Here is a 72,089-nt window from a genome sequence, read left to right on the forward strand (position 1 = left end):
ACGGCCTTGCCACGGGGTTGGGTTTGCCCTTGATCCCGTGATTCTGGGGGCAGTAACGAGGTTGTTCCCTACGTTCGTTCCCGGGTGGCATGCGGGTTGTGCGTGGGTGTAGTTGTGGGGGCAAGCCACGGTCTGCTCACCCTGTGCGTTGAGTTGCTTGAGTGCCTCTTCGCGCGGTCGGGTCCGTCGCCCTCTCGGTAAACCTCTAATAGGGAGGGTGCCCTCCATTAGGGGGGGTCGGGGGGGCTCGGCCCTCACTGTTCTGTTGGTTGTGGGGGGCCTTCAGCGGGGTGTATTTGTCGGCCAGTGGCTCCGCTTGGCCTCCCTTTGTGCAGAGTGATGCCAAGCAGAGCCCCTAATGGAACAGAACGTTAGGTTATGACTATAACCAAGTTCTGTTAATTAGGGCTGACGCTTGGCATCCGACGGCCGCTGCAGCCCTTGACCTCACCTTGTGGTGAAAGCTTGGGAAGGAGGAGAGCAGGTGACCACGCACCTGCTTATGAAGGTAAGCTGATGAGGGGTGTGGTCAGACTAATACTGGTATTAAAGGTACATTTGTGGAATTTATTCAGTGCGCGTGCACGTACGCGAGATAGTGCAGAGTGATGCCAAGCGTCACCCCTAATTAACAGAACTTGGTTATAGTCATAACCTAACGTTAAAGGCCTCTCTAGAGTAGGTTTTGAGGTCCCTAGATGTGACTGTTTTGTGACAGCCGGCCCTTTGTTCACGACAACATGGATGCATGTACTCTGCCAGCATGTTTAATATCCATAATACTAAAGGTTTGACTAAGATTTTTATGAAACTTTATTGTAAAAAAAAATATATATATATATATATATATATATATATTTTTTTTTAACTCATAAAATAAATTGGGTCGCACCTCAATCGGCAGGGTCGGTCGGCAACTGGAACCAAACCATTTTTTCTTTTAGGGTGGGGGGGGACTGTACATTGGAGGTGGTTGGGTGGGTGGGTGGGGGGGGTGGGGGGGGTAACTGTACATTGGATTATCCACGAAACCATACTTTGTCCCAAGAAGAGGGTCTCGTGTATAATTGGGTTAGGACATTTACTGTACATTGGAGGGGGTTGGGTTAGGAGGACATTACATATTACATATGGTATCTCTGGGGTAAATTGAGCCATTTGGCCAGGGGCAAGTTGAGCCGGTGATTCAGTTCAGAATGTTCAGATGTTCGTTATTTTTCAAGTTCAAATTCAGATTTTGCGTTTTCTTTCAGACCACACTTTAATCCATTCTGCACCAAAAATGAGTTAACTCATTATTGCCATCCAACCGTTGAGCGCCAGACAACGAGTATACTCGTTATTGGATCAGTTTTTCTTTTATTCGCTATTTCCATTCATAATTCATCGGGGCAGCCTGTGCATGCTGTTCTGAATGTGTCTGAGCTGGCAGACGGTCAATACCGCCCTCTAACGCCTTCGGCCGCTATTGCACTCCATTTGAAACCATGTAGTTTGTTTTCTGGGCCGAGCTGAGCCATGTGGGCAGGGTTTAAATACTCCGGCAAGGCAATCGCTTACGACGATGCATCAACTAGGCTGCCCCGCCCCCTCCTTCATATGCAATGCCGGATAACGTGGGACGGAGTACCGCGACCAGTACTTGGATTGGCGATCAGATAATTGGATTATTCTTTTTGCATTACATCAGAGACAAGGTAAGGACACTATTATATCCAATCTTGCATTGATCTGATATTTTTTTCTCCCGCGATCGAAGCTGTCTGTGTGGAATGTGTGTGTGCTGTTTTCCGTTGGTCACATAACAGCACGGATGGGGCGCCCCGCTCCAAGCCCCATTTCATGCGTGCATGGGGAGACATAATAACGATAATCTAGCATTGATTTCAGGAAGATTCGATAATCAGGCAAAAAATGACAACGTGATTTCACTAAAGGGCTATTCTCGCGTCTTTTCCTGGGATTACTCAGAATCACCCAAACTATACTCATATTCACCACGGTATAAAACGGAAATGTACGGATGAAAAAACAATCTGTTTATTGCATGTTGACCAGAAGAAACTCACTGACAATCGACAGCGTTATTAGATCCATATGAGAGAAAACTGGTGTTTTGGGGTGTTTTTCAATGTATGTGATGTATAGATTGGGGGGAGATGGTAGCATCTAAAGGTGCCAGGTCAGAGAGGTCGAAATGAGCAGGAGTGACGGTGGTTCAGAGCGAGCAGGGTGTTAGTTTGAGTACCACACTGAGCAGGGCAGAATGTTTTGAATTCCCCAGTACATCAACATTGATAACAGCAGCACAGGCTTCTGGAATACCCACCAGGCCGCGAGGATCCCCGAGCGGGGTTAAAGGAGAGATCATTATAATAGACTTTTCAAGGACAATACAATCTGTTAACATCTGAGCTGAGGCTTCTGTTTATGAAAATAAACAACGCTTTTCCTTGTAAGGTAGTACGTTGTCCAAGTGTCGAATTCTTACGAAGGTGGAGAATTATTATGGTTTGCGGATTGCACTAACGGGAGAGATAAGGATTGTACAGCCAGTATATGAGACATCGGGTTCATTAAAAGTACACAACGCAGAGGGATTGGATGGAGAGATGATAACACCAGAAGACGTGATACTGGCCGATTGATCAGAATCTAACACATAGCTATAATATTTCATATAGTTTAAGCACTCGCAAACACGGCATTCTCTCCATTGAACAAAGCGATGGCAGACAACGGCCCAATGACCATACCATGGATGTATTCTGGAGTCATTGTGAGTCAGTCTCCCAGTGTATTTCTGTGGAGCCTGTGTCAAAGCATTGAGAGAATTGCCTTGATGCAGAATTTATCCCTATGTCTCTGCGAGACATGACTGTGCAGACAATGACATGCGCGTTGTGGACAATGGCACCCGTTAACATAGCTCGGCATGGTCAGACCTGCCAGAGTAGATACTATATATCTATATCTGTATATTATCTGTACAAATCCCAATATCTACTCGTACTAGTAGTAACGCTGCTGGCCACTGGGTAGTATGACTTACTACCTGTATCACTATTAATACTACAACTCTGTACATACATCTGATTAGCACTATACTCTATAGTACTAATAATTACAGTAAAGTGCAATAGTAATATACAATGCACAAGTGATTAAACTATAGAATATATAAATTATTTATATATTTAATATCCATTTTAATCACATACTACTATTACTATTGGACTATACTGTTACATTTGCACTCTGGTTGGATGCCAAACTTCTTGTGTTGTATGTACTTGTGCTGTATAATGACAATAGATAATAATTAAGCAATAATACACTCGAACCCGTGGTATGTCATGAATATTGCCATGGCTGTAATGCGCCCGCAGGCAATATTCATGACATACAGTACCACGGGTTTGAGTGTATTTATTGCTTTTATACAGCAAGTTGCACCGTCGGGAAAAATATAGGATGAATACAGACACGTCTAGGGTCTTTTATATCGATTTCAGTGAACTTGCCGTGTCTCGTTGCTATGGAATATCAAATGGAGTAGGCTATCAACAAGCTTGGCAACGCAAACGAATGACGTACAGTATTAGTCTAATTTAACGTACCCGTTAACTATAAACGAGTGGATAGATATAGAGGACGGACCTACATCTAATGGATTAATAAAAACAGCATTATTAGACATGCCAATCCAACAAAAGATTAGCTGGACGCGCTGGAGAAAAGCCGCATTTAATCCTTCAACACCACCACCACCACGTCGGTGGAGGAAGGTTCGCAGGGAGAACTGCGGGCCTTGTTTCCCGAGCTCATGGCGGTAGCCGCCGCCGCAAACGGCGTGCCGCTGCCGCTGCCATTGCCTGCACCTGTCCCTGATGACCTCATAGGCCATCCCTGGCAGCGTCCCCCAGTGAGAGGGGTGGACGTTGTCTACCCATTTTTCCCATCGATGGGGGCCTATGTTCGTCGGGGTCAGGCGGTGTCCAACATCATGGGACTAACTCCCGCCTACGTACCAGTTACACGGGTGTCGGGGTTAGTCAAAGGTATGGGGGAGGGCGTGCCTCGGCTTGACAGTCCGATGGCCGCGCTCCTCTGTCCGGATATGGTGTGGGAACCCCTATGCAAGCCGGTCCTCCAGGGGAAATCGGCTAGGCGATTGGCTTATTGGGGTGACCAGTCATTCATCGCTGGTACACAATCGCTAGCTGCGGCGTCTAACATCGCCCACCTGGCTAGATTTGTATCAGGGATAATGACGGGCGGCACGGATCTGAACAAGGTGAAATGCGATCAGATCACCCAGGCTGCGGGAGCTGTCCTGCACCTTTCCCAGGTGCTGGCCATAGCCATGGGGAAAGTGCGCGCCCTGGCCACCCTGGGCCAGCGTCACCTTTGGCTGGAGCAGGCCCGTGTGCCAGAGAAGAAGAGAGCTCCTCTTCTGACGGCCGCCCTCTCCGACGCTGGCCTATTCGGGAAGGCCCTGCGGTTGATGACCTCAACATGCAGAGAGATGGCAGAGGAGAGGTCCATTCTCCAACCCCATTTTCCGCCTCCCGTCCTTGCCGGTGGAGTCAGAAGGCTTCCGCGACGTCGAGCTGTCTCCGTCGCCGCTACCACTGCCTCCGCCGCCGCTGCTGGCCCTGCCAAGAGGGCCAGGGGACGAAACGGCGCTTCTGCCACCGCCGGCCCATCCACGACCGGAGGAGACGGTAGGGAACGTCGTGTCCAGCAGACTGTAACCTACCGTCCCTCCGGGGCTCCTCGGGGTGGCAAGACTCGAGCGGCGCGAGGTGGCAGACGCCGTTAAGTGACTTTTCCCCTCTGTGTCCCCTCTCCTCTACACCCTCCCCGGCCCCTCTATGATTTTGTGCCTTAGAACACTTTTTAGTTAATAAAAAGAAGTTCCCCGATATAAGGGGGACTGTGTTTTGGCCGAACAAACTGTGTGTTTCTTCAAACAATTCATATGGTGGGGTTGTGTATATATGAATCTGCCCTTTTACGTTGTGTGATGAGTCGTGTTGTGTTACGAGGTTAAGCAAGGTCTGCAACGTACACTCAGTAATAGGTTCTATTAGCTTGATGCTCCACATGCAGGTAGAAACTGGTGTTATTCCATTGCTTGAACTAAGTATATGTGTCTCACAATGCTGTGTTGTTTAGTTGCAGTAATACTCGTACACACACATTTCACGGCCTAGCCGTTTACTCTCGATCAGCGTTTTTTTCCTATGTACGACATAGTTAACGGGGGTAGGATTCACACACAGGCGACTTGTGTTTTGTTGTAAAATCCTGTACACATTTGTGGGTAGCGGGCATTGTATTAGCTTATGCTATGCATTGCTTTCTACCGGAGGTTTTCAAGATGGCTACGGTTGTTTTTCTGTGTGTAGGGATGAAGGGTGTTTTTTCGGGAGGGGGTGTCGAATAAACCCCTCCTTTTCCCACTTGATTGGTTTAGGGGATTTTTGATCTCTTCTGCTGAGCCAGTCAGGGCCAAGCCGGTGGGACGTCTTGGCGGGGGGGGGGGGGGGGGGGGTATTCTACCGACTCCTATTACATGACAGGAGCCGGCAGGTTTCCCCGCCCGTTGTAGCGGTGTTGCTATGGCGACGCCTTCCATGAGTTGAGGTGTCTTAAAGGTGTCGAGTTAGGGCGTAGGGCTCACAGTTCTGCTGCGCCCGATTTATGTGTAAACTTGAGTCGGTTGGTCACGTGACTCACAGTTGGCATATCTTTTTCATGACTATGAACTCATGTGGGAAGGTGTTTCTGGGAGGGTCTGGTCTTACACTCTGATTAAAAAGGGTGATTGGATTAAAATCATGTGAAAACAGGTTTTTTACTCCCAGCTGTGCAGTTGGGTCATACGGGTGATGCTTTTTCTTTATTATTATAAAGAGTTGGATGTGTCTATATGGATTGGAAATGAGGGTCCCTGATGGAAACAAGACTAACGTCTTTCTCAGGTCTGCCCCCCCTTAACCAATTGTGTGTATTGCCGTACTGGGTTGTACCCTTTCTGCAATCTGTTGGGTAAAGTTTTTCATTCATTCATTCATGGAGTTGATTGCATCTCGCCCCTCTTGTCGTTCCCCTGGGCGTCTTGGGGATTCAATAAGGTGGTCTAAACAACCTATTGTTGATGTGGATATGTCAAAACGCACACATAGTGCTAGCTCAGGATGTTCTGTTGTACATTGGCTGACTGGCGCGCCTTGATTGCTTGGGGATAAAACAGCGTTTTTATGCAGCAATTGGGATGGGGGTTTTTCCTCTTCCGACACCCTGTGTGGTTGTCGATGGGTTCCCGTTCATGTCAGGGGATGATAACGGAATGGGTCTGGACATATGGGGAAGGGTCTCACGCCCTGGGGGTGGGCCGCCGGGCGCGGTTCGTACCGAAACGTCTGGGTGGCGCCTTCTTTTTATGTTTTAGGATCAACGCGCATATCTGCCCCTTCTCCTGGGGTTGGCAGGTCGGCGTGGTTAGGGCACGGGACTGGTTCTGGTCGCGCTGGTCCGGATCAGTTACACCCGTTGTCCGCCGGGGATGCAGATCTGCTGTTCTGGTACCCTGAGGGACTTGGGCGTTTTTCGGGTGTCACAGGGTTGAGCGTTATGGAACCCTTGTTGGGTACTTTGTATTCTGCACTGTCGTAATGGCTTGCGGCCGTGCCAACCTGTACGCGCCCGTTCTCGTCGGATCTCGGCCGCTGTGCAGGTTGGTCTTGGTTGGTACTTGGTTGGGTGACCTCCTGGGAATACCAAGTGCGGGGTGCTGGGGCTGGTCTTCCATTTTTTACGCTCTTCTCTTGCGTTTGGCGAAGAGGGGCCTGTTGGGGTGGTTTTTGCCTCCTCGGGGGACCCTGTGCTCCCCGTATCACCGGGCCCGGTCCGGGGTAATGTCTCGTTGACCCGTAGGCCCGGGATAGCCCTGTTGGGAACCGGAACGCGGGCTGCGGCAGTGCCGCAGGTGTGTTTTGGGGTTTCTTTCCTGAGGGGTTATGGGACCAACCATTGCATAGGGTAATGCCTGGGTGGTTGGTTCTCTGGTGTGTTGCTGCAGTGTCAACTCCCGGTTTCTCCGGTTGAGGGTGCCCCTGCACGTTCATGACGTCTGCCGATTGTATCAGCCTTCTCTGTGGAGGCTTGGTTATGCGACAACGCCAGCATACGCCCCTTCCGCCGGGGCGGCTGTGTTCAGCTGTCCTTTCTGGCGCCTGTCTCGTCCGCAGTCTCCAGGCTTGGGTTGACAGCCTGTTGCCTGGTCTTTTTTCCCGGTGCACTGCCTGCTTCCGTTGGTTAACTCTTGTGTGTTACGACCATGCTGTCTGCCTGTTGCAGGGCCTGTGTGCCAGGCGGTGTACTGTTGGGGAGGACAGGGCCCGCTCGGCTGAGGGGCCTTTGTCCGAATACGCTGGCGATGTGGGGGGCGGGGTCACTAGGTGCCCACCTGGTGGGGTCTTGATGCTGGCATCATGGACTTCTCCGGGCCCCCATTCCAGGGAGTCCAGTCCTTTTGGTGGGTCTGGGTCTTCCTTCGCGCTCCGCTGCTACGGCCTTGCCACGGGGTTGGGTTTGCCCTTGATCCCGTGATTCTGGGGGCAGTAACGAGGTTGTTCCCTACGTTCGTTCCCGGGTGGCATGCGGGTTGTGCGTGGGTGTAGTTGTGGGGGCAAGCCACGGTCTGCTCACCCTGTGCGTTGAGTTGCTTGAGTGCCTCTTTGCGCGGTCGGGTCCGTCGCCCTCTCGGTAAACCTCTAATAGGGAGGGTGCCCTCCATTAGGGGGGGTCGGGGGGGCTCGGCCCTCACTGTTCTGTTGGTTGTGGGGGGCCTTCAGCGGGGTGTATTTGTCGGCCAGTGGCTCCGCTTGGCCTCCCTTTGTGCAGAGTGATGCCAAGCAGAGCCCCTAATGGAACAGAACGTTAGGTTATGACTATAACCAAGTTCTGTTAATTAGGGCTGACGCTTGGCATCCGACGGCCGCTGCAGCCCTTGACCTCACCTTGTGGTGAAAGCTTGGGAAGGAGGAGAGCAGGTGACCACGCACCTGCTTATGAAGGTAAGCTGATGAGGGGTGTGGTCAGACTAATACTGGTATTAAAGGTACATTTGTGGAATTTATTCAGTGCGCGTGCACGTACGCGAGATAGTGCAGAGTGATGCCAAGCGTCACCCCTAATTAACAGAACTTGGTTATAGTCATAACCTAACGTTAAAGGCCTCTCTAGAGTAGGTTTTGAGGTCCCTAGATGTGACTGTTTTGTGACAGCCGGCCCTTTGTTCACGACAACATGGATGCATGTACTCTGCCAGCATGTTTAATATCCATAATACTAAAGGTTTGACTAAGATTTTTATGAAACTTTATTGTAAAAAAAAATATATATATATATATATATATATATATATTTTTTTTTAACTCATAAAATAAATTGGGTCGCACCTCAATCGGCAGGGTCGGTCGGCAACTGGAACCAAACCATTTTTTCTTTTAGGGTGGGGGGGGACTGTACATTGGAGGTGGTTGGGTGGGTGGGTGGGGGGGGTGGGGGGGGTAACTGTACATTGGATTATCCACGAAACCATACTTTGTCCCAAGAAGAGGGTCTCGTGTATAATTGGGTTAGGACATTTACTGTACATTGGAGGGGGTTGGGTTAGGAGGACATTACATATTACATATGGTATCTCTGGGGTAAATTGAGCCATTTGGCCAGGGGCAAGTTGAGCCGGTGATTCAGTTCAGAATGTTCAGATGTTCGTTATTTTTCAAGTTCAAATTCAGATTTTGCGTTTTCTTTCAGACCACACTTTAATCCATTCTGCACCAAAAATGAGTTAACTCATTATTGCCATCCAACCGTTGAGCGCCAGACAACGAGTATACTCGTTATTGGATCAGTTTTTCTTTTATTCGCTATTTCCATTCATAATTCATCGGGGCAGCCTGTGCATGCTGTTCTGAATGTGTCTGAGCTGGCAGACGGTCAATACCGCCCTCTAACGCCTTCGGCCGCTATTGCACTCCATTTGAAACCATGTAGTTTGTTTTCTGGGCCGAGCTGAGCCATGTGGGCAGGGTTTAAATACTCCGGCAAGGCAATCGCTTACGACGATGCATCAACTAGGCTGCCCCGCCCCCTCCTTCATATGCAATGCCGGATAACGTGGGACGGAGTACCGCGACCAGTACTTGGATTGGCGATCAGATAATTGGATTATTCTTTTTGCATTACATCAGAGACAAGGTAAGGACACTATTATATCCAATCTTGCATTGATCTGATATTTTTTTCTCCCGCGATCGAAGCTGTCTGTGTGGAATGTGTGTGTGCTGTTTTCCGTTGGTCACATAACAGCACGGATGGGGCGCCCCGCTCCAAGCCCCATTTCATGCGTGCATGAGGAGACATAATAACGATAATCTAGCATTGATTTCAGGAAGATTCGATAATCAGGCAAAAAATGACAACGTGATTTCACTAAAGGGCTATTCTCGCGTCTTTTCCTGGGATTACTCAGAATCACCCAAACTATACTCATATTCACCACGGTATAAAACGGAAATGTACGGATGAAAAAACAATCTGTTTATTGCATGTTGACCAGAAGAAACTCACTGACAATCGACAGCGTTATTAGATCCATATGAGAGAAAACTGGTGTTTTGGGGTGTTTTTCAATGTATGTGATGTATAGATTGGGGGGAGATGGTAGCATCTAAAGGTGCCAGGTCAGAGAGGTCGAAATGAGCAGGAGTGACGGTGGTTCAGAGCGAGCAGGGTGTTAGTTTGAGTACCACACTGAGCAGGGCAGAATGTTTTGAATTCCCCAGTACATCAACATTGATAACAGCAGCACAGAGCGAGGGAGAGGGGTGACATCCTTAATGAAACAGTAATGAAACGTTTTGAAATGTGTGAAAGGTTATTAGCAGTTGTCATGACAGCGTGTCGCATGACAACCAGGAGAGGGGCGGGGCCGTCGTTGCTATGACGAAGATCTATAAGTCGAACAGTGTTTCCGGGTGTGAGGCAGACCAAGAGTGACTAAGGGCAGACTACAATCTGACTAGGACTGAGATCACACAGAAGAGACTCCCTCCCCTCGCGGGGAGAAGAGGGGAGGACTGACGTGGCACGACGACGACGACAGGCTTCTGGAATACCCACCAGGCCGCGAGGATCCCCGAGCGGGGTTAAAGGAGAGATCATTATAATAGACTTTTCAAGGACAATACAATCTGTTAACATCTGAGCTGAGGCTTCTGTTTATGAAAATAAACAACGCTTTTCCTTGTAAGGTAGTACGTTGTCCAAGTGTCGAATTCTTACGAAGGTGGAGAATTATTATGGTTTGCGGATTGCACTAACGGGAGAGATAAGGATTGTACAGCCAGTATATGAGACATCGGGTTCATTAAAAGTACACAACGCAGAGGGATTGGATGGAGAGATGATAACACCAGAAGACGTGATACTGGCCGATTGATCAGAATCTAACACATAGCTATAATATTTCATATAGTTTAAGCACTCGCAAACACGGCATTCTCTCCATTGAACAAAGCGATGGCAGACAACGGCCCAATGACCATACCATGGATGTATTCTGGAGTCATTGTGAGTCAGTCTCCCAGTGTATTTCTGTGGAGCCTGTGTCAAAGCATTGAGAGAATTGCCTTGATGCAGAATTTATCCCTATGTCTCTGCGAGACATGACTGTGCAGACAATGACATGCGCGTTGTGGACAATGGCACCCGTTAACATAGCTCGGCATGGTCAGACCTGCCAGAGTAGATACTATATATCTATATCTGTATATTATCTGTACAAATCCCAATATCTACTCGTACTAGTAGTAACGCTGCTGGCCACTGGGTAGTATGACTTACTACCTGTATCACTATTAATACTACAACTCTGTACATACATCTGATTAGCACTATACTCTATAGTACTAATAATTACAGTAAAGTGCAATAGTAATATACAATGCACAAGTGATTAAACTATAGAATATATAAATTATTTATATATTTAATATCCATTTTAATCACATACTACTATTACTATTGGACTATACTGTTACATTTGCACTCTGGTTGGATGCCAAACTTCTTGTGTTGTATGTACTTGTGCTGTATAATGACAATAGATAATAATTAAGCAATAATACACTCGAACCCGTGGTATGTCATGAATATTGCCATGGCTGTAATGCGCCCGCAGGCAATATTCATGACATACAGTACCACGGGTTTGAGTGTATTTATTGCTTTTATACAGCAAGTTGCACCGTCGGGAAAAATATAGGATGAATACAGACACGTCTAGGGTCTTTTATATCGATTTCAGTGAACTTGCCGTGTCTCGTTGCTATGGAATATCAAATGGAGTAGGCTATCAACAAGCTTGGCAACGCAAACGAATGACGTACAGTATTAGTCTAATTTAACGTACCCGTTAACTATAAACGAGTGGATAGATATAGAGGACGGACCTACATCTAATGGATTAATAAAAACAGCATTATTAGACATGCCAATCCAACAAAAGATTAGCTGGACGCGCTGGAGAAAAGCCGCATTTAATCCTTCAACACCACCAAGTCGACAGCCTGGGCATTGAACTGGCCCAAGTCCCGGAACTGTCCGAGGTGCTGATAACTTAGACTCCTCTATATCTATCCACTCGTTTATACTTAATGGGTATGTTAAATCAAACGTAACATTGTCCACAGAATAGGTCATTGTTGTGAAGGATCAGATTAAACCGAATATGTATATTTATTTATATATATATATTTAATTGTATTTGTATATCGTTTGATATCCCCTGTATATTCCTTGTACAATATGCATTGAATATCCCCGTTTCTACTAAACAGCCCATAATAGTTTCATTCTACCATTGGACTAGAACCTGGCGCCAGGTTGCCATACCCCTAGGTTCAAGTTCAATCGTGCCGCCTAACATGTCGAGGCAGCCCCCGGTTCCGCGCAGTAATATGCCGGGCGAAATACGTGTGGTACTATTTGTTCATAGCGCATATATATATGACGCTCGTAAAGTAGAACTTTCTTTTAGTCCAGTTCTTTACCCTCCAACAGAGTGACAGACGCAAAAGCCTCCCCACGAAGCACGTGCGGTGTAGTAGGGCCTACTTGGCCCAGAATAGGCATTGAGATATCGTGTAGATTAATAGTTGAATGGTCATAGTTTGGCACCATACCGTCGAGTTGGACGTATTCTATTAAGCTAATAATAGTCTATTTATGTATGGTGCATCGTTCGGTTCGAGTTCTACAGTTATCAGTACCCCCATCGTTCCTGACGTTATCTGGACGCTTATCCAGGCTGGTCAGACCCCTAGTGGTGATTGCATCCGAGGAGCTCCGGGTCAAGAGCGACTGGACCTGTATATTGGATTACTCTACCCGACGACGGCGAGCCTTCCACGGCTCTTGGATTATGCTTTATGTACTTTGATTATTCCATGGATAAAGGCCAACACTGTCGAGTGTTGGAATTACCCCCCGGAGAGGACTACAGGTGAGGCGGCGCTCTACACGTGAGGTCGCACCACGTCTCTCCGTTGTGGACCGGCAGATACCGTTCCACAGAGGGTCCAGCTGTGTTCGTCTACGGCCCGAGGTTCTGTGGGCACTGGGTCTAAGACTTTGGATTCTCCCAAGACACCGTCGGCCAGATGGGATACCGCCAGCGACTTCTCTAACCCCCCCCCCCTCCTACTGTCTTACAACCAGCGGGACCCCCCCCCCTTAGTGTATCCAGCTATAATTATTTAAGTACTATCGCTATCGTTTCCTAAATATTCCAGGTTGTATACTTACTCCCTGCGCGACCAGAGATTGGACATTCAATGTTGATTTACCTACGAATACTCATTTGCCATAAAAGTGCATACTTAACATTTCAAATCATAAATGTAATTAAGTGAATATTGTGTACACCCTTTGCTGTATTAAATATTCGATTTGGTCCATTTGTGTTGGTTCGTTTCATCAGGTGGGAAAGTGTTCATCATACTTATATCTTGTACTGGGTGGCCAGAAGTTAAAGTACATGAGGTAGTGGTATTAAATATCATATCTAACAATACAGTCAGGGAATTGTACCCCTCAGCTACAATTGGTCCTTCGAGCCGGAGGGTAACTAGTGTAATATTAATATAGTGTTATTAATATCGAAATGGCCTATGATGAACACTCCACGAAACGATCCTCCTAACCTAGAACGCCCGCGGCGCAGACGACAGACACCTCAGTACTTAGAGGCTTACACTGTCAGTCAACTACCTAGCCTTCGACAAACGGTAAACGTAGTAAAAGTAGAAAGTAAAATTATGTCTGACCTTAACGACCAGGTTTCCCCGACCACAGAGGCCCTAGTAGGTCCTAATGTAACTGACCAAGCCCACGGTGGAGACCAGGAGGGAATTGACATGCCTTTACCCCCCGCCACTACTAAAGAAGTAGTCCCCGACACGCCCCGGGAGGAAGACAACCCTACAGAGAGAGAACTCTGCACGGAAGAAGAAGAGGAGAGCGCCGAGGAACTAGAGCTCCAGGACTCCCCAACGAGTACCCCCAGGAGCGGTTCACGCAGGAGCGGCTCACCTCCACTACCGCCTTCCCCCAGCGAAGCAGAGAGGATACTACAACAGGCGTTCCTCGTCAGCCTGACAGCCTCTACCGAACGCGATCGGCTCCAAGCACAGACGCTTAGCGAGCGCGAACGTCTCCAAGCCCAGGCGACCAGCGAGCGCGAACACCTCCAAGCACAGCAACGGAGCGAAGAACAGCGCACAAGTCTGGAGATGAGACGCTTCCAGATGGAAGAGAATATGGCAAGAGACCGCGCCGACGCCCAGCGCACCGCTGCCGGTGCCCAAAGAGACGCAGAGCGCGACAGACTACAAGCGCATCTAATAGAGCAGCTGATCAAAGGGACAACTCCCTCTCCCTCCGCCAGGGGCTCAAGGAACTCGTCGAGACAGCAGTCAAGAGCAGCGTCACCGCAACGAGCAAGCGACCCTGAACTTGACCAACAGACCGAGTCTAGACCCCCCGCAGACCCCCTTCCCATACCGGTCCAAGCGAGACCCAGCTACAAGGAAGGAGCGGCCTACACTGCGGAGAAGCTAAATAAACGATTACAAGATCTGGAAGATTTGATAGAAGAAGAAGAGGGAGAAGAGGAGAACCAAGCCCGACGACAGCACAGTACTCCACCGGACCAGGAGGTCCCATACAGTCCAGGCTATACCCCCGCGGCGCTGCGCTACAGACCCCTGACTCTATTTACGGGTGAGCACGACGCACGACCAGCCCCGAGGAACAGTACCTGGACCAGCGGGCCATGGTACCCTGCCAGTACCGGCCCACAGCGAGGCGCAAGAGGGGACTCGCCCAGGAGGTCTCTCCCCCAACGCTCGCCGATGTATTCGCCATCCACGGCGTCATACAACGCCACGCCATCAATCCCAGACTTCGCCTATGAGAGTCGAGCACAGTACACGGAGCTCCGGATGTGCTTAGAGACAATGCTGGCGGATGTCATTGATGAACGCCACAAGTATGCAATATTATTGAAGCACCTGAAAGTACAGCGAGCACACAATATAGCGCTAGCCTATGCTACCTCCTCGACCCCATACACAGCGGCCCTTGCAGCGCTGGATCAAAGATATGGACGTATATGGGATTACGTAATCCAGGAGATAAGGCATATTGACCGCCTACCCCCAGCCACAGACAATCGCTCACTAGATGACCTGTCAATCAAAGTGCAGTCCCTGGTGGGGATGCTGGGAGCTCAACGGGAGAAGGGCAGGCATGAGCTGTACGCCAACTCTAACGTTGAGAGGATTTTGGAGAAGCTGCCTCCCGCAAGACAGGAGCGCTTTCGGCGGCAGAGGGACTACCGAGATCCCGACGGCCCCGAGCCATCCCTCCTTGATCTGGCCGACTTCCTGGCGAGAGAGGTCAGCAGCTTACGACTGGACACCTTCGGGCGGAGCACGCCAAGCTCCAGAGAGGGACCCAGGAGAATAAATGATGGAAGAAGATCGGTGACTGTCATGCACCAATCAGAGTCAGTACCGAGCAGTAAGAGTCACAGCACCCCCTCGAGGAAGGAGAAGTGGAAGATAGCGTGTCCCTACTGTGAGAAAGAACACTGGCTGTCACAATGTGACACATTCACAAAGATGAATGCAGAAGAAGTGAGCCAATGGATAAAGTCCAACCGGCGCTGTTATCGATGTGCGCGGCCCCACATGGCAGCCGAATGCCGCCTAAAGAAAAGGTGCAGCCGGTGCGATGGAGCCCATCTAGATATACTACACGATAGTAACGGAAGACGGCCTACACCTGCACCACGGAGCGGCACCAAGGCAAGTGTCATGTACATTGACCCCGCCAGCAGCAACGGAGCTCAAGTGCTCTTAAAGGTAGTCCGTGTGACATTGAGCTACCAGGATAAAGTCATGGACACTTACGCCGTCCTTGATGACGGGTCAGAGAAGACCCTTCTGCTCGCCTCCGCTGCGACTCAACTGGGACTGCGGGGGAGCAAGAACGAAATGACGATTCGGACAATAAGAAGAGATTTAAAGACGATAAAGGGCGAGAATGTCTCCTTCACTATCGCAGCCAACGGGCAGCCAGAGCGACAGTACAAGATCACAAATGCTTTCACCAGCCAAGAAATAGGACTCCCGCAGTACACCTACCCTGTCACCAAGTTGATGGATAAATATGTGCACCTGCGCCAATTACCTATCCCGCTCATAAACGGCGCTACCCCGACCCTGTTGATAGGCTCCGACCATGCAGAACTCATAGTCCCGATTGACCGGGTCCATACCGGTCCCCGAGGCTGTCCTGCAGCCGTCGAGACCCGCTTAGGATGGACATTACAAGGCCCCCTCGCTAAATCTCTCAACCGAACCGCAGCCACTAGCTGCTTCCACTCCCGAACGACAGAAGAAGACACCACTCTCCTGCAGCATGTCGAGAGGCTATGGACCCTAGAGACAATGCCCTTTAAGAACGAAAAGAAAGACATTCGCTCTAAAGAAGACATTTACGCCATCCACCTACTCGAGCAGGGGACAAAGAGAGTCACAGTCGGCGGAGTGATGAGATACGCAACTCCACTCCTGAGGAGAGAGGGAATGCCCCCCTTTCACGCAAAGAAAGACGCCACGGAGCGCTATCTACTGAACACAGAGCGGCGCCTAGCCAAAGACCCCGCTCAACAGAGTGTGTACCGAGCTGAGATTGAGAAGCTAATCACAGCGGGACACGTAACAAAGATTGACATTAAAGAGGCCGATCAGACGACCGAATCATGGTACGTGCCGCATCACAAGGTCCATCACAATGGCAAGGATCGCATTGTGTTTAACTGCAGCTACCAGATCGGATCCCAAAATCTGAATAAAGAGCTCTTGCCCGGCCCCACACTCGGCCCCTCCCTACTAGGCGTGCTACTGCGCTTCCGCCAGGACAAAGTGGCTATAAGCGGGGATATCAAAGGGATGTTCTTGCAAGTGAGACTAGTAGAGGAGGACAAGCCTCTGCTACGGTTCCTATGGAGAGAGAAGATCGGAGATGAGAACCCATCCATCTACCAGTGGGAAGTACTCCCCTTCGGAACCACATGCAGCCCGTGCTGTGCTACATTTGCACTACAGAAACACGTCACAGAGGACCCAGCAGCAGATGAAGAGGTCCAACACAGTGTGAAGAACAGTTTCTACGTAGACAACTGTCTACAAAGCGTCTCAACTCAAGAAGAAGCCGAGGCTCTCCTAATCAAGTTACGCGCCTCCCTAATCAAAGGAGGCTTTGATCTCAGGCAGTGGGCCAGCAGTGACCTGCACGTATTGCGCAGCCTCTCCTCCGCAGACAAGGCTGCTAGCAGCGAGACCTGGATGGCGACAATCCCAGGAGAAGCCCAAGAAATGACACTAGGATTAGTCTGGCGCTTCAAAACAGACTCGCTCCACTATAGACACAAACCCTTGGCTCCAGAGCAAGGAAGGTCGGCGGCGATACCGACCACCAGACGGAGTGTGTACAGAACACTCGCCAGACAATATGACCCGCTGGGATGTATTCTACCTTACACCACCAGGGCAAAGATGATTGTACGAGCACTATGGGACAAGGACCAGGGCTGGGACGACCCAATACCCGCACACCTTGCCTCAACATGGAGAGAGTGGGAGACGGAACTCCGCTCACTCCCAGGTGTCAACATACGCCGCAGCTACTTCCCATCCACAGTGAGGCCAGAGACATGCGAGATTGAGCTACACGTCTTCAGCGATGCCTCCGAAGTAGCCTACGGATCGGTTGCTTATTTGCGTGCCCAAGAGATGGGAGGAGAGATACACACTGCTTTCATACTGGCCCGCTCAAGGATAGCCCCACGTAAGCAACAATCTATCCCACGTCTAGAGCTCTGTGCAGCCCTCGCAGGAGCGCATCTAGCCACGTTAATCCAACGTGAACTCACCATTCCGGTGCATAGAACAATCTTGTGGTCAGATTCCACGACAGTACTCACATGGATTAAGTCTGATTCATGCAGATACAAAGTCTTCGTGGGAGTCAGAGTCACCGAGATTCAGGAACTAACAGAAGAAGCAAGCTGGAGATATGTGGATACCAAACACAACCCAGCTGACGTCATCACCCGGGGAATGTCCCTGGATGACCTAACCCGTCACAACATCTACAGTGACGGACCAGCATTCCTCCAGCTCCCGGAAGGAGATTGGCCTACGCCCACCCCGAGGGAAGCAAGTAGAGAGGAGGCTGAGAACAAGAGGCCTATGTTCTGTGGACTGAGCACGGTCGCCTCCACAGACCCGAACATAGATGACTGCATTACCCTAGAGAGTGCGCAACAAAGGACATTCCTGCGGCACCACCCAGAGATTCAGTCCACCACTGACATGTCAGCAGCTGACTACGAAGAAGCAGAACTTCTTCTACTACAACGAGCCCAGAGAGACTCGTTCCCCGATGAGCTAGACTGTCTACAGGGAGGAAACCCCGTCCCATCAGACAGCAGACTGATTCACCTGGCACCAGAGAGTGACGCACATAATCTCATCAGAGTGGGTGGTCGCCTGCGGAGAGCCCCCGATCTACCAGATGACGTTAAGCACCCGATCGTCTTGAACAGCCGACACAAGGTCACAGAGCTGATCATAAAGAAATACGACGAGGATGTGCACCACGCAGGAGCAGAGAGAGTCTTCGCGGAGATCAGACGTCGTTATTGGATATTACAAGGGAGAGAAGCAGTACGGCGCTTCCAGCGAACCTGTCTAGACTGCCGTAAGTGGCGCGCGCAGCCCAGCATACCACGGATGGCTGACCTACCCCCCTGTCGCCTCCGAATCGGCGACAAGCCATTCCACTCCACAGGCATGGACTGTTTTGGCCCGTTGTATATAAAAAGAGGAAGAGGCACCGAGAAGCGGTGGGGTATTGTATTCAAATGCATGACCACCAGAGCGATACATATCGAGCTCCTTCCGACCATGAGCACAGACTCATTCCTTATGGCCTTCCGGAGATTCATATCACGGAAAGGACAACCGTCTACATTGTTGTCTGATCACGGGACCAACTTCAAAGGCGGAGAAAGAGAGCTGAGAGAGAGCTTCCAAGCTATGGGCCCAGAACTTAAGACCCACCTCGCTCCAGCCCAGGTTGACTTCCAGTTTAATCCCCCGAACGCACCCCACTTCGGTGGAACCTGGGAACGAGAAGTACGTTCTATAAAGACAGCCCTGTATGCCGTACTCGGAGCCCAGACTGTGGCAGAGGAAGTCCTAATGACAGTCCTCACGGAGATCGAGGGAGTATTGAACTCCAAACCCCTTGGTTACGTCTCCAGTGATGTAGCAGATGTCGACCCAGTCACCCCCAACACACTCCTAATGGGGCGGCTGGACCCCGCGCTACCCCAGACAATGTACAGGCCCGAAGAAGCGAACGGCCGAAGAATGTGGAGGTACAGCCAAGTACTAGCTGACAAGTTTTGGAGCAGCTTCCTACTTCACTACCTACCGTCTCTACAGACCCGCCAGAAGTGGGTAAAAGAGAGAGACAATTTGACAGAAGGAACAGTCGTCATGATAGTTGACCAGTCACTCCCCAGAGCTATGTGGCCGGCTGGCCGCGTAAGCAAAGTGATCACCGGTGCCGATGGCAAGGTCCGAGCAGCTGAAGTACTCGTCCAAGGGCGCACCTACACACGGCCCGTGGCGAGGCTCATAGAACTGCCCCGACTCCCAGATACTATCGATGATGACCATGACCCTATGACTTTGTGAGTTGACTGACCTTACAGCGGACCTTGAGTGGAAGACAGTGCGGTTAATCTGTCTCTGCTTAGCTAATTAGGTGGGACTAATTAGGGGGCGGCTGTTGTGAAGGATCAGATTAAACCGAATATGTATATTTATTTATATATATTTAATTGTATTTGTATATCGTTTGATATCCCCTGTATATTCCTTGTACAATATGCATTGAATATCCCCGTTTCTACTAAACAGCCCATAATAGTTTCATTCTACCATTGGACTAGAACCTGGCGCCAGGTTGCCATACCCCTAGGTTCAAGTTCAATCGTGCCGCCTAACATGTCGAGGCAGCCCCCGGTTCCGCGCAGTAATATGCCGGGCGAAATACGTGTGGTACTATTTGTTCATAGCGCATATATATATGACGCTCGTAAAGTAGAACTTTCTTTTAGTCCAGTTCTTTACCCTCCAACAGAGTGACAGACGCAAAAGCCTCCCCACGAAGCACGTGCGGTGTAGTAGGGCCTACTTGGCCCAGAATAGGCATTGAGATATCGTGTAGATTAATAGTTGAATGGTCATAGTTTGGCACCATACCGTCGAGTTGGACGTATTCTATTAAGCTAATAATAGTCTATTTATGTATGGTGCATCGTTCGGTTCGAGTTCTACAGTTATCAGTACCCCCATCGTTCCTGACGTTATCTGGACGCTTATCCAGGCTGGTCAGACCCCTAGTGGTGATTGCATCCGAGGAGCTCCGGGTCAAGAGCGACTGGACCTGTATATTGGATTACTCTACCCGACGACGGCGAGCCTTCCACGGCTCTTGGATTATGCTTTATGTACTTTGATTATTCCATGGATAAAGGCCAACACTGTCGAGTGTTGGAATTACCCCCCGGAGAGGACTACAGGTGAGGCGGCGCTCTACACGTGAGGTCGCACCACGTCTCTCCGTTGTGGACCGGCAGATACCGTTCCACAGAGGGTCCAGCTGTGTTCGTCTACGGCCCGAGGTTCTGTGGGCACTGGGTCTAAGACTTTGGATTCTCCCAAGACACCGTCGGCCAGATGGGATACCGCCAGCGACTTCTCTAACCCCCCCCCCTCCTACTGTCTTACAACCAGCGGGACCCCCCCCCCCTTAGTGTATCCAGCTATAATTATTTAAGTACTATCGCTATCGTTTCCTAAATATTCCAGGTTGTATACTTACTCCCTGCGCGACCAGAGATTGGACATTCAATGTTGATTTACCTACGAATACTCATTTGCCATAAAAGTGCATACTTAACATTTCAAATCATAAATGTAATTAAGTGAATATTGTGTACACCCTTTGCTGTATTAAATATTCGATTTGGTCCATTTGTGTTGGTTCGTTTCATCAGGTGGGAAAGTGTTCATCATACTTATATCTTGTACTGGGTGGCCAGAAGTTAAAGTACATGAGGTAGTGGTATTAAATATCATATCTAACAATACAGTCAGGGAATTGTACCCCTCAGCTACAGTCATGTTGACAGTTTCCGTTTGATGAATGGCAGTTGAAACTTTCTTCAACATTCTAAAGCCAGCGCAGTGGTATATTCATGGTGATTTAACCGTGGGCGGACTTTTGCAGCATAATCGAAGTCTCATTGATCCAGTCGTACGCTCAGTACTTCACAAACACATGCATCTTTGCTAAAACCTCGCTTACAAAAACAATTCCGGTTAAGTACTGCCTTCGTTAAATATTTGTAAATATGGGGATAACTTCAACCAGCAAGTGAGATCAGTGGTACAGTCCTGTTTCTTCCAACTGTGCATCATCTCAAAAATCAAGTCCTTCCTCTCTGGTGTTTGTCTTGTCGTCCATAGTTGTAGTTCCTTGTGTTGTTTCTTGTAGTTATTTGTCAGTCTGTTTCCCCTCCCAGGTGTCTCCAGTTGTAATCATCCCAGGTGTTTCTCGTTTGACATTTATGTGTATTTGAGTTCCTTGTTTCCTGTTGTCTGTGTCGGTCCATTGCCGATGTTGCACTGTCCATGTTGCACTGTCCATGTCTCAAGTAAGTGTTTCCCGTGTTAGATATTCTGGTTGCTGTTTAGAGATAATTCTTTTGTTTTCCCTTTTCCCCCTGAGAGGTTTTGTTTTGTTTGTTTTGTTAGTTGTACTGTATGTACGCTCGGTTCTGTTTGAGATTTGATGTTAATAAAAACCCTTGGACTCCCTGCGCCGCCTCATCTTGTCTGCTCCTGGGTCCTATTGCACCGCCACATAGACCACTGCACTTCCGCGTTACATTGAGCTTATGGGAGAGGGAGCGGGGGGAGAAAATGAATGAATGGACACGCCTGAGTCTCCTGAATACGGAGAGACCAGTCCCAAGTCAATCGGCATTTTCTCGGCCGAGCTATAGTCCCTTTTCCGCACCTACTCCCGAACTCTGCATGTGCGGATTGCGCCCGGAGATCTAGGTTTATCAATCTGCGCATGCGGAGTTCGGTAGTAGGTGCAGAAAAGGGACTATAGCTCGGCCGGGAAAGTGTCGATCGACTTGGGATTGGTCTCTCCGTCTTCAGGAGACTCGGGCGTATACAAGTCTATTGGATCATGTCTCCAGCACCCCCCACAGCCATAGCTACAACCACTTAATGTCAAAGCTCTCATCCACATTCATTCATTTTCTCCCTCCGCTCTCTCCCCCATGATTTCAGAATACCGGAAGTGTTGTGGTGGTCTATACCGTGACACCCCCTCCCCCATGCTGCTATGACACCCAAATTTCCCCAAGGGGATAAATAAATGAATATCTTATGTTATGTTATCTTATTTTGTATCCTTATTAAAAAAAAGTGTATACCGTCAGACTACACGACACAAGGCAAAAGGACACAGGTTTGCATTTGCTCCAGTTGCTTTTATTTGCATTTCACATGGTCATTTTTATATGGGTGCTAAATGCACACCCATCATTGCAAGGCATGTTTCATTTCACTAACATTCTGTTTCTCTGGAATGAGCTCAGTTGGCTAATGGTCATCATCCACTGGGTCCATCGTCACTCGGTCCTTGCGGTGGTTCTTGAAGTCCGTGATACACAGGCAATATTAACGGGGCAATGAATATGGGCAATCTCTCCAGCAACCGTGTGTCTCGTAGATGTCTTAAAACCCCACTAAGTCATCAGCAATGACTTCGTCCCCATTAACAATCCCCCCCATCTCTCTCATCCCGAAGCCGACAATAACCCTTTCACTATACCACACCACCAAAGGGTTAACCCTTTCACTGCGACAATACAGAAGGTTAACCCTCTCTCACTGCCACACGACAAAGGGTTAACCCTTTCACAGCCACACGACAGATGATTAACCCTTTCACTACCACACTACAGATGGTCTGTAGTGTGGTAGTGAAAGGGTTAACCTTCTGTCATGTGCTAGTGAAAGGGTTGTTACACCCATCTCCGTTGCCCACGTGTCATCGCCCTTACACTGGTAGAACGACAAAGCCACTCAAAACAAAGACTCGAGTCTCTACTGAGTCCTACTCTGGCGTCCAGGCTGTCCACTCACGTATACATAGTATACTATGTTGTATGTACTATGTTGTAGGGCTACTCTGGAAACAAAAATACAAAAATAACCCTCGTTCTGCATATTGATCGCTAAAACTCCCTTTGACTCGTCCTTAACCCCTTTGCTTAGGCTGTATTTCATTTTAACGCTACAAAAAGTCTGGTCCTCAAAAGTATTCGAAGGAATTGCACTGTAAATAAAGGCCTCAAGTGGTGTATCCATAAAGGGTTTTTTGGTTAGCCCCAGAGGTGACACAAACCTGTGTTTACTCGTTCTGTCAGCATGAATTAATTGGTCTTTAATAAGTAGCACTGAGGTGAAAGGAACCTGTGTGTGTACTCTCTCTATCAAGACGAAGTAGTTGTCCTAAGTAGCACCAAGGTGACACAGAGTGTTATTCTTTTAACATTGCATCTATATTGACAGACTCTCTGTTTCGCACAGATAACCTTGTAAAGTGTAGGATGGCAAGTGACAAATGAGGAATACGTATAGGCTTAGTTTTTAACGTGTTTCGTATGAGCTTGCTTTTTTTAGTTTTTTTTCTTCATATTTTCATCTTTTTAAAATTTTACTATCGTTGAACACTAACATCTGCACCTGGAACAAGCAACGTGTGTTTAACCATCATCCTAATCATCCCTGTCGTCCCTGTCATCCCTATCGTCTTGGTTTCCCTTCTTGTCGCTCCTATCATGGTGGCTTGAGTCCCTTTCCTTCTCCTTCCTGGACTCCTTGACCACCTGGTGGAGGAGGAGAAAAAACAGTCGGTCAATCAGTCGGTCAGTCTGGTCCAAACTCTTTCAAGGCATTTTCAGTTCCTAATCATTTAGAATGATTTTCGCTTTCTTAACCCTTTCACTACCACACTACAGGGGGTCAACCCTTTCACTACCACACTACAGAGGGTTAACCCTTTTACTACCACACTACAGAGGGTTAACCCGTTCAGTACCACACTACAGAGGGTTAACACGTTCACTACCACACTATGGAGGGTTAACCCTTTCACTACCACACTTCAGAAGGTTAACCTTTTCACTACCACACTACGGAGGGTTAACCCTTTCACTACCACACTATGGAGGGTTAACCCTTTCACTACCACACTTTACCTCTCCATCACGAGTCTCGATGGTCTTAATCACTACATTCTTCTTGCCATGGGATTCTGGGTGCTGTTCATAGTCTGTGATGGAGAGAAAAAGTCCAAATTAAGCCACGTTGCTACATTCAAATGCTCATTTCTGAATGGCTAACTCACTTTTTGACGATTCAGTTTTTTAATACTGAATCACCAGTCATATTGCCAATACTAGGATATTGTATAAAATGTAGTGCATTTACATGCACATTAATATCCCCCCCCCCCCCTGTAATTCAGGACATGGTTAAATCTTTAGGTCTGTGAATATAATTGCATATCCCTTTTTTAAACAGATAGTCTCAGATCCCAATTCTGAGGAGCCTAAATATTACGGCATGCTCCAGGTGGGTTCAGTGGTATCTGGGCTGTCATAGCTGTCTTTCTGTGTGTCAGAGTGGTTCCCATTCATTAAAGGCACAATCTGTCATTTAAATGCAAACAAAAGGGTAGCCCCACTACCGAAAATTCAAAACATGGGATTTGAACCTGCTATCACCTCCAAATGTATATCAATGAATCAATGTCAATGATTTAAGTGTGAGTTTACGTTGGTAAGGTCTGTACACATAGGAGAAAACTAAATCGGTTGAGAAAGATAGAAAAATCTTATTTTCCAAGTCAAACTCCTCAATTACATGTTTTGTTTCCAATATTCTGAATATTCTTTTCGTCATTTATCCAGGTTCATGACCTTAACCAGAATATGATCATCATCATCTAAAATGCTGTGTGCATGTAAATGCACGTACCAAAAGGGAACCCTTTAATTAATTGCTAACTTTCTATTTCATGTGATACAGGGAAAACAAAAAGATATATCTTACCCCTGTGGTGACCTCCATCATTCATCATGGGCATAGTGATCCTAAAGGAACACAATATAGCAATTAAGTGTTAGTATTTATGAGTGTTCATTAAAAGGAAGCAGACATGGAAGCGGACATGGCCGGTTAGCCTAGGCATTGTCCAACTAACACCCCTCCCGAAGGCTAACCGGCCATGTCCGCTTCCATTCATTGTGCTAAGCTAGGCTAACGTGTGGCCAGATAGCTTTCTACTGAACACACAGAGAGGGTACTGGTATCTATCTTCTTGTCTCTCTCTGGAGAAGACAAGACGGTAAGCTAATTTCCCAAAATGTTGCCGTGTTCCTTTACCCACTGGGAATCGTTAGTCACGCCTGAATTTTGATACGTTTCTATCAGTCTTTGTCATCAGTCTTGGACTATGGTGATGTAATCTACAGACATGCTGCGGCCTCAACCCTTAAATCCCTGGACTCTGTCCATCACTCTGCCCTCAGATTCACCACTAATGAGAGACGACACTCATCACTGTGTCCTTTATGAGAACGAAGGCTGGTTGGCCCTCTCTGACGGAGAGGCGCAACTAGGGGTGTAACGATGCATCGATTCTAATGTGTTAGAAATATCGATTTGAATATGTTAGAATCGATTTATAATCGAAATAAAAAAAAATGTATGTTTGTTTTTGTGTGTGTGTTGTTTTTATTGACCTATAGTCCATTCATGCTGAGTGAATCAGTTCCCCCAGCCACATTTGTGTATTCAACATTTTTGGGGGAATTAACTGGTAGAAAATGTATCGAAAATTAATCGAATCAAAATCGAATCGTGGTCAAATTAAGAGATTTCATGATGTATTGAATCGTTGCCTGAATAATCGTAATCTAATCGAATAGTTGTGGGGTTGAATAGTTACATCCCTAGGCGCAACACATTGGACTGTTGTGTTGATATATGTAAAGACGTTGAGTACTATCACATTACTCACAAGTGATTCGGATTTACTTTACAACTGGCCTCCTAAAGAATGAATTAAAAACAGAATCATAAGGGTGTCAACGCGTTCATTCTCCTCCTCCACACCTGCTCTCCTCCCCCTCCAGCAGCTTGCGGTAGGTGGCGATCTCGATGTCCAGAGCCATCTTGACGTTCAGGAGGTCCTGGTACTCCCTCAGGTGGCGGGCCATCTCGTCCTTCAGGTGGTGGATCTCGTCCTCCAGGCGGGTCACGCTGTCCTGGTAGTTGCCGCATTCGACGCCAAACTGGTCCTCCATCTCGCGCATCTGCCTCATCAGAGCCTCATTCTGAGACACACACACACACACACACACACACACACACACACACACACACACACACACACACACACACACACACACACACACACACACACACACACACACACACACACACACACACACACACACACACACACACACACACACATTCAGAAAAACACACACGCCATCAGGCTCCAGGACCGTGTGCATGGTCTGCTGCCAGCTTTTCACAATAAATAAAATAAGAATTTGTTTGTTCCTACTTGCTTGCCTGGGTAAATAAAGGTTAAATAAATGTAAAAAAAAAATGTTTTTTTTTACCAATACCGATAATTTCCCTAGTAATAATTCTCACCGTGTTCTTTAGGGCGTCCACCTCACAGCTGAGGGACTGGATCTGCCTCCGGGACTCGTTGGAGTCCTGCTTGGCCTGCCTCAGGGAGTCGGTGTTGCGCTTCGCAGAGTCGGTCAAATCGGCAAACTGCAAGAGGAACGGGCGCACAAAGGCAAGTTGATTCACTGATAATTTATGCATAATATGCAGCCTCCTTGCATACATTGTACATAAATACTGTTTTTTGTCTAACTTCCTCTACTAATTTTATTCCCTTCTCTTTTGCTTTATACATTTCTTTCTCAATATCTCTATTGGCTTAAGAACTGCAAGGTTCTAGGTCACCTTTTCGTGTCCCTTAGGGACTAGTAGCTTGTAGGTCAGCTTGTATAACAGCTATGTACAGTTGAGTCACTGACAGATGACAACTAATTCAGTAGGGGGGTGGTTAGGGGAGTGGTTGGGGGTGTGGTTATGGGGAGTGGTTGGGGGAGTGGTTAGGGGAGTGGTTAGGGGTGTGGTTAGGGGAGTGGTTGCGGGAGTGGTTAGGGGAGTGGTTAGGGATGGATTTAAGAGCTAATTGTTCACATCTAGTACCTAACTGCCAAGGTGTTGAAAATGCAGACAAATTTTACATAGTCTTTTCTCAGCGTTTCTCTGCTCTGTCACTTTCAAAGATTCAAATAAGCAAATATTTTCAAAGCTTACATTATATACTTTCATAATCTGTCTAAAAATCAAAAAATCTGAAAAATTACAGAGGGAGCCATGAGGCTGCAAAGTGCTGGACCCGGTCTCATAATAATATGTCTGTGTGTCTCATCTGGCTGTCCCGTGTGTCTCAATACCTTGGACTTGTACCAGTCTTCGGATTCGATCATGTTCTTGGAGGCGATGCTCTCATACTGAGACCTGATGTCCCTCAGAGCAGAGGTCAGGTCGGGCCTGGCGCTCTGGTCCATCTCCACCTTCAGCTGCTGGGTCTGGACACTCACTTGCACATCCTGGATCTCCTGATCACGCACACACACACGCACACAAACACGTGATGACTTGCCAATGCTGCAATGCTATTGTGTCTGCGTTCATTCCCACTAATGTCATTTCAAACCAAATTCCAAAGAAACTTGAACTCTTAACTTGACTTGACAACTGGAAGCACCAAACATTTAATACCTATGCTTGCCAGGTATCATATTTATAGTAATGACTATAATGTAATTACTATACATTTTAACTGTAATTTGACTGTTCTGCTTCATGTAATACACACCTTGTAATTGTATCTGGTTGTTTGTTTGATGTGTGTTTTAATTGTTCCCCTTACCTCTGTGATGTATGTACAGTATCGTCTGTCTCTTTTCTATTTTATTTTATTTCCCCCCTGTTACTCTCCGAGAGGCCCGTTTGTCATTGTAAATAAGAATCTGTTCTTAATTGACCTGCCTGGTTAAATAAATTAATTGTTTTCTATAAAAAATACAATCAAAATTAAGAATGAGCCATTTGGGTTCTGATGAAGGCAGAAGTACATATAAGTGACAAGTGATTCCAGGCACCTTCCTGACACCGGCTGTTATCTCCGGAGGCCTGGCGCTGACGGGAGGGAAGCAGCACTAACCTCATCGTGGAGCTTCTTCAGGAACTCAATCTCGTCCATCAGAGACTCGATCTTCCTCTCCAGCTCCAGGCGAGAGAGAGTGGCATCGTCCACATCCTACAGGAAGGGATGAGGTGAGATTATCTCCCCTTCTCTCACAATCTCATCCGATGATCTCTCAGAAGTCCTCACTGTTTAGAATCGTGGTTACTTTTACGTCAACAAAAACAACACTTTGATACACTGTAATAACAAGTAAAGTTGTGATTATGAAGATTTAGTGTGTGGGGGCGGGGGGGTTCTTTAGAGATGGGGTTAGAGAGTAGACTGAACCAAGGGCATAGGTTTGGTTTCAACATGGGGGGGTTGTCTGGTCGTCCTCCACCTGGACACGTTTTGCATCAAACGCTTAATTTCCTGCATTCTGGTGTACTTTTATGAGAGGCATGTTTGCAAGGTGAGATGGTATGGTCCTGTAGGGGTGTCTGAAATAGTTGGTTAATATATAGTTACAGGTAAGAAGGATAAATAGATGTTTTGACCCCCTCATCTTTTACCTCTTTTGGGGAGGGGGTTGTCTTTCATATTAGCTGTATTTTTTTTTAAGGGGACAAATGTACCTCTTCTCAATATTGAGGAGGGCATGTCCCATGCAACCCCCCCCCCCCCCCCCCCCCTAAATCCATGCCTGTCAAACTGGCTGTGTGTGTCCTGTCATACCATCAGTCACCACCGTGTGTCACTGTTACATAACTGTAATGAGAGGAAACAAAGCTGTCTTGAGTTTGATGCGATATCTGAGCCAATGCAACATTACAATTCGATTATCGTGCCGTACGATGAGATTGTAGACTCTGTGTCTGTAGAGACTCTGCCTCGTCTGGGCTGTGACTGTTTACCTTGCGGAAGAGAATCAGGTTGCTCTCGGCTTCTGACTTCTTCTGGTTCTCTTCATCCAACCTTTGATGAGAGAGAGAGAAAGAAAGAGAGAAAAGAGAGAGAGAAAGAAAGAGAGAGAGAAAAGAAAAGAGAGAGAGAGAGAGAGAGAGACACACAGACAGACAGAGATTACAGAGTGGAATAAATCCATGCAATTAGCTAAAACATTTACACATCCTGTAAACTATGGGTTCTTCTGGTGGGACCCCATTATGACAACAGAAGTAATACCAGTTGTCTTTCACTCAACTCAACATTGCTGTAAATGAGGGCAACATCAGTGATATTTTTGAGTTTGAATTCATATGTTTGTGATATGTTTAAATGAGCCCCACAATAAGAATAAAAGAATGTGGGTCCCTGATTTGAAAAACACTCGATACATACATTACATTCCACCTCAGATCTAAAGAGGTCGCACAGGGAGGGGCTGCTCCCCCCCCCCTCCCCAGATCTGGCTAAGCACCAGCAGAAAGGGTCACCTACGCCGGCTACACCCGTCGTCTCCTGTATTTTATGGGATAACACTGACACTGGTCACGGGCCAACGTCGAACCTGCAGGGCAAGATGTGTTGCAGCTGAAGGGTAAACCCGCTGAAACTAATTCTACCAACTTTTCCAAAAAAATTGATTTTAAGCCTATATAAATATTTATGATTGAAATTCATTGTACATATCGCTGCTGTCGGGACAAAACCTCATAACTCCATTTTTTGAATTTTTTTATTATTATATAAATCAACTCCGTAGATCATCCTCCATATGTGTGTGTGGGTTTTACAAAGTTTAAACAATGGGAAAGCATTAAACCGATCATCTGTCTAAACCTCCTAACTCTATTCACCCTCAAATCTGTGTTAGTTTTTTTCATCTGCTGAAAAGTTGGGTTTTTGGAGTTATGAGGTTTTGTCCCGACAGCAGCGATATTATAGTGAGTAGTAGTATCAGATTGATACAGGTGGAAATGGGAGCATTTTGAAGCACACCCATGTCCCCCCCCCCCCTCCTCAAACTTTCATCACCAGGCCCCAACTTTTGTAACCAAAGACTTTTAGTTCCTCCCCCTCCTACACCCCTCCAGTTCCTCCAGTCACTCACAAGTCCCCAAATCTTCTATTCCCTCCCTGAGTTTACAAATTTTACTTGTATTCCTCACTCCCGTCTTAACTTCTCTTTCAAATGAATACTTCAACCCTCTTTTTTGTGTATGAGTTACACATTGAATGGACAATGGTCCGCATTTATATAGCAGTTTTTATCCAAAGCGCTTTACAATCTTTGTTCCTCACGTTCACCCATTCACTCACACATTCACTCACACAGACGGCAGAGGCGACCATCTAAGGTGCCAACCTGCTCATATACTTACAGGATTATATTTACAGGATTTAATACTTAATATCAACCTTGTACTTTTCCCAGTATCTGCACATGATTATCTTTTATGGCATTTCTCGTGATTGCTACCAGGTTTCCATTCAGAAATCAACAAAGTAACAAAGTATCCATCTATCTGTCTGCCTACCCATCCGCCCACCCATCCCTCCATCCCTCCACCCATCCACCCATCCTTCCATCTCTCCCTCCATCCCTCCACCCATCCACCTACCCACCCATCCACCCATCCATTCATCCATCCATCCCTCCACCCATCCATCCATCCATCCCTCCACCCATCCACCCATCCCTCCATCCCTCCCTCCATCCCTCCACCCATCCATCCATCTATCCCTCCACCCATCCATCCACCCATCCCTCCATCCATCCATCCATCCACCCAACCCACCTCTGCTTGAGCGTGTTCACGTCCTCGGCCAGGTTGTCCCTCTCCAGCTGGTAGTGGTCCCTCTCCTTGCCCACGGTGTCCAGCTGGCGCCGCAGCTCCCTCAGCTCGTCCTGGAACAGGACGGTGGCCCGGTTGGACTTTCCCTGCTGCTCCTGACCTTTGAACTGGCTGAGCTCCTGCTGGAGCCCGCTGTTCTGCGTCTCCAGGTAGCGCACCTTATCGATGAAGCTTGCGAAGCGGTCGTTGAGGTCCTGCAGCTCGGCCTTCTCGTTGCTCCGGGTGGTCAGGAACTCGGCGTTGACGGCGTCGGCCAGGGTGAAGTCCACCTTCTCGTAGCTGAGGCGCGGGGGCTGGGTGCTGGACCGGGACCGGTGCTGCTGGTGGTAGTTGGTGGCGCGCATGGGCACCGAGGGGGACATGGAGCGCATGGAGTACCGGCCCCCGGAGGAGTGGGGCATGCGGGAGGAGACAGGGGAGTAGGAGGACATGGAGACGCCGCCGGGGCTCCCGAAGGTGCGGCGGTACGAGGTGGAGGCGGAGGCGCGGGCTGAAGGATGGCTCATGGTGACTCTTCTTCTTCTTCTTCTTCTTTCTCTGTCTGTTTACTTCTTCTTCTTCCTCTCTTCGTCTCTTGTCCCTTGTAGTCTTCAGAGGTCGCAGAGCAGCTGGATGCCAGTATGGAGCGATGCAACACAACGCCTAACTGGAGCGCTCCAGGGGTTTATATACCCAAGCTGGACATCCCATCTGCCTTGCGCCTTCCTCTCCCCACCCCTCTTTCCCCCCACCCCTCCCTCCTCTCTCCTCCACCCACCCCACCAGAACCCTTCCTTCTTCCATCCATCAGTCTCTAGGCACACGATAGGCCACTCCCTAGCCCTGACACGGACCCTCCCTCCTTGACTGGGCTTTTTCCCCTTTGTCTCTCTCTCTCTCTCTCTCTCTCTCTCTCTCTCTCTCTCTCTCTCTCTCTCTCTCTCTCTCTCTCTGCAGGGCATGACTGTGCAATTCTATCCTCCAGAGATTGTATGCAGTGTATCCACTAATCTGGGCTGTAGGTCCCAGTTGTCTAATAATATGAGTGGCATTAATTGCTACTGATCATCATGTAGCGTTCAGGAAAACGCAGACGTTGTAAAATACTTCAGTAATCTCATTTGAGAAGCTGTGGATATCCGCACACCTTAGCACTTCTTAGCATGTGTTGGAGGTGTTTTATGCAGAATTTGCAGGACTGGTAAGGGGTTAAGAGTAGGGGGTGAGGCAAACATAGACCAATGAAAGCAGACCTGCCTGCAGTATTCCTGCTACACTACACTAATACACACTATTGCACCAGAACACTAGTACACTATTACACTATGACACTATTATACTATCACACACAATTACACATGAGCAGTGGCGTCCTTTCACTAAAAGGCAAGGTATGGCGAGGATGGGGGGGGGGGTCAAATCAGTTGTGCAATAGTCACTTTTGGTGAGTTGTTTCTATACAATTCAGTTATATGACATTTAGGTATGACACAGGACTACACAAGCATTTTTAGTATAGAAATGTATCAACAGACTAAAGCAGGGAACCACAATATTTTGCCTACGAATTATGCAGAATGTAATATCATAACTGTCTATTACTTTTCTTGCAATTGAGCCAATTTTCCTTAGGTACGGTTTTGAGGTGTGTGTTCAACAGAATGTTGTATCAAAAACACATTCACAAAAAGTATGGGTTACTGAATGCTGAACTGCACTATTATAATCACTAAGCCAGACCTTACCTGTGTCCCTGTATCACTTGTCTCTGCTGCCCTTTGATAAAAAATGTCCCTATGTCCATTTTCCTTTTTTTTGGGGCATATTTCAGTTAGTCACAGCAAAAGTCACCTAGTAAAAGTGAGATAATTGACAATATCAAAACATGCTAGGGCTGTACCGAATAGTTCGAAGCTTCGTTCATAATGTTGACATTCAAATTCTAAATCAACATAAAAAATTGTAATTTTTTTTTTTTTACATTTTTATTTGCCAAGGTATGGCGAGTGCCATACCTTGCCATACCAAATGGACGCCCCTGCACACGAGTACACTATTATATTATTACGCACTATTACACTATTTGTAAGGGTTAGACAAAACTATTTTGATTATATTTTTGTTATGCTACATACATTTATTTTATTTGTAGCGCCCCCCTAGTGGTCGATTTGAATAGCACTTTCAGGGTATGTTTCAGATACTTATGTATTGTGGACTGCAAGTTCTATGATGATTGACCAAATGTGCTGAGCCACGCCCCTTTGAAGTTAATTGGTCAATATCCTTCAAAATGCAATTAGATATCAACAACCCTTATACAACCTTTGATAAGCGTATTCCAGTAATGATCCACAGAAAATGTGGTAACAATTGGACCTATGGTGGAGAGGTTAAAAATGTGTTTTTCCAAAAATTCTAAATGGTGTAAAATCCAATATGGCAGACTTTATGGGTCCTTGGGGCAAATTTTTAGAGTGAGGGTAGATGGATATCTCATATCTGTACCAAGTTTAGTGTAAATTGGACTTGCAGAGTAGGAGTTATGTACATTTTCAATAATAAAAAGAAACGTCCTGGCCTGCAGGCAACCTATGTGGCAAGTTTCATCCACCACAGCCTCGTAGTTGCTGAGATTAGCTCTGGATAGACAGACAGACATACACACACGTCACACTACTGATTCCATTATCTCTCCCCAGGCACCAGGTACCAGTCTGATCCATTACATTAAGAATTGGTCAACATCAAGGACGAGGCAAAATTATTACTTTCATGGCTCCAGGCCAAGCCACTTATTGGCAATGAAAATACACTCAAATGGTACATTTTCGGATATCCACTCAATCAAGACACAACAGTCACCTCTGACTCAAAAAAGATTAATGACACTTTTAGAGAATTGTATTCACAACTGTAGGCTATTAGCGCAGAGGTCAACTTTGATCATAAAACATTTGAAAAGTTTATTGATGGTCTCAAAATACTGAAATTTTCCGAGGAAGAGGCTGGGGAATTGGGGAGACCAATCACTCTTGTAGAACTCAGAGAGACGATTGCTGAAATGCAGAGAGGTAAGGCACCGGGTTGGGATGGGATCCCTCCTGAGTTTTACTTGGCATTCTGGGACCAGTTGGGCCCATTGCTGTTCGAGATGATTCAACATGCTATTGAACAGGGGGGATTCTCGAGAGAGACGTTAACATGGCCTTCAGGGCTGTACGCTAAGCTTTTTCACTAGGGGCACAGGTGCCCCTAAATGAAAAATTTAGGGGCACAGAATCTTTTTTAGGGGCACTTTTTTTAAATAACAATTTTACCATTATAGTGCACAAAAATATGTTCCTCCTGCCTCATTACTGTGGTCCTTTTATTTAACATTTAAGTGCTTTTGTTTTCAGGTTTGTGTCTTTTATAATGAACCAACTGAAGTATTACCACAGCTGCAAAAATGTCTTCTTTCATTGATAACAGTGTATTAACAGTGTTCATTAGGGATGGCTGCGGTAGCACTTTCCAGACCGCATCAGCTGGAACAGTCCATGGTTGGGGTGATTAAGGTCCTTGATCATTTTCAGGGCTTTTTTAATGCACCGGCTCTCATATATTTCCTGGATGGAGGGAAGCTCACATCCACAGATCTTTTGAGCTGTCCTCACGACTCTGCTCAGCGCTCTGAGGTTGAGGTCGGTGCAGTTCCCCCTCCAGGCGGTAATTCACCCCATCAGGACGCTCTCTGTTGTCCCTCTGTAGAACACCTTCAGGATCTTGGGTGTCATGCCGAATTTCTTCAGCCTCCTGAGGTGGTAGAGGCGTTGTTGGGCCTTTTTTACCACATGATTTGTGTCGACGTCCCAGGTGAGTTTTTTGGTGATGTGGACACACAGAGAAACTTAAAGCTGCTGACTCTCTCCACTGCAGCCCCGTCAATGGTGATGGGGTCCAGCTTCTCTCCCCCTCTCCTGTAGTCTATGACCAGCTCTTTAGTTTTTTCCACATTGAGGGAGAGGTTGTTCTCCTGTCTCTTGTCAACCTCTCTCCTGTAGGCCGTTTCGTCACTCTTGGTGATTCGGCCTATCACTGTGGTGTCATCGGCTAATTTAATTACTGTGTTGGAGCTGTGCGTGGCTACGCAGTCATAGGTGTACAGTGAGTAGAGGAGAGGGCTCAGGACGCAGCCCTGGGGGGTTCCAGTGTTGAGAGTCAGGGGGGCGGAGGTGTGAGGGCCCATCCTCACCACCTGGTGTCAATCCGACAGGAAGTCCAGGATCCAGTCACACAGACTGGGGTTGACTCCTAGTTCCCTGAGTTTGGTGTCGAGTCTGGCGGGGACTATGGTGAGCTGTAGTCCACAAACAGCATCCTCACATAGTTCTCCGCCTTCTCCAAGTGGGTGGTGGCCTCATGTAAAGACTGGATTTATTCAAGGTCGATTAGCCGCAGATAATCTTAGGAGACTGTTACATGTAATTGACAACAGTAAGAATACTACAACTCCGGCCACGGTTCTGTCTAGATGCCATGAAGGCATTCGATAGACTAGAATGGTCATTTCTTTGGACGGTACTGGAGGCCCTGGGACTTGGAAAGGAATTTATACACATGATTAAGGTTCTCTATGCCTCACCGTCAGCAATGATAATGACTATAAAAAAATTATTATGCTCCACACTCTTCCCGGTGTCTAGATCTTCCAGACAGGGTTGTCGTCTGAGCCCCGGACTATTTTCGCTTTCCCTTATAGTAAAAGGGGGTGGTTCTACCTCTAAAAACCAGATCTATAATAATTCCCCTGCGTTGTGTCTTGTCCGTCTGTTAAACCCCTTTTACTTATAAAAAACCAGCACGGTCTTGTTATAACGGCGGCGAGAATAGGAAGCATCAAATAAGGAGGCAGAGAATTAAGTTACTGTAAAAACCCGCTTTTATTGGCAGAGTCAAAAAGTGAATAACAAGGAAAAATAGATTGTGCAATGATATAAGTGTACTCAAGTACTATGCCACCGATCACTTATATCAGACTAATCAAAAAGTAGATTAAAGAATGGTCAATGTAGGCCCGATGGTGGTCGAGTCTTCTTCCTGGAAAACAAAGAGATCCTGTTTCTCGTTCAAGTCGCTTCGCCGCCTGCTTCCGGTGGTGAGTTAAAAAAGCGTGTCCGTCTGTGTGTTCTGTTCGCTCTACCTAACATGCTAGTTTTAAAGCCTTTACTCCTCCCCTTTGGGATGAGCTAAAGTCTTACGTCAGAGGGGAAGACCTCTTCATTCTGATTGGCTAAGGCGCATAGTCTGCCATTTTGTGTCACCAACTAGGGAGACCTTTGAATTCTAGGGGCAGTCTTGACTATTTTTAAAGTACAAACGTACTATTCGGTTTTAACGTTTTTAAAGCATGTTGCATTCCATTTTACTGACTAATAGATTAAAGATCAGTTGTGACAAGGCTTATACAATGACTGTAAGTCTTTTCCTGGTATTTTTAGATGTTTAGAACTGTATTTAGCCTTCTTTGTTCTTTTTAACAAGAGCAAGGGAATCTATCTTTCTATATTTCAAGTAAAAGGTTATTTTATTATCTAGTTAGTATTTTAAGTCTACTTGCAACGTTTTTCTTTAATCCAACTAGGTTTTTGTTATCTAATTTATCCTTTAATAAGTCTAAAAACGGCCGGGGTTGTCTTAAACTGATTGGAATTAAAAGGTCTCTATTTTACCGTTATTTTCCTGTATAGTTCAAAGGTCTAATACCATCATAATTACGTTTGAAACCAAAACTAGCTGCCTGGCTTTTCGCCAGGAAGGGAGGGGCCATTTCAACCACCAGTCGCTTTTTGAAGCAATCGGAGCAGATGGTCCCCTTGAAATGTGTCAACTACAGTTGGGGGAAGTAATCACGCTATGGCTTAAGGGTCCGTGACAGTCCCATTGTTCAAATAGCCAAAGGCCTCCGGTAGATTTCTATAGCTTGACTGTAAAATAGAGCGGGTGAGACTAGTTACTCAATAGCCCTTTTGTTTTTATTGTTTACCTGGCAAGTCAGGTCAGCCTGAAGGCGGTACTCCTATTGTCTCAGGAAAGCCAGAATCACTGACTATATTTAAATCCAGTGCCTTATGGTGTTACTTTCAGAGGACCTGAGGCCCACCGCAGTATTCACTAACAAATGTAACTACTATTTGGGGGAAATACAGCTATCTAAGGTGTCGTGCACTGGCCTTACAATTATCAGCTTCGTCCAGTAGCCTGTTGACCTATCTTGGGAAAATGCAGACTTCATCATATTTTCCCACCCTTATTTTATAACAAGTTTGATCCGATAATTCTACCACACCCTCTAACCATTAGCCCAATTCATTAGACAATCAGAAGAAATCGCCCATATAATAATCAATGAGACACCACACAAAATACCTCTATATGCAGATGACTTATTAACTTTCATGGAAGATCCCTCCCAATCAGCCTCAAAGTTACTTAATATAATCGATGACTTCGGTAAATTATCGGGCTTCAAGATTAACTGGCCCAAATCAGCTTATCTTCCTCTTAATACTTTCGGGGCCATTTGGATCCGTCTAAAATCACTCTAGACGGCCATAGTAAGGGAAATATATGAAAATCTGCAAACTAAATCCTTACCAATCAATTTCTTCACTAATGTGTTTGTAAAGGTGTGTAGTAAGATGTATTAAAAAGTTGAAGTTCAAATCCTGTATGTTTTTTCGTAACAACTGCTCAAACTTGAGGTACCGAATACCGATTTTCGAAAAATCTAAGAATTTCTGTTTGGCCTTGGGTAACTTGTGAGGGGTCAAACTAGGGTTTTTAGTTGATTGCAATCATGTATTTTTAACTAAAATTATTCCTTGGTTGAAAAAAGGCCACGCCCACTCTTATATTTAAATTCGAAAGTAGCTTTATTTGTAGTTACAAGTAGTTACAAGTGCTGATCACTTCAGAAGTCAATCTCTGAGTCTTCTCCAGACTCACCAACATCATGACCACAATTCTTGCATGAAATTCCTTTACAGACTCCACATGCTGAGATGCACTTAACGCCATTCCTCTTGCAGCTGCACCGCCGGTTGCTGCAATCTCTGTCACAGTTGCAGCTTGTGAACTGCAGTAGCTCCTCAGGAGCCATGGGGTCTAGTGTTGGGAGTGGCTCATAGCCATGTACACCTAATGTCCATCCATAGTCACTGGGGTTCAGAGACATACTCTGCAGAAGGATCCAGTCCTGGGTTTGTAGGTAGGCACGGATATAATGCTGTGCAGCTGCACCCTCTGTTGGAGGTAGAGTTTCTGGTTTGATCAGCCCTGCCGCTGCCTTAACGTGAGAACATGTGTCGAATTTCACCCAAAGCAGTACCTGGTGCATGGTAAATGTACTGGAAGATGGTAGTACCAGCCTGTATCACTGCATCCTTAGTAGCTTGTGTGTCAAGGAAGATATCCATGTGTTCATCAATGTCCCCTGCACAGAACCTGCAAAAAAATGCACTTTGACATTTGTTTCAAATATAAAGTGAAATAGAAAAGAAAATACATTATTATTATTACCTGTCAAATAAGGTTGTTTTCCCATGGCCAGCTATTGCAGAAACCATATCACACTTGGAATATGGTGTACTAGCATCACTAGCACATCTGCATCTTCTGCCCGCACCTTAAAATAAAACAAAATATGCAAAGCGTGTTGCACTATACAAAACCAGATAAAACTATTCAAGTTTGAATACTCAAGAGTGAATACTTTTGTTTCCAAAGTAATTGCACTTTATAAAAATTAAATAGGCTACCTACACAAATGCTACTAACGTCAACAGAGTCATATGTAGCAGTGGCCAATGACTCTCTCACAATCGAAGTGTCAGCATCATTGTCACACTGCTCCACTGTCATGTTATGTTTTCTGAATGTTGAAGAGAGGAGGTGGATTAGCTCACTCTTGTTATTGGTGTTGTCCAGGAACTTTGCTCTTGGTGTCCAGTGTATCATATCCGGTCGAATCTGGAGATCACAGCATGGCTTCTTAGTGCACTGGATGTGGTCATGATCTTTTGGTGATCGGCTATAGCCATCAAAGACCACAATGATCTTTTGAGAGCGGCGGCCAAGACACTGTACGTAGCTCAAGTAACTGTTGGCAATCTCCTGCCAAGTCTGACCTTGTTCCCATTTTACCATGTAGAGAAGCCATCCGCCATCAACTACAAGAGTGGAGCAGGATTGGTTAGTGAGGTCAAGCGGATCAGTTAACTCCTTCAGGCTAGTCTTGGAAAAGCCTGGCTTGTTCGCCTTGTTCATTTTCTGAGCTTTATTGCTGAAGAGGGACAATGGGAAGGGAGTCAGCTCATACTCCAAGCTTGTCTCAACTGTCATATCCCGTTGGGCAAAAATGATCAGTCGGTTGAACAACTTCAGTGAGTCAAGGTGTATCTTCTTCTCGTTGATCTTGGGAATCTTTCTGAGTGATGACAGGGCTTGTACCTTTGACTTCACTTCCATGGTCGATGTCACTGACTGTCCATCCAGCTTGATCTGCATCTCTCTCAGCATTGACTGGGTCATCTCCTGTGCTCCTGAATCCTGTTGAGAAAGACTCAAGCAACTCCTTGTCTCGATCGGGGTCAAATGGGTTGTTCTCCTCAAACCATTGGAGGGCAAGTTCAATTGCTTCAGCATCTGTCTTCATCTGTGTTTTGCCAAGGTCTCTGTGGAGCGGAGCATGTTTCTTGATACTTTCCTCCATGCGCTGGTTGACATTGGAGAAATGACTGAGGGTGAGCACCCAGCACTTGTGACCAGAATCACTGTGTCTCATCCTCCCTCTGCTCAGTCCACCTTCTGACTTGGCTGCCTTCATCAATGTCTGCTCGATGGTTTCTGTAACTGAGGGGTACAATTGATTGATGAACACTTTCCCACCATGAAACCAGGTCCACACAAAGGTAATAATCAAATATTTAATATATAGCAAAAGGTACATATAATATTCACCATTACATTTATGATTTGAATGCTCTTGTAAGGCAAATGAGTACTCGTAGGAAAATCAACACTGAATGTCCAATCTCTGGTTACGCAGGAAGCAAGTATACAACCTGGCTCTTAGGGAATTATAACGATGGCACACTTAATGATTATAGCTGGATATACTGAATGGGTCCTCCCGGTTGTAGGCCGGTAGGGGGGGTAGGAGAGCCGTCGGCTGTATCCCGTCTGGTCAACGATGTCTAGGGAGACTTCACGTACAGAAGACAGTGCAGTAGAATCTTGATCCACAGATGAATACACCTTGGCTCTCTTGTAGGCTGTAGCTGTAGCTGTAGCTCCACAGTGAAGAAGAAGCGAGGCGACCTCAGTCTGGTCTGAGCGCCGTCTCACCTTGACTCCTCTCGGGGGTAAATCCAACACTCACAGGCGTCGGCGATTATCCGCTCCACAAATCAAAGTACCAAAGCAAATATATATTCCATGCCGCATAGGGCTCAGCAGTCGTCGGGTAGGTAATCCAATGTACAGGTCCACTCGGTCCTTGCCTAGAACTCCTCGGATGAAAGCACCACGTGTGGTCTGCCCAACCTGGTTAAGACTCTAGATAACACGAGGAAGCGATGGGGGTGCTGCTCACTTTAGAACTCTAACCGCACGATGCACCATACATAATAGACTATTATTACTTAATAGAAATACGGTGCCAAACTCTGACAATTCAGCTATTAATTCGCACGAGGTCTCACTGCTATTCTAAGGCCAAACAGGCCATACTACACCGCACGCGGTATCGTGGGGTGAGGCTTCACGTTCTGTTACTTAGTTGGGTAGAAGGGTAAAGGACTAAGGGATAAGAGGACTTCTACATTTCTTGCGCCATATTTATATGCACGGTGGACAAATAGTGCCACTCTGCTTTCGGTAGCCGTATTCCTGCGCGGAGCCGGGGCTAGTAAGGGCATGTCTCGTCGGTACCTTTGAACTTGAACGCCAGGGGCTGGTCCCTGGCGCCTGGTCCTTTTGTCCAATAAGAGAGTGAACTATTATGGGCTGTAGTAGAATAAAGGGATATTCCGTGTATATGTACAAGGAATATACAAGGGATATCAAACGATATACAAATACTATTCAATATATATCCATAAATAAATATATATATTCGGTTTAATCTGATCCTTCACAACAGCCGCCCCCTAATTAGTCCCACCTAATTAGCTAAGCAGAAACAGATTAACCGCACTGTCCACCACTCAATGTCCGCTGTAAGGGTCAGTCAACTCACAAAGTCATAGGGTCATGGTCGTCATCGATAGTATCGGGGAGCCTTGGCAGTTCTATTAGCCTCGCCACGGGTCGGGTGTAAGTCCGTCCTTGGACGAGCACTTCAGCTGCTCGGACCTTTCCATCGGCACCGGTGATCACTTTGCTTACGCGGCCAGCCGGCCACATAGCTCTGGGTAGTGACTGGTCGATAATCATGACGACTGTTCCTTCTGTCAAATTGTCTCTCTCTTTCACCCACTTCTGGCGGGTCTGTAGAGACGGTAGGTAGTGGAGTAGGAAGCTGTTCCAAAACTTGTCAGCCAGTACTTGACTGTACCTCCACATTCTTCGGCCGTTCGCTTCTTCAGGCCTGTACATTGTCTGTGGTAGCGCGGGGTCCAGCCGCCCCATCAAGAGTGTGTTGGGGGTGACTGGGTCGACATCTGCTACATCACTTGAGACGTAACCGAGGGGCTTTGAGTTCAATACTCCCTCGATCTCCGTGAGGACTGTCATTAGGACTTCTTCCGCCACGGTCTGGGCCCCAAGCACGGCGTACAGGGCTGTCTTTATGGAACGTACTTCTCGTTCCCAAGTTCCACCGAAGTGAGGTGCGTTCGGGGGATTAAACTGGAAGTCAATCTGGGATGGAGCGAGGTGGGTCTTAAGTTCTGGGCCCATAGCTTGGAAGCTCTCTCTCAGCTCTCTTTCTCCGCCTTTGAAGTTTGTCCCGTGATCAGACAATAATGTAGACGGTTTTCCTTTCCGTGATGTGAATCTTCGGAAGGCCATAAGGAATGAGTCTGTGCTCATGGTTGGAAGGAGTTCGATATGTATCGCTCTGGTGGTCATACATTTGAATACAATACCCCACCGCTTCTCGGTTCCTCTTCCTCTCTTTATATACAGCGGGCCAAAACAGTCCATACCGGTGGAGTGAAAGGGCTTGTCGCCGAGTCGGAGGCGACAGGGAGGTAGGTCAGCCATCCGGGGTATACTGGGCTGCGCGCGCCACTTACGGCAGTCTAGACAGGTTCGCTGGAAGCGCCGCACTGCTTCTCTCCCTTGCAGTATCCAATAACGACGTCTGATCTCCGCGAAGACTCTCTCTGCCCCTGCGTGGTGCACATCCTCGTCGTATTTCTTTATGATCAGCTCTGTGACCTTATGTCGGCTGTTCAAGACTATCGGGTACTTAACGTCATCCGGTAGGTCTGGGGCTCTCCGCAGACGACCACCCACTCTGATGAGATTATGGGCGTCGCTCTCGGGGGCTAGGTGGAGCAGTCTGCTGTCTGATGGGACGGGCTTTGCTCCCTGTAGACAGGCTAGCTCATCGGGGAACAAGTCTCTCTGGGCTCGTTGTAGTAGAAGGAGTTCTGCTTCTTCGTAGTCAGCTGCTGAAATGTCAGTTGTGGGCTGAACCTCTGGGTGGTGCCACAGAAATGTCTTTAGCTGCGCACTCTCTAGGGTGAGGCAATCGTCTAGAACCGGGTCTGTGGGGACGAGTGTGTGTGTCAACCCACAGAACATAGGTTTCTTGTTCTCTGCCTCCTCTTTACTCACCTCCCGTGGGGTGGGTGTAGGCCACTCTTCTTCGGGGAGCTTGAGGAACTCTGGCCCGTCACTGTAGAGGTTGTGACGGGTGAGGTCATCCAGGGACATTCCCCGGGTGATGACGTCAGCTGGGTTGTGTTTGGTGTCCACATACCTCCAGCTGGTTACTTCTGTTAACTCTTGAATCTCGGTGACTCTGACTCCCACGAAGACCTTGTATCTGCACGAATCAGACCGGATCCATGTGAGTACGGTCGTGGAGTCTGACCACAAGATTGTTCTTTGCACCGGGATGGTGAGTTCACGTTGGATTAACGTGGCGAGCTGCGCTCCTGCTAGGGCTGCGCAGAGCTCTAGACGCGGGATAGATTGTTGCTTGCGTGGGGCTATTCTTGAGCGAGCCAGGATGAAAGCAGTATGTATTTCTCCTCCCTCCTCTCGGGCACGCAAGTAAGCCACCGAACCGTAGGCTACTTCGGAGGCGTCGCTGAATACGTGCAGGTCGATCTTGCATGTCTCTGGCCTCACTGTGGGTGGGAAGTAGCTGCGGCGTATATTAACACCTGGGAGTGAGCGGAGTTCCATCTCCCACTCTCTCCATGTGGATGCAAGGTGTTCGGGTATGGGATCGTCCCAGCCCTGGTCTTTGTCCCATAGCGCTCTTACAATCATCTTTGCCCTGGTGGTGTAAGGTAGAATACATCCCAACGGGTCATATTGTCTGGCGAGTGTTCTGTATACACTCCGTCTGGTGGTCGGTATTGCCGTCGACCTTCCCTGCTCCTTGGTCAGGGGTTTGTGTCTATAATGGAGCGAGTCTGTTTTGAAGCGCCAGACTAGTCCTAGTGTCATTTCTTGGGCTTCTCCTGGGATGGTCGCCATCCAGGTGTCGCTGCTCGCTGCCTTGTCCTCGGGGGAGAGGCTGCGCAGTACTTGCGGGTCGCTGCTGGCCCACTGCCTGAGATCAAAGCCGCCTTTGATCAGGGAGGCGCGGAGCTTGAGTAGGAGAGCCTCGGCTTCTTCTGGCGTCGAGACGCTTTGTAAACAGTTGTCCACGTAGAAACTATTTGTCACACTTTGTTGGACCTCTTCATCTGCTGCTGGGTCCTCTGCGACGTGCTTTTGCAGTGCAAACGTAGCACAGCATGGGCTGCATGTGGTTCCGAAAGGGAGGACTTCCCATTGATAGATGGCTGGGTGCTCATCTCCGATCCTCTCTCTCCATAGGAACCGCAGTAGGGGCTTGTCCTCCTCCACTAGTCTCACCTGCAGGAACATCCCTTTGATGTCGCCGCTGATAGCCACCTTGTCCTGGCGGAAGCGTAGTAGCACGCCTAGTAGGGAGGGGCCGAGTGTTGGGCCGGCCAAGAGTTCTTTATTCAGATTTTGTGATCCGATCTGGTAGCTGCAGTTAAACACAATGCGATCCTTGCCGTTGTGGTGGACCTTGTGGTGCGGCACGTACCATGATTCGGTCGTCTGATCGGCCTCTTTGATGTCAATTTTCTTTATGTGTCCCGCTGTGATTAATTTGTTAATCTCAGCGCGGTACACAGCTTCTTGAGCGGGGTCTTTGGCTAGGCGCCGCTCTGTGTTCAATAGATACCGCTCCGTCGCCTCTTTTGTAGCGCGAAAGGTGGGCATTCCCTCTCGCCTCAGGAGTGGAGTTGCGTATCTCATCACTCCGTTGACGTTGACTCTCTTTGTCCCGTGCTCGAGGAGGGCTATAGCGTAGATATCTTCCTTAGAACGAATGTCTTTCTTTTCGCTCTTAAAGGGCATTGTCTCTAGTGTCCATAGCCTCTCGACATGCTGCAGGAGTGTGGTGTCTCCTTCTGTCGCTCTGGAGTGGAGGCAGCTAGTGGCTGCTGTTCGGTTAAGAGACTTGGCGAGGGGGCCTTGTAATGTCCATCCTAGGCGGGTCTCGACTGCTGCGGGGCTACCTCGGGGTCCTGTATGGACCCGGTCTATCGGGACTATGAGGTCTGCATGGTCGGAGCCTATCAGCAGGGTCGGGGTGGCACCGTCTATGAGCGGGATAGGGAGTTGACGCAGGTGCACATATTTATCCATCAGCTTGGCGATGGGGTAGGTGTACTGCGAGAGTCCTATTTCTTGGCTGGTGAAAGCATTAGTAATCCTATACCGTCTCTCGGGCTGCCCGCTTGCTGCGATAGTGAAGGAGACATTCTCGCCCTTTATCGTCTTTAGATCTCTTCTTATTGTCCGAATCGTCATCTGGTTCTCGCTCCCCCGCAGCCCCAGCTGGGCCGCAGCGGACGCGAGGAGAAGGGTCTTCTCTGACCCGTCATCAAGGACGGCGTAAGTGTCCATGACCTTATCTTGGTGACTCAGTGTTACACGGACCACCTTTAAGAGCACCTGGGCGCCGCTGCTGCATAACATACATACATAACACTTGCCTTTGTGCTGCTGGATGGTGCAGGCTTTCTTTTGTTACTGTCGTGTAGGACATCTAGATGGGCTCCGTCACACCGACTACACCTCTTCTTTAGGCGGCACTCGGCTGCCATGTGACTGCGCGCACATTGGTAACAGCGCCTGTTGGACTTTATCCAGTGACTCACTTCTTCAGCGGTCATCTTCTTGAACTGGTCACATTGTGACAACCAGTGTTCCTTCTCGCAGTACGGGCACACCATCTTCCACTTCTCTTTCCTCGAGAGGGTACTGTGGTTCTTGCTGCTCGGTACTGATTCTGATTGGTGCATGACAGTCACCGATCTTCGGCCATCGTTTACTCTCCTAGGTCCCTCTCTGGAGCTTGGTGTGCTCCGCACGAACGTATCCAGCCGTAGGCTGCTGACTTCTCTCGCCAGGAAGTCGGCTAGGTCTAGGAGGGATGGCTCGGGACCGTTAGGATCACGGTGGTCTCTTTGCCGCCTGAAGCGCTCCTGTCGGGCGGGCGGCAGCTTCTCTAAAATCCTCTCGACGTTCGAGTTTGCGTATAGTTCGTGCATACCCTTTTCTTGTTGCGCCCCCAGCATCCCTACCAGGGATTGTACTTTGATAGACAGGTCGTCTAGTGAGCGATTGTCTGTTGCTGGGGGTAGGCGGTCAATATGCCTTATCTCTTGTATTACGTAATCCCATATACGTCCATATCTTTGGTCTAGTGCTGCTAGAGCCGCTGTGTATGGGGTAGTAGAGGTGGCATAGGCCAGCGCTATGTTGTGCGCTCTGGGCACTTTCAGGTGCTTCAATAGGATCGCATACTTGTGGCGTTCATCAGCTACATCCACCATCATTGTCTCTAAGCACATCCGTAGCTCCGTGTACTGTGCTCGATTCTCATGGGTGAAGTCTGGAAACGTCGGTGTGCCAATGTATGACGCCGTGGATGGCTGGCACATCGGTGAGCGTTGGAAGAGAGGCCTCCTGGGCGAGTCTCCTCTTACGCCTCTCGGTGGGCTGGTACTGGCTGGGTACCATGGCCCGCTGGTCCAGGTGCTATTCCTCGGGACTGGTCGTGCGTCATGCTCACCCGTGAATCGAGTCAGGGGTCTGTAGCGCAGAGCCGCGGGGGTATAGCCTGGGCTGTACTGGACCTCCTGGTCCGGTGGAGTAATGTGCTGCTGTCGGGCTTGACTCTCCTCTTCTCCCTCTTCTTCCTCTGCCAGGTCTTCTAGATCCTGTAATCGTCTATTTAGCCTCTCCGCGGTGTCCGCCGTTCCTTCCTTGTAGCTGGGTCTCACTTGGACCGGTCGGGGAAGGGGGTCGGAGGGGGGTGTAGGCTCTCTCTGGCGGTCGGGTTCAAGGTCGCCTGCTCGGTCAGGGGAGGGTGCCCTTGACACGTGTCTTGACGAGGCCCTGGAACCCCTTGTGGAGGGAGGGGGTGTTGCCCTGGTGATCAGCTGCTCCATTAGCTGCGCTTGTAGTCTGTCGCGCTCGGCTTGTAGTCTGTCGCGCTCGGCTTCGCGCTGGATGAGAGCGATGTCGCGCTCTGCTTCTCTTTGGGCACCGTCAGCGGCGCGCTGGGTGTTGGACCGGTCTCTTGCCATATTCTCTTCCGTCTGAAGGCGTCTCAGCTCCAGACGTATGTGCTCTTCTTCGCTCCGTTGCTGTGTTTGGAGTCGATCGCGTTCACCCTGAAGTCGATCGCGTTCACCCTGAAGTCGATCGCGTTCGGTAGAGGCTGTCAGGGTGGCGAGGAACGCCTGTGACAGCATCCTCTCCGCCTCGCTGGGGGAAGACGCTTGTTGAGGTGAGCCGCTCCTGGCAGTACCGGTCGGGGATGCGTTCCCCTGCGGGGAGTCCTGGAGTTCTATCTCCTCGGCGCTCTCCTCATCTTGTTCCGTGCAGAGTTCCATCTCTGAAGGGTTGTCTTCCTCCCGGAGCTCTTGGGGGACTACTTCTTCGGTCGTGGCGGGGGGTAAAGTCGTGTCAGTTCCCTCCTGGTCCCCACCGTGAGCTTGGTCAGTTACATTAGAACCCACTAGGGCCTCTGTGGTCGGGGTATCCTGGTTGATAGGGTCGGACATCATTTTACTTTCTACTTTTACCGCGTTTACCGTTTGTAGAAGGCTAGGTAGTATACTGGCAGCGTAATCCTCTAAGTACTGAGGTGGCTGTCGTCTACGCTGCGGGCGTTCTACTTTAGGAGGACCGTTTCGTGGAGTGTTCATCATAGGCCATTTCAATATTAATACCACTATATTAATATTACACTGATTACCCTCCGGCTCGAAGGACCAATTGTAACTGAGGGGTACAATTCCCTGACTGTATTGATAAGTATGGTATCATTAAACCACTACCGCTTTATGTACTTTAACTACTGGCCATACAGTACACAATATCTAAATATGATGAACACTTTCCCACCATGAAACCAGGTCCACACAAAGGTAATAATCAAATATTTAATATATAGCAAAAGGTACATATAATATTCACCATTACATTTATGATTTGAATGCTCTTGTAAGGCAAATGAGTACTCGTAGGCAAATCAACACTGAATGTCCAATCTCTGGTTACGCAGGAAGCAAGTATACAACCTGGCTCTTAGGGAATTATAACGATGGCACACTTAATGATTATAGCTGGATATACTGAATGGGTCCTCCCGGTTGTAGGCCGGTAGGGGGGGTAGGAGAGCCGTCGGCTGTATCCCGTCTGGTCAACGATGTCTAGGGAGACTTCACGTACAGAAGACAGTGCAGTAGAATCTTGATCCACAGATGAATACACCTTGGCTCTCTTGTAGGCTGTAGCTGTAGCTGTAGCTCCACAGTGAAGAAGAAGCGAGGCGACCTCAGTCTGGTCTGAGCGCCGTCTCACCTTGACTCCTCTCGGGGGTAAATCCAACACTCACAGGCGTCGGCGATTATCCGCTCCACAAATCAAAGTACCAAAGCAAATATATATTCCATGCCGCATAGGGCTCAGCAGTCGTCGGGTAGGTAATCCAATGTACAGGTCCACTCTGTCCTCGCCTAGAACTCCTCGGATGAAAGCACCACGTGTGGTCTGCCCAACCTGGTTAAGACTCTAGATAACACGAGGAAGCGATGGGGGTGCTGCTCACTTTAGAACTCTAACCGCACGATGCACCATACATAATAGACTATTATTACTTAATAGAAATACGGTGCCAAACTCTGACAATTCAGCTATTAATTCGCACGAGGTCTCACTGCTATTCTAAGGCCAAACAGGCCATACTACACCGCACGCGGTATCGTGGGGTGAGGCTTCACGTTCTGTTACTTAGTTGGGTAGAAGGGTAAAGGACTAAGGGATAAGAGGACTTCTACATTTCTTGCGCCATATTTATATGCACGGTGGACAAATAGTGCCACTCTGCTTTCGGTAGCCGTATTCCTGCGCGGAGCCGGGGCTAGTAAGGGCATGTCTCGTCGGTACCTTTGAACTTGAACGCCAGGGGCTGGTCCCTGGCGCCTGGTCCTTTTGTCCAATAAGAGAGTGAACTATTATGGGCTGTAGTAGAATAAAGGGATATTCCGTGTATATGTACAAGGAATATACAAGGGATATCAAACGATATACAAATACTATTCAATATATATCCATAAATAAATATATATATTCGGTTTAATCTGATCCTTCACAACAGTTTCCATGGGCAGTGAAACTTTCGAATGTCTCCTTGTAAGCAGGCAAAGTTTCGAGTTGCTTCATGAGTTGACAGTTCAGCCGTGCACCATTGGCATATTGATGATGCCCTGCAGCCGCAAAGATGTCCAGCATCCTGCTAACAATGCAGCACAGGTGGCCGTTGTGATCTGCAAGCTGCTCAATTCTGATGAAGACCTTGATCACATCTACCATGTAGTGGTACTGCACTCAGAGAGCAGGCGTTCTTCCTCCTTCAGTAAGTCTTTTGAAGGTTTCTTCAAACCGCTGTTCAACCAGTGCCACTACTGGATGGTAAATGGTAAATGGCTGCTTTTTTATAAAGCGCTTTTATCCAAAGCGCTTTTATCCAAAGCGCTTTACAATTTCTTACTCACATTTGACCCATTCCCTCACACATTCACTCACACATTCACACACCGACGGCGGAGGCAACCATGCTAGGAGCCAACCTGCTCATCGGGATCAATTAGGGGTTAAGTGTCTTGCTCAAGGACACATCGACACGCTGCCCGGAAGGAGCAGGAATCGAACCGGGAACCTCCGGCAGGTAATTTGTTCCACAGGTAGGGAGCGCGGTAGACAAAGGCTCTGTGGCCGGCGGATTTCTTTTTAACCCTAGGGATCGATAGAAGCCCTGCATTTTGTGAGCGCAGAACACGAGCGGGCGAGTATCGGGAGATGAGATCGGATAGATAGAGCGGTGCAAGCCCATTAAACATTTTGTAGGTGAGGAGTAGCACTTTAAAGTCAGATCGGGCTTGGATAGGAAGCCAGTGTAGGGCGGACAAAACTGGTGTAATGTGATCACATTTTCTAGTTCTAGTTAGTATCCGTGCAGCCGCATTTTGCACGAGTTGAAGATTTTTGATGCTTGAATTAGGTAGGCCTGAAAAAAGTGCATTACAGTAGTCCAGACGTGATGAGACAAAAGCATGAATCAGGGTTTCAGCATCAGCCAGAGTTAAAATGGGGCAAATCTTTTCGATATTACGAAGATGGAAGAATGCAATTTTGGTGACATTTTTTATATGTGCATTAAATGAGAGTGAGGAATAAAAAATGACTCAGAGGTTTTTTATGGTGGAGCTCTGGGATACATGACAGGTATCAAAGTTGAGGGAGATGTCCTGAAACAGGCCTCTGGGGTTTGGGGGGCCAACAATTAACATCTCAGTTTTATCTGCATTAAGGAGTAGAAAGTTTTGCGACATCCATTTTTTGACGGCAAGCAAGCAGGCCTCAAGGTTTTGTAGTTGGGAGGAATCATTTGGCTTAATAGGTATATATAATTGGGTGTCATCAGCGTAAAAATGAAAGTTTATGCCAAATTTGCGTATGATATCGCCGAGGGGTAGCATGTAAATCGAAAATAGCAAAGGGCCCAGGACAGAGCCTTGTGGGACACCACATTGCACTGGGAGGGTCTCAGATGTTAAATCATTATAGACCATGCAGTGTGTTCTATCAGTTAAATAGGATTTAAACCAAACTAGTGCGAGACCCCGAATGCCAACATGATTCTCAAGCCGACCTAGAAGAATCGAGTGATCGATAGTGTCAAAGGCTGCACTGAGATCAAGCAATAAGAGCACAGAAGTGAGGTTTGAGTCAAGAGAGAGCAGTAAGTCATTTGTGACTTTGGTAACCGCCGTTTCGGTGGAGTGTAAGGCTCTAAAGCCAGATTGAAATGATTCATTAAGATTATTGTTTGATAAATGGTCAGTAAGTTGCGTTGCGACGATCCGTTCTAACAGTTTGGATAGGAACGGAAGATTGGAGATAGGTCTGTAATTTTTCAAGATTAGAGGGTCGAGGTTCGGTTTTTTAAGTAGTGGTTTAATGACGGCTGATTTAAAGGCCAGGGGCACCACGCCAGTAGACAAGGAGGTGTTGAAGATATTGAGTAGGGCAGGGCCTAGAGTTGGGAAGAGTTTTTTGATGAGAGTTGCTGGAAGAGGGTCAAACAGACAGGCTGAGGGTTTAACCGCGCCAACCAGTTTAGAGAGGGCACTAAGTGAGACGTTTTCAAGGCAGCATAGCGTATGGCTGGAATCAAAGTCAGGGGGAAGGCCCATCAGAGGTTGGGAGGGACTCTGATTGTTGAGTAAAGCAACAATTTCATCTCTAATGAGGTCAATTTTCTTGGTAAAAAATGTCATGAATTCGTTAGCCGAGAACGCATGGTTTAGGGCACTTGGTTGTTTCTGCGTACGTTTTCAACCCTCCCCTGTCACGAACGCTGTTTCTTGCCTCCCACAAGCCGGCTGCAATGTGGACTAAGTCATACATAGCACAAGTCCCCTCCGGTACTTGAGGTAACAGCAGTCGCATCTTTTCACCTGCGCAGCTCGCTCTCTCAGTGGCGAGGAGTAATGCGTGGGAGGCTCACGCTGCCCCTGACACTTCCTGATTCTACTGCGCAGGCGCACCAACTGACCTGTAGGAGTCGCTGTCCACAACGCCCGATCCCCACCCATCAGTTTCCCACCCCCAGGCACGCGGGAACTATAAAACGGCAGGGGGTGCTGGGGGGTCGCCAGATAAAAAAAAAAAAAAAAAAAAAATTTGCGGTCAGGCCACTGAACTTAGAAGCAGGCCAGGCCAGTGTTTCTATTTGCACCAGCGCAATAGTTAGATAACCTAGGTGGGGAACAACCAGGAGATCACTGCAACTCACACAAGTTGGAGAACTATCTCTCTCTCTCTCTCTCTCTCATTGACACATGCTAGCCTGTAATAATCCCCCCCAGAAAAATGTACTTTGCATTTGATATATTGCAAATATATGCCATCACACACACTGGCATTTAAAGGGTTAGAATTATAAAATGAATATGTGGTGTTATGATCAGGGCTGAAGTTGAATAAAATATTGTATTTATCAATTACAAAAAACTGAAAATCCATAAAAATCTGTGTTGTTGCTAATCATACATAATTATGCTAGCCTGTTTTTTAACAATAAGTTGTGATGCCATCACAAACACTGGCATTTAAAGGGTACAAATAAAAAAAATGCCTGCACCAGAATGCAGGAAATTAAGTCTTTGTAACAAAAAAATTCCTGGTGGGGGACCCCCAGACCCCCTGCTTAAAAAGTGGCCTGACTGGGGCTATATTTCCTGGCCTGAATGATTTCCCCAGTCCGGCCCTGGTTAAAAGCCTCCAATGCTTATTAGTGTGTGTGCGTTTGAACGTTTGCATATTTCAACCATACATTTCCATTTAAAATAATTTTTTTACCTCCTATAATAGTGGGGGTCGCGGCTCTCTGACACCGTTTTTTTTGGGTCGCGGCCTGAAAAATTTGGGAACCCCTGGTCTAGCCTGTACCCCCCATACATGTTGCTGGCCCCCGTCAAAACAGTATCCTATCAGCCTCTCCATGGGCAGGTCGAGGCGTAAAAGTATTTTATACACAAAAACAGTGTCTCGGCTGTTGTGTCTGGGCCGGGCATTGTAAAAACCCCAAAAGAAGTTCTGAGCTTCCAAGTTGTCATCGGCTAACTGTATATTACACAAGAATTGTTCTTTTCCAGTGAGTGACATCAGTGGTTCCGTCAGCGCTCAAGCCAAAGATTGGGCTTTTGGATGCTTTGCCTCTAATTTGTCGCTGAATATCATGGGCAAGCAGCTGTAAGATTTCGTTTTGGATGTTGTTGGACATCCAGTTGTCTCTCTTTTGGAGCCAATTCTTCAACTCGGGATCAGACTCGGTGCGCACTCTTTCCATCATGAGCTCAGCTGCCATAACACCCCATCCCTATTTGCATCACCCCTCAGTGGAAGCCCCTGGCGCCCGAGGGGGGGTATAGGGGAACAGACTCAGTTAACTCCTTAATACCTGATGCTGAGGCTGAACCTGTCGTCTCTGTCTCTCTCTGACGTTTATCAGATTTAGTGGGACTGTCACTGGGACCGGCAGGACGTTTCGAAAATAAATCTGATATTTTTCTTTTCTGCGAGTGAGACATTCTGTGCTAGCAAAGTCTGACTACTAGCTCAAATCGACTGACTGCGCAAGCACTGTATCACAGTAGCTCAGTGGTTCGTGGCGCGTGGGAAGGGCGGGAGACGGGAGGTTAGTTGTTTCACCTGTCATTCAACAATTAGTTGTTTCACCTGTCATTCAATCAGTCTGTGACAGTCTGTCATCACTCGAAAATCTACTCGGTTTTACACGTATGATTGTGTACATACAGTAGTGTAATGAATGAATGAAAACTTTATTTAACAGATTGGAGAATGGCTACAATACAGTACGGCTCAATACACACAATATTAAAATGGTGACGTGCTTTGAGCAGGATAAACTTATAATATGCAGTGTTACAGTTATACAGTTACAGTATATACAAATATATAAATACTGATTTTTTTTTTTTTTTTTTTTTTTTGCAATAATTGAGAGGGGGTGCTGCAGCACCCCCCGCACCCCCCCTTCCCGCGTCCCTGCCCACCCCCTAATACGGCCAATGTGTATTAGTACGGACGACCAGCTAAACTGAAAGCAATGTGGAGCGCTCGAACAGGCGAGCCCAGCGTCTCCAGTATTCGTGGTGAGCGCCTTGCCCACTACGCCACGTAGCCGCCCATATATATATATATATTATATATATATATATTATATATATATATATTATATATATATTTTTAACTCATAAAATAAATTGGGTCGCACCTAAATCGGCAGGGTCGGTCGGCAACCGGAACCAAACCATTTTTTCTTTTAGGCCTGGGGTGGGGGGGAACTGTACATTGGAGGTGGTTAGGTGGGGGGGTGGGGGGGTTTACTGTACATTGGATTATCCACGAAACCTTACTTTGTCCCAAGAAGAGGGTCTCGTGTATAATTGGGTTAGGACATAATTTACTGTACATTGGAGGGGGTTGGGTTAGGAGGACATTACATATTACCAGTGTTGGGCAAGTTACTTTAAAAAAGTAACTAGTTACAGTTACTAGTTACTTCTTCCAAAAAGTAACTAAATTACGTACTCAGTTACAAATTATAAAAGTAACTAGTTACTTCAGAAAGTAACTATTGCGTTACTTTCAAGCTTTTTTTTTTACATAAACAACATACACAAATCTAAACTATTTTAATGTTGCTGTGGGACAAAGTGAGACTAGCCTCCAATCAAATGCCATGTATGTAGATATTATAATTACTATGTTTATATAGTGGATCATACAAATACAAACAGAATAGATGTTTTGGAACTTTTGATATGTATTGCCCCTCAACAGGCCACAACTGGGCAACATTAAATTATGCTTGTTAAGCAAAAATAAATAACAAATATATATTGATTGATTGAACATTTTAATTAACAGATTGCAGAATGGGTACAACAGTACGGCTCAATACACACAATTGTTAAGGGGATGCAGACCAGAGAAAGAGTTTCGTCTTGTTTACATCAGGGTCCCCCATTTTCAATTCATGACATTTATGACGAAAGTCTTTCTCTGGTCTGCATCCCTAGACCTGTCTCAAACCCTGCCCCTTTTCTTGATCCTCCAATCACAGCTGTCGCTTACCTCTGACTTCCTCGTACAAACTTTGTTTGTACGAGGAAGTCAGAGGTAAGCGACAGCTGTGATTGGAGGATCAAGAAAAGAGGGCAGGGTTTTGAGACAGGTCCATGAGATGTACTGTACTGTACCCATTCTGCAATCTGTTAATAAACTTTTCAATCAATCAATCAATCAATGACATACACAACATACAGATATAAGAATCTAATCGAATCATCTAAACGAATCTAATCATGACATTTAAGACATGCATGACATACAGAGATATATATATCTCTGAGCACCTGAAGCCTGTGCTATTAAACCAGGAAGTGCAGCACTGTTGATAAGGCTGTCGGCACTGCAGTAGAGCCACTCAGTGCCCTGCGCTGCAAAGAGTGAACACAAAACGCTCATGGACCCGCGGTCTCATGTTGACTGAGTCGCTTGTGTTGTTCGTTGGATTCGTTTTGGATTATTTGGGCTCAAAACGTACACTACACAGACCGCGGTCTCATGCTGACTGATCAGTGATCGCTTGTCTTGTCGCGCTGTGTGTCAGACTCTGGATGCTTTAGACACCCGCCCACCTCCACCTCTGATTGGCTTACCATGACATTTTATTCAACCTCAGCCAATCGTCAGCATGTATGCTTGGCTCGCGCACTGCCCACTAAACAAGGAAGAACATTATTGCTTCTCTGCGCAGAGATCTGTCTGATGAAAGAAACAGGTTCATTCATAGTAACGCGCCGCATTTTTTTGCAGTAACGCTAACGGCGTTATTAAGATTGGAAGAGTAATTACTCGTTACTGAAAAAACTAATGTCGTTAGTAACGCCATTACTTATAGCGCCGTTATTCCCATCACTGCATATTACATACTACATGTACATATTACATTACATTACATTACATTACATTTCTGCTTTGCACTATATAGTATATTGTATATTAGTATATTGTATAGTATATTGTATGGTAACTCAGTTACTTCTACTTTGCATTGAACATTGTACATATTGAACACTTGTGTCTACGTACGTGACTTCTATTTTATACTGCTATACTTATTTTATTTTATACTTATCTTTTTTGTCTAGCACAGTCTCTGGAGTGTAACAGAAAGAAGCATTTTGTATAAAAGTATTCTGTACTTCTGTATGACAACTAATAAAGAAACTTGAAACTTGAACTTGATATGGTATCTCTGGTGTAAATTGAGCTATTTGGCCAGGGGCAAGTTGAGCTGGTGATTCAGTTCAGAATGTTCAGATGTTCGTTATTTTTCAAGTTCAAATTCAGATTTTGCGTTTTCTTTCAGACCACACTTTAATCCATTCTGCGCCAAAAATGAGTTAACTCATTATTTTGCCGTCCAACCGTTGAGCGCCTCGTTATTGGATCCTTTTTTCTTTTATTCGCTATTTCCATTCATAATTCATCGGGGCAGCCTGTGCATGCTGTTCTGAATGTGTCTGAGCTGGCAGACGGTCAATATACCGCCCTCTAACGCCTTCGGCCGCTATTGCACTCCATTTGAAACCATGTAGTTTGTTTTCTGGGCCGAGCTGAGCCATGTGGGCAGGGTTTAAATACTCCGGCAAGGCAAACGCTTACAACGATGCATCAACTAGGCTGCCTCGCCCGCTCCTTCATATGCAATGCCGGATAACGTGGGACGGAGTACCGCGACCAGTACTTGGATTGGCGATCAGATAATTGGATTATTCTTTTTGCATTACATCAGAGACAAGGTAAGGACACTATTATATCCAATCTTGTGTTGATCTGATATTTTTTTCTCCCGCGATCGAAGCTGTCTGTGTGGAATGTGTGTGTGCTGTTTTCCGTTGGTCACATAACAGCACGGATGGGGCGCCCCGCTCCAAGCCCCATTTCATGTGTGCATGAGGAGACATAATAACGATAATCTAGCGTTGATTTCAGGAAGATTCGATAATCAGGCGAAAAATGACAACGTGATAACTAGGCCTGCCGCGATAAGCAATAAATCGATTAATCGGCGCAATAATTAAAATAAATGCAATGATTTTGACGGGCGCGATTAATTGCTATTTGCGCGTTTGTTTTAATGAGGCAGAACCAGTACCCCTTGTCAGTCACTCTCCGTGTGGGGGGCCGCTGGCCTTACTACAGAGTACAGCACGGGAGCTCCGTGGGGCACTAGCAACGCCACATAGCTTAACTACATTTCTCAATAGTGTTGCTCCTTTTAACCAAGTAGCGTTATTTGTAGTGTAGCTATTTTTAGACCCAAGTAGTTACTCGCTACTGCCCGGAGAAACTGGACTGCTAAATAAAGATTAAAGATCTAGCGTTGATGCTATTCAATGCTAAGTATCAACATTAGCTAAATAGCTAACAAACGAAATACAACGTATAGCATAGCTAGCTACAACACAGAATAACGTTAATACAATTACATGCATCATTGTTTACAATGAACGGGTGGGGCTAGTCAAAGGACTGGACACGGGGACAAGTTAAACATGAATTAATTTATTATAACGGGTCGTTTCGGGGTGGTTAGGTGGCGTAGCAGAGATTGCGTTCGTCACCAACCCCGAAGCTGTGAGCTGGATTCGCCTGTTCGAATCCAGCTCACAGCTCCGGGGTTGTCACCAGCTTGGCTGGCCGTTCACACTAATACAATTGGCTGTATTAGAGGGTGGGTGAAGCTGGCGAGGTGGGTCCGGGTCGTTGTAAACAGCGACTCCTACAGCTCGGTCGGGGCGCCTGCTAAGCGCGGATAGGACCTGAGTGGGATAGTGTGATCCTTCCACACGCTACGCCCTCTCAGGGAGGATCCGCGCTGCCAAGTGAAAAGAAGCGGTTGATTGGCTGGACGTGTGTCGGAGGAAGCACGTGATAGCCTCCACTCTCCCAGATGATCTGACTGTGGGGGGTAAGTGCGCAGTGACCAGGAAGGGATTGGGAATTGGCATACGACTAACATTGGGATGGGAGAAAAATTGGAGGAAAATGGAGGAAAAAAAAAAAAAAAAAAAAAAAACAGGTCGTTTCGAGTACTATCTCTATTGGAATGGAGACTTCAGCACAGGATAAACTAGGGATGGGCAAAAATAATCCAGATCGATTGATCACATGATGTACTCGAGTACTCGTGGAGGAAAACGCTGTACAAAATAAACGTCTCCAAAAAAAGGTGGAGAATTATTATGGTTTGCGGATTGCACTAACGGGGAGAGATAAGGATTGTACAGCCAGTATATGAGACATCGGGATCATTAAAAGTACACAACGCAGAGGGATTGGATGGAGAGATGATAACACCAGAAGACGTGATACTGGCCGATTGATCAGAATCTAACAGTTGGTGCACGTTTTGGACCCGGATTTGCAAGAGATAAGAACAACGGAAAAATACTTTTTCAATAATGGGGCGACAGTGAATAGCAGTCTGTGTGGGAGAATCATGATCGAGCAAGGCCGGCCAGCCCTGGGAGAGAGCGCAGAGTCGAGCGGTCATGAGGCGAACCAGCGCTGTAGGAGAAACAGCGTTCAGGAGAAAGATGTGAGTTCACTGTGCACACACGGTTGTTTTGATCTTTTAAGCCAAATAAAAACGAACAGATAGTGCATCCGTAAATAAGTAGCGACAGAGAAGCCAGCTGTAATGTGTTTTGAAGACACAGAGGAAATAGTCACGGTGTAGGAGTGTGTTTTGGGACAGAGCAGAGCGGTACGGTTTTTGTTTTGAAAATCGAAGGTGTTATCTGAAAGGGAACCAAAACAGTCATAGATGACAAAAGAAAGCAAAATAGGGCAGAAGGAGCCATAACGGCGAGATGAGGAGAGGGGGGGATGCTGAACCAGACTGAAAAATTGTTATGGCGGGATTGTTATGACAAGACTGTCGCCTGAGACGGCCCACCTTAAACTGGTCGCTGTGGTCTCAAGACGGCCGGAATTTGTCGTGACGGGAGGAAAGTCGATCAGGGGTTTACCTTAAAGTGTGTATCAGGGTTAGAAATAAACTTTCTTTTTTCAGGGCTTTTTTTGCCCCCCCCTAATTGATTTTCGGGGGCTTTTTTTTATTTATTTCGGGGGCACAGAATTTTTATGATGAAAATGTACATAAAGATTATAAAACATTGTCGAATTTTTTTTTTTACAGTCTTCGTCCCTATGTTTGATAACGTAATGTTAATGTCTCCATATATAGGGCTCTACTAACCTTTTTCCCAAGGAGCACATGTGCTCCTAAATAAAATTTAAATAAATAAAATCTAAATAAAAATTTAGGAGCACACAAAGAAATTTAGGAGCACAGTGAAAATTGTTCAAGTAACACAGAGTTTATTAACAAACTATTTATTACATGCATATTATACTGTGCCTGTGCATACTAAGGGATAAACATCTATGCAAATAGCACATACCACCAAAATCACAAATTGGCCCATGCCTATAAAAGGATATCAGTTGTCAAGCTGCTTTTGTATGTTGTAGTCTTGTCACGATACCAACTATAAGGGCCAACTTGACTTTAACAAAAACAATAAAACTATAAGCCCTTGAGGAGGCTGTTACCGGCTAAAAACCTATAGTTGACGCGTCTGTGGCCGCTGTTGTATACCGTCTGGTGAAAGGAATGAATGTCCACAAGGTCCGTTCCACTAATACCCCAAATGGGTTTATTTACCACATAATTAACGTATGCACCAATTGCATGCGATACAAAGCAAATGCCAACGATACCTTCAAAAGAACAAACAAACACTATACACTACAAACAAAACGATAACAAAACAACGTGCCGTGTCGACGTGACGACTTGACGGCTTGACGTCCTGACGGTCAAAAACTGTTTGGCTCTACCGGTAACCAAACGCACCTGCCTGTCATCAGTCCCGTTACTCATTAAGTAGCTACGTATGTCACCTACTGGTGAGCAACGGGAACTGATGCCACAAACTCAATTTGGCAGGCTGGCAGGCACAATGTATTACAGGCAGAATTCATCATAAATACATAAATCCAAACAAATGCATAAAATATAACATATGGCACTACAACCATGTAAATTGGCTCTTACACGCCGGCCTCTAATTGTTAAATGTCATAACATATAACAATTATAACATAAAATGAAAAACAAAGAGCCAAAGTGTGCCATATAACCACAAAACAAATCAATGCCATATAACCACAAAACAAATCAAATATGAGACTATCGCCTCGTGCAAAACAAACTTAGGACCAAGCCCGGTCAATGGTCATTCCAAGATCAATGTCTTGGCTTTAAGCACCGAGCACCCCAAGCCGTTCTCGTCTGGGAAGGCCTCTAAAAACTCTGCCGAGGAGCTGCAGAGTTGCAAATGTCAATAAAATCTCCCGCCATCTAGTCCATTGGCGCTCAATGTCATTGGGAATGTTTTCATCCCAGCTGCACACTCTTCTCCACAGTTTGAGCAGCATGGACTTGGCAGGAAGTGATAAAATCTCCCGCCATCTTGCCCATTGGCGCTCAATGTCATTGGGAATGTTTTCATCCCAGCTGCACACTCTTCTCCACAGTTTGAGCAGCATGGATTTGGCAGGAAGTGTAACTGGGCCAAGGAAACTCAAGGGATGGCACACCGAAATCTGGTTGTTCAGCGAAGTTCCCAGGTTGCTCAGTGTCTCTTCCAATCTGCTCACAGAAATCATATTGACAGTGGCCACTGAAATCCCATTTTCAGGACCGTTATTTTCTTGCAGGGGGCCGTTGACCACCCAGCCCAGAACAGTTCTCATAGCATACGGACCATTTCCACGGCCGTTGATCACCTCCCAAGGTTCCAATAACCTGGGAGCATTGGTACCAATCAATAGATCAACATTTGCCTTTATGCTGGGAATTTGGACATGGGACAGGTAAGGCCACTTCAGCAAATCTTCCTGTGATACAACATTGTCACTTGTCACAGGCATTTTCCTTTGTGAAAGGACTTCTGGGAGGCTATAGAAAGTGTCCCCATTGAGACCAGAGACCTCCAAACCTTTCAGTGAGGTACTTGATACCACCTGCTCCTGGCTCAAAGTGCGCAGAAGGAAGCTAGTCTGTGGTCCAGTCACATCCAATGCACTCATTAAATGTTCAGAACAAAATGTTGCAGAACTGCCAGGGTCGAGAAAGGCGTATGTTTGCAGTATCTTTCCATTTGTGGACTTGACTTGGACTGGCAGAATGGACAGCTTACAATTTCCTCCGCCGGCCCCAGTAAGACCACACGTCTGCGTGGCTATAGTGACACTTGACTTGACAGCTGAAGTGACACTTGCAGATGAATTAGGCTGCTGGTAAGTGCTGAGGTAAGGCCTGTCAATGTGAAGCATGGTTGGATGTTTTTTCTCACAAACCTTGCAGGTTAGGCGCTTGTCGCAACCAGCACTCATGTGACCGGAACACAAACATCCGAAACAAATCCTATTTTGCTTTATGAAGATAATTTTATCATTGTGGTTCTTGCCTTTCAGCCGCGGGCACTCTGACAGAGAGTGATCCTGAAAGCAGCATACACAAGACTCAGATTTCTCCATTTCAAAATCCTGCCCCCTATGGACAGAGCCTGAATTGACTTTGAAATCATGTCCCCTATGGACAGAGCCTGAGTATGCTCCGCTATTCTGTCCCCTATGGACAGAGCCTGAGTCTGGTTTAGAATCATGTCCCCTATGGACAGAGCCTGAATTGGCTTTGGAATCCTGTCCCCTATGGACTGGGCCTGAGTCTGGGTCCTTGGAGTCCAGACGTGTGACAGTTGTAGCAAAGCTGTTGCCTTCAGCTCTGCCAAACTTGGACTGAGGCTGGAACTTGCTCCTGTTGCTCAATCCATCCTTTATGGTTGGTTTATCCTGGATGTCACCGAAAAGTGGGTCAGAAAGGATCCTGACCTGACGTTCCACGAATGTGACCAGATCATTAAAAACAGCTCTATGATGTCGTCGCTCAAGTAGCTCATAAGCTGTTGTCCTCCATCTTTCCCTAAATCGGTAGGGCAGCTTGGTTATAATCATGCGCATGTTGGTAGGCATGTCAAGCTCCTGCATGTGTTGCATCTCTGTCATCACGTTGCAACAGTTGCGCAGGAACAGAGAATAGTCCTGTAGTGCCTTTACATCTTCAGCCTTAACTGCGGGCCAGGCCAAGGCCTTTTCGATATATGACGTAGCGATCTTAAATTCATTCCCGAAATGTTCTTTCAGGAGACCTTTGGCCATGTCATAACCACGGTCTGGCATCATGTGCTGACAACTCCTTACCAGCTCACGTGGTTGTCCTTTTGTGAACTGTTCCAAAAAATATAAACAATCAGCTTTGTTGGCCTTTGCTTCAATATTGTGCTCAAAGGATCTTATGAAGCTCCTGTAGTGAAGCGGGTCACCATCAAAGGCAGGTATGTCTCTGGATGGTAGAGACATTGTGAGCTGTTGTTGCACAAGAGCATTAGTGATTTCATTCTGCCGTTGCAGGACTGTACTCAAGTCTCCTTGAAGTTGTACTTGACAAGGTTGATACAGTTGTGGTTGCACAGCAGCTCCACCTTGTGGTGGCATTTGAAAAGGTTGATACAATTGTGGTTGGACAGCAGCTCTACTTTGTGGTGGCATGTGAAAGAGGGGTGGTTGTGCAGCAGCTCCACCTTGTGATGGCATGTGAAAGAGGGGTGGTTGTGCAGCAGCTCCACCTTGTGATGGCATGTGAAAGAGGGTTGGTTGTGCAGCAGCTCCACCTTGTGATGGCAGGTGGAAGAGGGTTGGTTGTGCAGCAGCTCCACCTTGTGAGGGCATGTGGAAGAGGTGAGGTTTAACCTTTGGCTTGACAACAGGCTCTGGCATAGGAATGCTGAATTGCTGTGCTGTCGGATTTAGCACAGTATGGCTTGAATGAGGAGGTCCGGTGTGATTTCCCACATGCCTTTGGCTAGAGGTTCGTGACCGTCTCCCTGCATCTGACGTAGTATGCATAACAGCCAAATGGGCAGTGGATACAGCCAACTCAGCCTCCATTTCAAGCTGCTCCTTTTTCCTCCTTAACACTTCCTTGCTCCTCCTTAACTGTTGCTCTTGCTCCTCATTATTCCTCCTTAACTCTTCCTCTTGATCCTCCAGAGCTTGTCTCTCCTTTAAGTATGCTGCTTTCACCAGCAGTGATGCTCTTTTAGCCTCTGCTATGAGGCGTTCAGAGCTGGCACTGCTACCACTCTTTCTGCTGCCTTGTGAGCGTCCAAAGGAGATATTTGAAATACTGTCATTTGGTTTCACATCATCAACCACTGTTTGTATGTTGTCTGGGCGCACGTCATCTGTGGGTGCACTGACAGTGTGCACCTCCCTTGTGTGCACATCCTCTGTGTGCACAGCCTCTGTGTCTACACAGACAGTGTGCACATCCTCTGTGTGCACAGGTTCTGAGTGCACTTCACCCTGGCTATTTGTAATTGCCATATTTTGTGCCAGCCAACTCTCAACAAGCATGTGGAAGCTTTCCAACGTGTTTATTCTTGACCCAAACCAGGCAGTTTGTAATGCATTTTCGTCCGGGGACATAGTTGACGTATTCATAAATTCATTTTGTACAGATTTGGCTGTCTCACACAGCCTAACATATTCACATAATACACCTTGTACCCCTGTCACGTCAGCATTGTGCATAAATACCTCCATCATTTTGTACAACTTTTTTGCCTTATTTAATTTATCTGATCTTTTATTTTCCAATTTTCCCAATTTTTCCATTACAGCCTTTAAGGTCAGTTTAATTTCCCTTTTTTCCATTGTGACAGTTTTCACAGCCGCCTCTGCACCGACGAGTTGCTCATTATTAATGTCTTGATTGTCATCCGCAACGCTCATGTTGACAATCAGCAGTGAAATGATTGAAGCAATACCGTTATGCCCGGCGCGCACGAAGGGATTCAAACAGTCAACGATAGTTGTGCGTGGCGCACATAAACGGATTCAACGCCAACGGTGGCACGCACAAACAAATCAAAGTTAACGGTAGACTGGTACGCGCAGTCTATTTTCAGCTACCAATGCATTGGACTTTATGCTCGCAAAACGTAAGAGTTGTGTGCACACATTTACTATGGCCAAAAAAAGGGGTAGCGCTACCTTACCTCGGCTTGTAGCCTACCACGGAAAATGTTGGCAGCTGACGTTGGGTACCGTTGGTTGTAGTCGGAGCTCTGATGAGTAGGTTGACGTTCAGCGCTTCTCAGCTCAAGGCTATGTTGACATCCAACAGCTGGAACTGCGCAAATCCCACGCAGTCCTCAACGCATCAGCTCCGCGCGCGCATCAAAGCGAGGCTGAATGGCTTCCCCGCTGTCCTCAACGTTTCTTGTTGCGCAAAGCTTAAACCTACTTTGCTCGTCCTTGCTGTGGTTCTGGCTGATCCACTTTACTGATGAGCAAGTTTTTGACTTGCTTTGCTCTTGGTGTGGTTCTCAATCCACCTTTATACTAAAGAGCACTAGTTTTTGACTTGCTCTTCATGTGTTCTCAACGAGCACCAGTTTTTGACTTGTATAAGGGCCAACTTGACTTTAACAAAAACAATAAAACTATAAGCCCTTGAGGAGGCTGTTACCGGCTAAAAACCTATAGTTGACGCGTCTGTGGCCGCTGTTGTATACCGTCTGGTGAAAGGAATGAATGTCCACAAGGTCCGTTCCACTAATACCCCAAATGGGTTTATTTACCACATAATTAACGTATGCACCAATTGCATGCGATACAAAGCAAATGCCAACGATACCTTCAAAAGAACAAACAAACACTATACACTACAAACAAAACGATAACAAAACAACGTGCCGTGTCGACGTGACGACTTGACGGCTTGACGTCCTGACGGTCAAAAACTGTTTGGCTCTACCGGTAACCAAACGCACCTGCCTGTCATCAGTCCCGTTACTCATTAAGTAGCTACGTATGTCACCTACTGGTGAGCAACGGGAACTGATGCCACAAACTCAATTTGGCAGGCTGGCAGGCACAATGTATTACAGGCAGAATTCATCATAAATACATAAATCCAAACAAATGCATAAAATATAACATATGGCACTACAACCATGTAAATTGGCTCTTACACCAACATTTTGACTTTGATACAGATAGGAAAAGCAATGGAATATATTATTAGATGACAGAACATGGATATCAAAATAACACAGATTGCAGTCCAGTCGATCATGTCATGAATCATGTATATAAATAATACTATTTTAAACTATTATGCCAACCAACAGATCACATTGGCCAACATTTTCATTATTTTAATTGTTTTCTATTTTATTCATTCTGATAACCGATGGATTACATCGGTCCCATTCTTTTACCATACCTATTCACTTTTACCTGTTCCAAACAACCCTGGTATATTATACATTAATCTCACCCACATTATAAGAGAGAAAAGTGAGTATTGTGGTATAATATAATGTTCTCATGTAAATATATTCCCCTCCCCTTTCTCCCCTTGCCTATGCCCCCCCCCTCTCTGTGGAGTGGGACACCCCCCCCCTTTTCTCCCAATCCTGTGCCCCTCTCCCCAAACCTGTATCCCCCCCCCCCCCATTTGACCTATCAAATGGGACCACATCCCCCCCTTGTTAACTATATAAGTCTCCTTCCGAGACCAATCCAGGTCTTCTCACCTGGGTCATTTCAGCTGATCACCTGGGGAGAGCCCTCAGCCATTCTCTCTATGTACTACTATGTATATTTCTATCTGTTTGGTTAATAAACCTTTGTTATTATCCAAACCTCGGTTGACTGAGAACATTCTTCTTCAGAATATCCCACAGAGAGATCATTAGAATAGACTTTTCAAGGACAATACAATCTGTTAACATCTGAGCTGAGGCTTCTGTTTATGAAAATAAACAACGCTTTTCCTTGTAAGGTAGTATGTTGTCCAAGTGTCGAATTCTTACGAAGGTGGAGAATTATTATGGTTTGTGGATTGCACTAACGGGGAGAGATAAGGATTGTACAGCCAGTATATGAGACGTCGGGATCATTAAAAGTACACAACGCAGAGGGATTGGATGGAGAGATGATAACACCAGAAGACGTGATACTGGCCGATTGATCAGAATCTAACACATAGCTATAATATTTCATATAGTTTAAGCACTTGCAAACACGGCATTCTCTCCATTGAACAAAGCGATGGCAGACAACGACCCAATGACCATACCGTGGATGTATTCTGGAGTCATTGTGAGTCAGTCTCCCAGTGTATTTCTGTGGAGCCTGTGTCAAAGCATTGAGAGAATTGCCTTGATGCGGAATTTATCCCTATGTCTCTGCGAGACATGACTGTGCAGACAATGACATGCCCGTTGTGGACAATGGCACCCGTTAACATAGCTTGGCATGGTCAGACCTGCCAGAGTAGATACTATATATCTATATCTGTATATTATCTGTACAAATCCCAATATCTACTCGTACTAGTTACACTGCTGGCCACTGGGTAGTATGACTTACTACCTGTATCACTATTAATACTACAACTCTGTACATACATCTGATTAGCACTATACTCAATAGTACTAATAATTACAGTAAAGTGCAATAGTAATATACAATGCACAAGTGATTAAACTATAGAATATATAAATTATTTATATATTTAATATCCAGTTTAATCACTTGTACATACTACTATTACTATTGGACTATACTGTTACATTTGCACTCTGGTTTGATGCCAAACTTCTTGTGTTGTATGTACTTGTGCTGTATAATGACAATAGATAATAATTAAGCAATAATACACTCGAACCTGTGGTATGTCATGAATATTGCCATGGCTGTGATGCGCCCGCAGGCAATATTCATGACATACCACGGGTTTGAGTGTATTATTGCTTTTATACAGCAAGTTGCACCGTCGGGAAAATATAGGATGAATACAGACACGTCTAGGGTCTTTTATATCGATTTCAGTGAACTTGCCGTGTCTCGTTGCTATGGAATATCAAATGGAGTAGGCTATCAACAAGCTTGGCAACGCAAACGAATGATGTACAGTATTAGTCTAATTTAACGTACCTGTTAACTATAAACGAGTGGATAGATATAGAGGACGGACCTACTACATCTAACGGTATTCATAAAAACAGCATTATTAGACATGCCAATCCAACGAAAGATGAGCTGGACGCGCTGGAGAAAAGCCGCATTTAATCCTTCAACACCACCAAGTCGACAGCCTGGGCATTGAACTGGCCCAACTCCCGGAACTGTCCGAGGTGCTGATAACTTTTTCCGACTTTCGCTTGCATTAGACTCCTCTATATCTATCCACTCGTTTATATTTAATGGGTATGTTAAATCAAACGTAACATTGTCCACAGAATAGGTCATGTTGACAGTTTCCGTTTGATGAATGGCAGTAGAAACTTTCTTCAACATTCTAAAGCCGGGGCGGCTAGGTGGTGTAGTGGGCAAGGCACTCGCCACCAACGCAGGAGACGCTGGGTTCGAGCCCAGCTCTCTGCGTTGCTACCAGCTTGGCTGGTCGCTCATACTAACACAATTGGCAGTGTTAGGGGTGGGAAAGCTGGTGGGTGGGTCCTGGTCGTTGTAAACAGTGACTCCTACAGTTCGGTCAGGGCGCCTGCACAGCGAGGGAAGGATCTGGAGGGAGGTAGTGTGACCTTCGACACGTTACACTCTCCCAGTAAGAGTCTGCGCTGCCAGACTGGCTGCCGGCTGGCTGCACATGTGCCGGAGGAAAGTATGTGACAGTCTCCGGCCTCCCGGACCAACAGTAGGGGGGGGTTGCCAACAACCAGGAAGGGGGTTGGGAATTGGCATAACGACTAACAGTGGGATGGGAGAAAAACGGAACAAGGAGGGGGAAAAAGATAAAGAAATTAAAAAATAAAAACATTCTAAAGCCAGTGCAGTGGTATATTCATGGTGATTTTAACCGTGGGCGGACTTTTGCAGCATAATCGAAGTCTAATTTATCCAGTCGTACGCTCAGTACTTCACAAACACATGCATCTTTGCTAAAACCTCGCTAACAAAAACAATTCCGGTTAAGTACTGCCTTCGTTAAATATTTGTAAATATGGGGATAACTTCAACCAGCAAGTGAGATCAGTGGTACAGTCCTGTTTCTTCCAGTGCATCATCTAAAAAGCGACCTTCATAAAGTCATCATCATGCTCATTTTCTCACGACTGCAATTCCCTCTACTCTGGTCTTCCGGATAAAACCATCGTCCCCCTTCAGCGCGTTCAAAATGCTGCTTCCAGGCTGGTCTCAGGCACCAGAATGAGGGACCACATCTCCCCAGTCCTCGTATCTCTCCATTGGCTCCCAGTGAGGAAGAGAATCAAATTCAAAACCATGTTATTCGCTTATAAAGCCCTCAATGGTCTCGCTCCGCCTCAATGATCTCGCCTACATTGAGGAACTCTTGGTCCAACCCGTCAGCTCCAAATCCCTCAGATCGAATTACCAACTGTGTCTGAGGGTCCCGCGCGCCAAACTGGTGACAAAGGGTTTGCGGGCCTTTGCAGTGATGGCGCCGACACTGTGGAATAAGCTCCCTCTCAACATCAAGTCTGCCAACACCTTACAGACATTTAAGGCCTTGCTTAAAACCCACCTTCTCGCTCTAGATGAACATTGAGTTACTTCGCTGTTGTGTTGTGTGTCTGAGGTGTTCTTATGTTCTCTGTCTATCCGTCTGCCTGGTTCCCTGTCTCCATTGTCCTGTCTATTTATTCGTATTCTTTTTCCCCCGGGCTGTGCCCCAGACCGATGTAAAAATTGGCGCGGGGGGTGGCATTATAAATGAAAATATCATATCATATCATCAAAGGCCTACTTATTAACACAGCACCTTACAACTTACATTTTACTTAACCTTTCGAGATGTGAGGTTTCTTTTCCCCAAATGTTTCCTCAGAATTCTGCCTCTATGTCTGTATGCCAGACAGCAGCCCGCGAGACTCTGTTTGACAGTGAAATGTCCAACTCTCCATAGGAGTGTGCAGAATCCTATGTTGAAATTCAAAAACGATAGCTTTCAATCAGTGATCAGTGACCATTGTGATCATCATTAGAATGTGAAGTCCTCAGAATTCTAATCACACCGGTGTGATAATACACTATAACTATTTTTATATTCAGATGACATTTTTCTACTATTACCCTGCCCATACCTGTACCTCCCCTCTCCCTGTTACATCCCACCTATCCATGGACTGTTCTCCCCTGCTCTACCTCTCCCCGTCCCTGTATGTGTGTTTCTCATCTCTCTGTCCCTTAGTGTTTTTTCCCTTCTCTCTCTCTTGCTCTCTCTCTCTCCCCTTCTCTCTCTTGCTCTTCTTCATGTTCCTCTGTTAGTCTAGTGTTACTCTCTTGTATTAGGTTAACTGTTTAGTCTTAGTGTTTGTAGTTACTATCTGGTATTAGGTTCTCTGTTTAGTGTTTGTAGTTTGCTTGTTTTGTCCCAGTGTCTGGTGTTTGTCTTGTCGTCCATAGTTGTAGTTCCTTGTGTTGTTTCTTGTAGTTATTTGTCAGTCTGTTTCCCCTCCCAGGTGTCCAGTTGTAATCATCCCAGGTGTTTCTCGTTTGACATTTATGTGTATTTGAGTTCCTTGTTTCCTGTTCTCTGTGTCGGTCCATTGCCGATGTTGCACTGTTCATGTTGCACTGTCCATGTCTCAAGTAAGTGTTTCACGTGTTAGATATTCTGGTTGCTGTTTAGAGATAATTCTTTTGTTTTCCCTTTTCCCCCTGAGAGGTTTTGTTTAGTTTGTTTTGTTAGTTGTACTGTATGTACGCTCGTTTCTGTTTGAGATTTGATGTTATTAAAAACCCTTGGACTCCCTGCGCCGCCTCATCTTGTCTGCTCCTGGGTCCTATTGCACCGCCACATAGACCACTGCACTTCCGCGTTACATTGAGCTTATGGGAGAGAGAGCGGGGGGAGAAAATGAATGAATGTGGACACGCCTGAGTCTCCTGAATACGGAGAGACCAGTCCCAAGTCAATCGACATTTTCTCGGCCGAGCTATAGTCCCTTTTCCGCACCTACTCCCGAACTCCGCATGCGCGGATTGCGCACAGAGATCTAGGTTTATCAATCTGCGCATGCGGAGTTCGGTAGTAGGTGCGGAAAAGGGACTATAGCTCGGCCGGGAAAGTGCCGATCGACTTGGGATTGGTCTCTCTGTCTTCAGGAGACTCGGGCGTATACAAGTCTATTGGATCATGTCTCCAGCACCCCCACAGCCATAGCTACAACCACTTAATGTCAAGGCTCTCTTCCACATTCATTCATTTTCTCCCTCCGCTCTCTCCCCCATGATTTCAGAATACCGGAAGTGTTGTGAATGAATGAATGAATGAAAACTTTATTTAACAGATTGCAGAATGGGTACAATACAGTACGGCTCAATACATACAATTGTTAAGGGGATGCAGACCTGAGAAAGACGTTTGTCTTGTTTCCATCAGGGTCCCCCATTTTCAATTCATATGGATGAATAGATAGAATAGATTGTGGTGGTCTATACCGTGACACCCCCTCCCCCATGCTGCTATGACACCCAAATTTCCCTAAGGGGATAAATAAAGGAATATCTTATGTTATGTTATCTTATTTTTTATCCTTATTAAAAAAAAGTGTATACCATCAGACTACACGACACAAGGCAAAAGGACACAGGTTTGCATTTGCTCCAGTTGCTTTTATTTGCATTTCACATGGTCATTTTTATATGGGTGCTAAATGCACACCCATCATTGCAAGGCATGTTTCATTTCACTAACATTCTGTTTCTCTGGAATGAGCTCAGTTGGCTAATGGTCATCATCCACTGGGTCCATCGTCACTCGGTCCTTGCGGTGGTTCTTGAAGTCCGTGATACACAGGCAATATTAACGGGGCAATGAATATGGGCAATCTCTCCAGCAACCGTGTGTCTCGTAGATGTCTTAAAACCCCACTAGGTCATCAGCAATGACTTCGTCCCCATTAACAATCCCCCCCCATCTCTCTCATCCCGAAGCCGACAATAACCCTTTCACTATACTACACCACCAAAGGGTTAACCCTTTCACTGCGACAATACAGAAGGTTAACCCTCTCTCACTGCCACACGACAAAGGGTTAACCCTTTCACAGCCACACGACAGATGGTTAACCCTTTCACTACCACACTACAGACGGGTCTGTAGTGTGGTAGTGAAAGGGTTAACCTTCTGTCGTGTGCTAGTGAAAGGGTTGTTACACCCATCTCCGTTGCCCACGTGTCATCGCCCTTACACTGGTAGAACGACAAAGCCACTCAAAACAAAGACTCGAGTCTCTACTGAGTCCTACTCTGGCGTCCAGGCTGTCCACTCACGTATATACATAGTATACTATGTTGTATGTACTATGTTGTAGGGCTACTCTGGAAACAAAAATACAAAAAGAACCCTCGTTCTGCATATTGATCGCTAAAACTCCCTTTGACTCGTCCTTAACCCCTTTGCTTAGGCTGTATTTCATTTTAACGCTACAAAAAGTCTGGTCCTCAAAAGTATTCGAAGGAATTGCACTGTAAATAAAGGCCTCAAGTGGTGTATCCATAAAGGGTTTTTTGGTTAGCCCCAGAGGTGACACAAACCTGTGTTTACTCGTTCTGTCAGCATGAATTAATTGGTCTTTAATAAGTAGCACTGAGGTGAAAGGAACCTGTGTGTGTACTCTCTCTATCAACACGAAGTAGTTGTCCTAAGTAGCACCAAGGTGACACGAGTGTTGTTCTTTTAACATTGCATCTATATTGACAGACTCTCTGTTTGGCACAGATAACCTCGTAAAGTTGTAGGATGGCAAGTGACAAATGAGGAATACGTATAGGCTTAGTTTTTAACGTGTTTCGTATTAGCTTGCTTTTTTTAGTTTTTTTTCTTCATATTTTCATCTTTTTAAAATTTTACTATCGTTGAACACTAACATCTGCACCTGGAACAAGCAACGTGTGTTTAACCATCATCCTAATCATCCCTGTCGTCCCTGTCATCCCTATCGTCTTGGTTTCCCTTCTTGTCGCTCCTATCATGGTGGCTTGAGTCCCTTTCCTTCTCCTTCCTGGACTCCTTGACCACCTGGTGGAGGAGGAGAAAAAACAGTCGGTCAATCAGTCGGTCAGTCTGGTCCAAACTCTTTCAAGGCATTTTCAGTTCCTAATCATTTAGAATGATTTTCGCTTTCTTAACCCTTTCACTACCACACTACAGAGGGTCACCCCTTTCACTACCACACTACAGAGGGTTAACCCTTTCACTACCACACTACAGAGGGTTAACCCATTCAGTACCACACTACAGAGGGTTAACCTTTTCACTACCACATTTCAGAAGGTTAACCCTTTCACTACCACACTACGGAGGGTTAACCCTTTCACTACCACACTATGGAGGGTTAACCCTTTCACTACCACACTACGGACGGTTAACCCTTTCACTACCACACTACATGGGGTTAACCCTTTCACTACCACACTACATGGGGTTAACCCTTTCACTACCACACTACAGAAGACGGTTAACCAGAGAGGTAGTCTTCCTCTCTAAAACGGTAATCTATCTTCTTGTCTGACTCTGGAGAAAACGGTAAGCATATTTCCCATAATGTTGGTGTGTTCCTTTAAGTCCATATATTTAGGAAAGCATCC

General features: G+C 46.6%; 2 protein-coding genes across 2 annotated transcripts in view; both read right to left on the minus strand.

Annotated features, from left to right (window-relative positions):
• Positions 1 to 23,580: 23,580 nt before the first annotated feature.
• On the minus strand, positions 23,581 to 31,518 carry LOC311229516 (plasticin-like). Its single transcript, XM_084315593.1, has 9 exons — positions 30,849 to 31,518; positions 29,022 to 29,082; positions 28,144 to 28,239; positions 27,371 to 27,535; positions 26,544 to 26,669; positions 25,992 to 26,212; positions 24,927 to 24,967; positions 24,071 to 24,144; positions 23,581 to 23,698 (listed from the first exon to the last, which is right to left on the minus strand). The coding sequence occupies exons 1-9, from the start codon at positions 31,409 to 31,411 to the stop codon at positions 23,588 to 23,590; spliced, it is 1,458 nt and encodes a 485-aa protein (XP_084171719.1). The 5' UTR covers positions 31,412 to 31,518; the 3' UTR covers positions 23,581 to 23,587.
• A 39,184-nt stretch (positions 31,519 to 70,702) lies between these two features.
• Positions 70,703 to 72,089, minus strand: part of LOC311231226 (plasticin-like) — a 13,871-nt gene continuing 12,484 nt past the window's right edge. Inside the window, exon 9 of the mRNA XM_084317769.1 lies at positions 70,703 to 71,520. Within this exon, the coding sequence (XP_084173895.1) occupies positions 71,410 to 71,520 (111 nt within the window). The 3' untranslated portion in view covers positions 70,703 to 71,409. The remainder of the gene's footprint in view (positions 71,521 to 72,089) is intronic.

The sequence above is a fragment of the Notolepis coatsorum genome, assembly GCF_963971535.1.
Source record: "Notolepis coatsorum genome assembly, chromosome: 6".
In the NCBI taxonomy this organism is placed as follows: domain Eukaryota; kingdom Metazoa; phylum Chordata; class Actinopteri; order Aulopiformes; family Paralepididae; genus Notolepis; species Notolepis coatsorum.

Bases quoted from the DNA above. Each gene is read 5' to 3' on its own strand.
- LOC311229516 (XM_084315593.1), bottom strand. From the start codon at position 31,411: ATGAGCCATCCTTCAGCCCGCGCCTCCGCCTCCACCTCGTACCGCCGC. The intron at 26,670-27,370 runs GTATTGAGACAC...TTCCTCTTGCAG, and splicing joins AAGACTGGTACAAGTCCAAG to TTTGCCGATTTGACCGACTC. The intron at 26,213-26,543 runs GTGAGAATTATT...TGTGTGTCTCAG, and splicing joins TGGACGCCCTAAAGAACACG to AATGAGGCTCTGATGAGGCA.